The sequence below is a fragment of the Quercus suber genome, unplaced genomic scaffold (assembly GCF_002906115.3).
Source record: "Quercus suber isolate HL8 unplaced genomic scaffold, Cork oak 2.0 scaffold_658, whole genome shotgun sequence".
Classification (NCBI taxonomy): Eukaryota; Viridiplantae; Streptophyta; class Magnoliopsida; order Fagales; family Fagaceae; genus Quercus; species Quercus suber.
This window is the reverse complement of record NW_027070099.1, coordinates 64855-136943: the sequence shown is the minus strand read 5'-3', so window position 1 is coordinate 136943 and position 72089 is coordinate 64855. Positions and strand designations below refer to the sequence as shown.

General features: G+C 34.0%; 2 protein-coding genes across 8 annotated transcripts; both read right to left on the bottom strand.

Moving 5' to 3' along the window:
- Window positions 1-625: 625 nt before the first annotated feature.
- LOC111992387 (plasma membrane ATPase 1) lies at window positions 626-10753 on the bottom strand. The gene is made up of 21 exons (XM_024024256.2): window positions 10351-10753; window positions 9993-10112; window positions 9602-9700; window positions 9256-9393; window positions 8975-9109; window positions 8715-8894; window positions 7981-8187; window positions 7765-7884; window positions 7559-7678; window positions 7254-7376; window positions 7063-7167; window positions 6805-6949; window positions 5923-6087; window positions 5369-5607; window positions 4586-4618; window positions 4377-4458; window positions 3970-4130; window positions 2637-2816; window positions 2366-2548; window positions 2103-2281; window positions 626-946 (listed from the first exon to the last, which is right to left on the bottom strand). Exons 1-21 carry the CDS (start codon window positions 10402-10404, stop codon window positions 850-852), a joined length of 2865 nt encoding a protein of 954 aa, XP_023880024.2. The 5' UTR covers window positions 10405-10753; the 3' UTR covers window positions 626-849.
- Window positions 10754-23241: 12488 nt separating this feature from the next.
- LOC111992363 (inositol hexakisphosphate and diphosphoinositol-pentakisphosphate kinase VIP1) lies at window positions 23242-57637 on the bottom strand. 7 transcript variants are annotated; one of them, XM_065765842.1, is made up of 32 exons: window positions 57440-57637; window positions 57119-57338; window positions 56901-56960; window positions 56702-56748; window positions 56003-56086; window positions 55816-55879; window positions 53389-53542; window positions 52519-52589; window positions 50506-50610; window positions 49628-49720; window positions 46047-46121; window positions 44828-44913; window positions 42685-42891; window positions 42503-42602; window positions 42353-42423; window positions 40608-40689; window positions 40044-40202; window positions 39820-39862; window positions 39181-39263; window positions 38847-38909; window positions 38694-38768; window positions 37465-37590; window positions 34766-35001; window positions 33487-33531; window positions 30849-30915; window positions 29014-29085; window positions 27190-27440; window positions 27054-27111; window positions 26041-26208; window positions 25565-25639; window positions 24829-25038; window positions 23242-23586 (listed from the first exon to the last, which is right to left on the bottom strand). In XM_065765842.1, exons 2-32 carry the CDS (start codon window positions 57200-57202, stop codon window positions 23461-23463), a joined length of 3240 nt encoding a protein of 1079 aa, XP_065621914.1. In that variant the 5' UTR covers window positions 57203-57338; window positions 57440-57637; the 3' UTR covers window positions 23242-23460. The 7 variants fall into 7 exon arrangements, with proteins under 7 accessions (XP_065621914.1, XP_065621913.1, XP_065621916.1 ...); XM_065765841.1 differs by having other exon boundaries at window positions 57491-57637; XM_065765844.1 differs by having other exon boundaries at window positions 57137-57338; window positions 57491-57637.
- Between the last annotated feature and the right edge of the window lie 14452 nt (window positions 57638-72089).

Sequence of the window (72089 nt, the reverse complement as noted above, 5' to 3'; positions counted from 1 at the left end):
ATTTTTTTTAGCACATTAATTTCTTAATATGTGTTCTTTGTTTTAAAAAACAGCTACAAGCGATTCAATTGGCTAACCAAAAAAACAAAAGTTCTTCACCACATCAATCTGACTGGACTGCTTCAAAATCCTTTATTCCTTCGAAAAGATGAAGAAAAGCTCATTCATCGATGCTTTAGGGCTGGAAACAAATAAGCACTATTTTGGGTCGGAGCTTACAAATATTTTGTGCAAGGTAAAACTAAAGTAGGAAAAGAAATCCTTCTTCAAGCCAACAAAGAAGGGGACAAAAATGCAAAATATGGACTCGCAATTGCACTCTTATGTGAATCAAATGAGGAAGGAATATAGCCACTATTATCAATTCTAAACCAACAAGAGGGGAAACAATTGCTACAAAACTATCGACAAATCCTTCAACATACAACTTTTGGAACTAACACATTTTGCATCCCAAAAAACCAAGCATGTAAGAAAAATGAAGTGGGTCATTGGGATCGTGATTGCCCTTACCCTTATGGAAACGAAGAATTACATGTAACATATGCAAAATGTGCTCAATTGACTTGGAAATGTACAAATTAGCAAACCGAGTATGGTAGAAATTATGTTCCAAAAAAATTAATTCAACAATAAAAATTCATCTTTCTATTTCAAATACTAATCTCTAATAATACAAAATAAATTCCATGACCAAAACATCCAATTACCATAAAATAAATTATCACGCGCAGCGCGCGGGTCCGCATCTAGTGATATATAAATGTAGGTGGATATGATTTATACATGACAAACTATGGCTCTTTTGCTTCCATCATTACACCATGAGGAATGGAAGTGTACGATCTATCAGACAGTGTATGATTGCTGAATTGTATCTATATCAAGCCCCTTCATTCTCACCACTGATTCAACATGTCCTTTCAATGTATTCATTTCTCTTAGTCTGCAAAAAACAAGAAAATTGCAAGATTTAACAGGACCAAAGTGCCACAGTAAGGCAAATAACGTACAGTACATCTATGTCTTTCTTCTTCTTTTTTTTGAATACCATACCCATATAATAAACTAGTATACATGATCTGAGTGTTCTAGTGATCTACATGTTAACCAACTTTACCATGCATTGTATATATGACAGCCTGCAATTTCTTATAAGAGCTCTTTTCACAATCTCACTGTCTCAGAACATTGTTTCAAATGGTAATTTAAACCAATTAGTTAGTCTAGTTGTAAATGCCACCAAAAACAGCCCAAAATTGTAACCTTAGGCTTAGGGCTGTAAAATGAATAAGAGATATAAGCTTCAATGTCTGCCTACACCAAAAACTAATTGGTGGCTTAGCTTGATAATAAAGAGCAATCATCATGGAGCTAACGCCACAGGTTTGAAATATTATTGTATCTATCAAAGAGTGCTGTTATACAAGCCAAACTAATTATAAATCCTCAAATTAGACTTGTTAAGATGCTCATTGAGGCTCATTCATTAACTAAATGAACAATCTTGAAGTTAAGTTGAAGCTTGATTTATTAATGAACCAGGCTTGAACAAAGTGAAGCTTGGCTCAGTATGTTCCTAAACACCAAAGATAATACTCTATATGGCTAATATGTCTAACTTCAAAGAAAAAAATTTCAAAAAATGTATTTATATCATGTTTTGAAAATTATTATTGTTGTGGATAAATTAATCAGTAAATTTTTTTATTGAGTTTGGTGGATTTTACACTAGCAAAGGTAAAAACATAGGTTTCTTAAATAAATATCATATTAAGTTAACTTATATAACAATTTAACAAAGATTGTGGACAAGATCAAGCTTGTTCAAGAAATTAACGAACTAAGCTTGAATAGGAAAATTGAGCTCGTTTGAACTTGAGCTCAATAACAAAATAACCAAGCCCTGTGAACACCTTATTGTTCAGTTCATCTCATTTACAGCCCCAGTAAAGCCCATAAACATTAAACATAGGTATCTTCCACATAATCACATCATTTCATCTTAGTCTAAAATCTAAATTAATATTTTCAAAGAGAGAGAAAAGGACAGTATCATATAAGAGAGGGGGACAAAATTAGCTAATTGTTAATATGCATACCTAGCAATCTCAGCTCGTCTTTTTGCCTCTTCAGCCATTTGATTAAGTTCTGAGTAACTTGCGCGCTCAGTGAACATCTTGGACTCGGGTGGGTGAAGCCCATGGAGTGTCCTCTGTGCATGTGCCCATTTAAGCTCCCGTTCTTCCTTCCCGAAATCCTTTTTCCTTGTGAAGGCAATCTACAAAACATAAAATTTGACCACAACAAGTCAAGGACAAGCTCTTCTCAACATTTTACTCTATTAAACCAGTATCATACATACCCTTTGCTCAATAACAAGATCCCAAGCCCTCCCACTTAAGGCATATCGGGTAAAGAACTTGATAAAATCAAGTGGGATATAAAAGATGAGGTTATAGAGCCAGATAACACCAGCCCAGCCCCATCCAATCCCTTGAACTGCAGCAAATTTCCAGTTTGCGTAAACAGCAATCAGTGTGGCGAACTGCACACAGCAAGAAAATTAATAGATTGATATTTTCCATATATCAGTAAAGCAAAATCACAAAATGCAAGTGCAAAAATAGACGCACCAGCTGAGCAACAATAAAAGCTGCTACAAGTAACAAGCCAGGACGCTCAACAAAAGACCAAGACCGGGATCTTGTCACAAATATGAGGGCCTGACTTATAATACTCACTTGCAGATATACTGCTGAGGCAAGCCTTCTAAAATCATCCTCTTGCTTAAGGCTTGGAACCCCAAATGTACGCTGTATATTACATAACAAGGGTCAGCGTACAAATAAATCTTGCTCAGGAAAAGACAAGCAGTCAAGGTAAAAGGAAGATTCATACATATGGATAGAGGTGGAAACACAAAATTTGATCATATACTAATTAATTTTATAATATCAGATAGTTTAAAATGCAAGATATGTCAAGTACATAAGACATTATTTCTAAGAAGAAATCATTAAAAACAGGATGAGACAAACATTGCCACAATTTTATGCAGATTTACCATATTACAGAACATGATCAGTTTACATTGATGAAAAGAGGAAGGATGAATTGTGTGCTTTTGACTTGTGCAATAAGAGGCATTAATGAAAAACATAATTGGCATAGTATGCCTTAAACTCCAAACATTTCAATTTATGCAAACATTTCACATGGAGCTATTTTAGTAAGAACAAAGGTGACATGGAAGAAAAACCAACATCTTTAGGACTATATCCATATTGGAGGCAATAATGCCTCAATTATAAAAGCAATTTGATGCATGAGATTCAAGAAGACTCATACTAATCAAATATTAAAATTATAATATACCATAAAAAATGGCTATGAGATTGGACATATGTTATCTAACAAGATGTTGAACAAAGACCATAGATCTATTTTAATGGTGCCAATATGCAGACTGAAGTTTGATTAGTGTTGTGACTATGATCAGCAAAAATTTTAAGGTAGCTTACAGGAAAAAATTAAAGTAGCCTCAATGAGGATTAGATAAGACCAAGCCAACTGTGATGATTTACACTTTACACCTAAGTAGACCACTCACAAGGACTCTCTCTCTAATAAGGACTGCAAGCTTTAGCAAATTAAGGAATTATTGAGATGGTCAGTGGTATAAGAATTGAAAAAATAAATGTACTTTTACAAGTTGATAGGATATAATGTTTATCACAGACTGAAGGCAAAAAACAAGATTTATGCAAATAAGCCTTAAATTGCACATAGCACTCGGGATGATGATGATTATGGTGTCCTGGATATAACATGTGGGCTTGATTAGAATATTAGACAGCCTCCAAATAACAGAAACTATAAACATATCTAAATGATCAGTTAGTCTCTACCATGACCTGCATAAATTTATGGATCATTTTAATTTATAAAAAGGATGACAAGTCTTACAGGAAAGAAGTCTGTCTTGTATGCTGCCCAGAAGAAAATGACTGTCATCATAGCCAAATAACCACCAAGAATTATTCCGGTTGTAAATATCTCAGCTAGCTTCCAGCTATCTGGAAGAGGAGATGGCTTCACCCTATCCTTCGATATTGTCATAATGGTACCTGGCAAGCCATAGATCTTGTAAGGAGAAAATAGAGAACTTATCACCATATAAAGAAGAACTTGGAGTGATTATTCTATTTTGTTCTCTTTGCAAGAAGAATAGTAAGAAGTGATTTAGAAAGAGAATAGAAAACATCTTGCTTATCTGAATACTTGATCAGTTATTCAGGAAAAACTACGGATAGTCATATGCTTATCAGATAAAGAAGGAAATCACATGCATTGAGGTAAAGATGAAAACAAACCATCGTTAAGGATAGCAATAATCAGCACCATGAAGGGTGGGAAGTCAAACTGCCATATGAGAGCAAGTAACATAAAACCAAGCTGTTGCAATCAAGTGAAAACAAAGTTAGACAGCTAAAAAGGATAAGATGTGATAAACATTATTCAGGAAAATGCAATCAAACCTTCTCTAAATATAAAATCTTGAAACCAACACGATATAACTTACCACAATACGTATTGTAATGGAAACTGCGTATATCTGCAACAAGAAGGAAGTCAATTAATTTGATGAATAATATTAATTAAACTTTGAGTACCACCATAATTCTTATTGTGATTAATATCTGTAGCATAATTGTTGTCTATTTCAGGAGGGCATGACGCCATTTGGTGGCAAAGAATGCAGCAGGGTTTCCAAAAAAAGAGTAAAAAGATTCTCCTCTCCTAACGAGCCACATAATAACATAAGGTGAATCCTTTTAGTATAAACTGCTTTGTTCCCCCAACAGGCACTGCTAAGAACCAAACCAGCGTCTAATCTGAAGAGGCTTAAAACCCTCATCCTGTGTTAAAGATATCAAAGCCCAATTCCTAGTCAAGCCCAAGTTCAATCCTAATTGGTGTCCAAGCAAAGAAATCCTAATCCTACTTGTATATCCTCCTATAAATACCCTATTACGGTTCATTGTAACACACAAAGCTTATAGTAAAATGTAGCCATCAAGGGCTTTCCTTCATGGACATAGGCCACCAGGCCGAACCACATACATTCCTCTCTTTCTCTTGCTTCCATGTTGTGTCCCTAGACTATTTTATTTTCTCCTTTCTATTTTCACATGGTATCATGGCTGTGTTCTATCTTTTCTAACATCCTGGATCCCCATAAGAAGGGATTGAACTCTTCTTGAGGTGACTTGAATATAGTAAGCATGTCACAAGAAAACTACCCATTATTTGATAGATTATGAACATTTGATAAAAGCTTTCAGCAATCAAAACAGATGCTCACTGTGTAATTTTTCATCCTCTGGAATATTGCCCGACTAGTCAGTACAGCACTAATGATAACACTAAGACCAGGTTCTGTCAGAACAATGTCAGAAGCACTACGAGCCGCATCAGTTGCATCAGCAACAGCTATGCCGATGTCAGCCTTTTTAAGAGCCGGAGCATCATTAACTCCATCACCAGTCATTCCACATATATGCTTCCTAGCTTGCAGACGTTTTACTATCTCATATTTGTGCTCTGTACCAACCAATGCATTGAGGGCAGTCAGATAAACATGAAGAAAAAAAAAAAAAAAAAAAAAAAAAAAAAAAAAAAAAAAAAAAAAGTGGTCTTCCCTAACAATAGAGAGTCTTTTTTATCATATATCAATAAAACATAAGAAAAGTTATCAACATGCCTAGTTGAATCTAGCTGTCTCCCTAGCAGTGTTTAGGGGAACAGCTTCCTGCCACTAGCAGCTAAAGTGGGTGAATTTGAATTTGGACTAGGCTTAGTGATAGGTTATCTAGTGTGATTTAGAAAAATTTGAAGAACAAAACTAAAACAAAATACCAGGGAAAACTCCAGCAAATCCATCAGCTTTTTCAATCAGATCATCAACAGGCAAAGCAGCTATTGACTCGTCTTTGTTCTGTCCTAACAAAGCAGATGAAGGGTACATGTTGGTTCCCATTCCCAGACGGCGTCCTGTTTCCTTTGCTATTGCCAGTTGATCACCTAATAGAGATTGAAAGGGGTCAACCAGATAGAATATCACCGAAATAGTGAACCAAAGATGATTTCCTTTCTTAAGCATTATGGAATGGATTGACCAAGTTAAATTCAGGAGAACCTCACTTCAAACAACATATAATTGGATGTAAAAGCAAGGAAACGGCAACGGCAGTGTCAGAACCTTTATTAATATTCCAACCTAAACTACATGCTGCTATTTCAAAGAGGAGCCACATAATTGATAGATAATGGGTGATAATTACTATCAGTAGAATCTTTGACTAACTAACAATCTTAAGTGCAAAGGAATATCCTGGATGCTATGTGCATACAAAAGCCATAAGTAATATATATAAAACTGCAGATCAGGTCTTCACCAAAGTGACACAAAGTCTGTGACTTATCTTTTTGGCTTAAATCACTAGTCTGCAAGTTCATCATATAATTATTACAAAGCGAAAGACAGTTGAGACCCAGAAGTTCAAGATGGAATAGATAACATAAAGTTATCATTCATACAATTTTATAGTTTAAATATAACTTCAACGGTTTTAAACAAAATGTACAGTATGCCATCTGTAACACTCTAAAACCTCCAATATATCCACTGTGAAATCATTATAGCTATGATATGACCAGGCACAAAAGATGCCAAAGCATTGACAACGTATACATATACAAACAGCTGTAATATCCTATTGTTATACAATGGCTACATACCTGTGATCATCTTAACATTCACCCCAAGATTCAATGCTCTTCGTATTGTCTCTGCACTATCATGTCTAGGCGGGTCAAATAAGGGCATGAGACCAATAAACTGCCATGGCCCTCCTTGGCTCTCCTTCCTCCCATCAGGAACTTCCTGCACATTAAATAATGAAAATTTCCAATAATAGCATGAATTATAATATGGAAAACATATGTTAGAAATGAATTCACAACATAAACCAGACATAAGATCATGTATGAGCATACCTGGTATGCTACTGCAAGAGAACGTAATCCTCGCTCTGCAAACTTATCAATCACAGCATGGACTCTACCTTCTATCTCTGATTTATTGTGTGCAAGATTCAAAATCTAGTAATAGAAACACAGGCATGAATTAGTCCATTTAGCATTCCAGAAGCATCAAGTTAAATTATATTAGTTGTTGATTATCTAACCTGCTCTGGTGCACCTTTGCTGACCCGATGCATTTTACCCTCACTGTCTATATATGTTAAAGCTGTTCGCTTATCAGTTGGGTTGAATGGAAGGAAGTGAACCTCTTGAATACCAACTCGAGCCTTTTTGGTAGTCAAGAGCAGAAGCAAATAAACATCATTAACACAAAAGCCAATGCTTAAGCAAAGTCCACTAACTAATAATCTTAAGTGCATTATCACATGTAATATAGGCTGGCATAAAAGATTCAACTCAGCTACTTTAGCGAATGTACAAGATAAATCCTATTGGTAATGATATTTACCTCCTTTGGATCACTCAACATTCCCACTATAGCAGTGTCTATTGCATCTTGATTTTCCACTCGGGATGCTCGAGCTGCCATCAGAACAACAGTATCTGCGTCCACTCCCCTTGCAAAGATCTACTCAAATAAAATGTTGAAACAGGAATTATATTTAAGGAAGTCAGAAATGCATCCGTGAACGGCACAAACTTTTTTGTAACCACCTCTATGAGATTCTTGTCAACTGTAAGCTTGTTCAGTGTCAGAGTCCCAGTTTTGTCACTGCAAAGCACATCCATCCCTGCCATTTCTTCAATTGCTGTCATTCTTTTAGTGATAGCTCCCTGCATATTCATTAAATAATAGCCCATATATCCCATTAAGCATTGAACCATTAGAAAAGTTAATGCAATAAAACTGCAACACCCAGTATAACCAACCTGCTGAGATAAGCGATGGGACCCAATTGCCATTGTCACAGATAAAACTGTGGGCATGGCAATGGGAATTCCTCCAATAAGAAGCACCAGCAGATTGTCAATTCCTGGGCGGTACTTCCGGTGTTGAATTGGGTACATAACAATGATCTCTACAATCATCCCCACGGCAATTGAACATATACAGAAATTCCCAATTGCAGTCAAGACCTATTAAGCAAGTGCAAAGAGAATTTTCTCAATACAGATACAAATAGGAAAAACTAATCTGATTGCGGCAGGTAAAAAATAAGTACTGCAGGTTAAAAAAAAAACATGTTTATTTAATTGCAGGTAACAAACATAGTTATCTGTCATATTGTGTGTGGCAAAAGCAAATATTTATTCGTATAAGATTATAGTCACAAGAGTTGAAAACAAACCAGGAATTAAAATCAATTTTTTGAGGCAATTACTAGTATGATTCAGGAAGAACTTAATAATGATACCCAAGAAACAATTAAAAGGCATTAGAGAATAAATTAAAATATATATGTTATTCCCATATGTGATCATGTGCATCACTTTCTATGTAAGATATTACTCTATGGTAATCTCCACCAATCCCCTCCAATTTATTCAACTTGATCCCGCTTCCTTCATTAGCTTGCTATTTCTTTTGCCTATCAAATTTTTATTATCCTATTGGTAGCTGTTGTTTAGAGTAAAGGAATTCACTTGCATTTGCATCTATTTACCTTTTGAAAGTGTCCCACTTGATTTGTGGAATCCACAAGGTGAGCAGCCTTGCCAAAGAAGGTATGAACACCAGTAGCAATGACCACTGCCTCAATCTCACCTTGTTTGCACGTGGAACCTGAATAAACACTATCACCAGGGCCTTTCGTCACAGGAAGGGACTCCCCTGTAAGTGCAGACTGAAAAGTCAAATATTAAACATAAGTCAGACAGCTCCACTTAGCCAATCTGCACAAAACATCGAAGGTTGAAAAATTACCTGATCAATTTTCAAGGGATCACCATCAAGAAGGCGAGAATCTGCAGGAATGATGTCCCCAAGCTTAACACTAATTATATCACCGGGAACAAGAATAGCTGCATCCTCTTCAACCCACCTCCCTTCTCTAAGGACCTTAAAAAAGAGACCAGAAGTGCATCAATTACCCAGATCATCAAACTCATAGCTCAAATTTACATCACAACAAATGGCAACAAGTATCAAGAAGAAAGCCTAAAATCATATAGTTAAGGAAAGGCAAAGACTTTTCCAACAAATACCTTAGCTTTGGGTGCAAGTCGGGCCATTAGAGCAGCAGCAGCATTTCCGGCATTGTTCTCCTCTATAAAACTTATAGTTGAATTGATAAGTAGCAGAACAATAATCCCAACAAAATCTTGCCAATCAGGTGGTTTTCCCTGCAAAATATGCAGTCAGTACAAAGTTCCCCATAGTCAAAATCTCTTGAAATACAAATAATCAGAAAGGGAAATTAAGTGCTTCTTAATTTCCCTATAAAAGCATGGAAAGTTTATTTCTTCTTTCCTTTCCTTGACTCTCTAAGCAACCAAAAAAAAAAAAAAGCACCACACAATAAAGAGGTTTGAAAAGAGAGAAAGCACTCACTCCTCCATTGGCAAGCGCAATGGCCATAATAGCTGCAGCTTCCATAACCCATGAGAGAGGGTTCCACATAAATCCTAAGAACTTCAAAAACTTACTTTCCTGTAAAAAGCAAAAAATTGTCAAATATAACCAAAAGGCCAAAGTAAGTAAAAGAAGAAGAAGAAGAAGAAGAAGAAGAAGAAATCTGAATATTTGTTCACTGGCTCTGCTTGTTGCATAGGTAAATAATTCCAAAAAAAAAAAACTTTTAGGCTTCATTAATCTTGGAAATTTTAATTCATTGTAAAGCCAAGAAAGAGTTCATCACTTATATCAGAAAAAAAAAATTGCTGGGAAAATTTTACTTATAAACAAACAGATAAAAGAAAAATATATATACAAAAAAGAGAACCTTTTTCTCTTCAAGCTTGTTGTAGCCAAAAATGGCCAACCTTTCCTGAGCAGCCACTGTTGTGAGACCATCTTTGTTGCATCTCAAGGTCAGAAAAACCTCTTCAATTGGTACGTTCTCCTGCAATAAAAGTTCAATCCATAAATAAAAAAACCATATTTAAAGTACAATTCATCCCAAACCCAACAACAAAAAATACCAAACAAAGTGAAAATTCCACACAAACCCACCAGAAATCCCAACCCCAGAAAGCAATTGCACCAAAAAGCAAAACTCAATACAGATAAAATAGTCCTCAGACAAAGTTTCAAAAAAAAAAAAAAAAAAAGCAGAGAGGTGGGTTGCTCTGTTTTGGTACCAAGTCCACAGCTTCTTTTACCACAGCCTCCAAAACTTCAGTCTTGTCATCCATCTCAAAGCCTCTTGATTTTCAGGAGCACTACCAAAAGGGAATAAATATTAAGCGAAAAATGTCAAAACCATCCAAGGAAATCAATGGAAAAACAGTGCACTCTGTCTCATTTCCCTATGTTATACTCTGTTTTGCACCCTGTCTCTCTGCTTTCTCTGACACACACTCTCTCTCTTAAATCTTCAAGTGGCAGCCTTTTTCGGCCACGATTTTTGTCCTTTGGGGCGGATAAACAGCTCAAAGTAGATCATGTACTTGGCGGGTACACACATTCTATTAACTTCATTTTTATACTCTAGTTGATGCAATTTCCTTCTCTTTAAGATAGCAAATATACTACAGTACTTGAAACTACAACTACCTGGGACAGGTGTTTCCTTGTCTTACAAATAAAATGGGGCACTTCTTGTTCCGACGATTTTGTCCCTAGACAACAATGCTCCTCAACAGTGACAAGTATCTTTATCAGTTTTTTTTTTTTTTTCTTCATAAATTTAATAAATATGTAACTTATGAAACACTTCCTCTTTTTTTTTAAAAAATTAATATTTGAGAAACAACAAATTTTTTTTTTTAATTTTCAACTTTTTATCATGACTAGAGTAATATCACTTTTATTAAATACTAATTACAACAGATCATGTTAATTATTATAAAAAAAAATATATATATATATATATATATCTCTAAATTTATTGTTTTCTTTTTCTTAATCTTAAAATAAAAATAAATGAAGGTTTCAATCTATGAGCCTCTCCCCATGAGAAGAATCCCACAGTGTCATTGAACAATAAGTATGTGTTTGGTTAACTTATGTTTTAGTAATTTATTTAATGAAATCATGAAATGTGAGATAGAAAAAGAAAATTACTTTAAGCATTTTATAATTGGCTTATTTTTCTAAAGCCATTTTAACTTCTCTCTCTCTCTCTCTCAAATAAGCTCTCCAAAACATAAGCCTAAAAACCAACACTAGTTTACATTTTTTTTTTTTTTTTACTTATTTTTTTAGTTTAGTAGATGTGATTGGCCTAATCAACTTGTACCTCTTTTGCTAAAAAAAATGAAGTATGCATAAGCTTATAAAACATGATTTTGGAACTGTTTTTTTAGTGCTGCAAAGTTGGCCACTCGAAGTAGGTTGTGCATGCAATTGGTGATGCGGTAGATGTGTTATAAAGTTGTTTCATTGATTATTCTAAACAGGAAATTTCATGGCTTTGAGTGTGCAAATGATGGAGAGGTTTTTGTTTTGACATGGATCAGGACTCAATCTGAGGTGTCATTGTTATCATTGAGTTTTGAACAACATAATTGTTCATTAAGTTTTATCAGCATATTTGATCTGTTTCTTTGAATTTCTCCATGTTTTTGTCAAAATTGTTTTGGTAGAGTAGATACATGACGTAAAGCCACCAAATGTCCTTAACCTTCTACCAACTGTTTAAAACCTTGTATTTTCCTACAAGTTTGGTAACGGTTAAAGTGACATGTTTTTATTAGTATACTGTATACAATAAATATAATGTCAATAATAAGATCATATTTAAATGATGGTATACTAATCGTAACATATCATTTAATAAATTGTGATTTTTTTTTTTTTTTTGGGTATCACTAGCGTTTCTCAATTCTCATTTTCCAATCTTTGTTGGAAACTTGATGAGCATGGTCAAATTTTCTACAAAGATAATTTGAAGAAAATTGTCCAAATCTAATCGCATGCTACTGTTAGGGACAAGGAAAAAAAGAAGCAACTATTCATTAGGTTCAAATGTCAAAAAGGATGCTTAGAACTCCAGAAAACTCTAGACCTAGAACTTACCTTTCTTAGTTTACAATATAGATCTCTTCCTTGTTCCTAATTGTAGTTTGTTCATATTTTTACAAACTACAATTAGGAATTCTCACTCAAGGGTATAAATGGCCTTTATTATTATTATTATTATTATGTTTGGAATGAGCCAAAGGCCATTATTGGCATAGGCATCTCAATTCTTGCGGTAGGTTATAACTTTATACTCTCGGAGTTCTCTTTTGTTTTTGGTGAAAACTCATTCTGAGAGTTCTCTGGCGTATTTGCTTAACCCAAAAGATAGAAAAGGACACAGGAGTACGGATACAAGTATATTGAAAATTTCTTGGTATATGGATTGGAATAAAGAAAGAAGGTCCAAGATAAGTAATTTCCATCTAAAAATATACATAAAACTCAAATAGTGGAATTGGATAATTGCACCGTTTGCGTGCTAGTGACGAAAACCATAATAGATCTAATGAAAAAAAAAAAAAAAATTTAAAATTTGAAATTTGGAACGTACGTTTTATGATTGCAACCTTCTATTATTATCATTATTTATATTTATTTGATAGAGCAACCTTCAATTATTATAATACATGGTAAGGAACTAAGGATACACTCGATGATAATACAAGGAAAAAAAATTCCATCGACTACGAAAATCATTATATATTTATATTACATTATTGCTTACTGGTACGGATGTCAACTTAGTTATGAGCATCCTCTTACTTATACGACTAAGAATTTTCTCATGCATTAGTGCATTACATTGTAATTTTACTTTATGGATTTTTGTCTATGTTACACTATTTAATAGTAACTTTTTATTTGATGTATTTCTGAACAAATGAACATCATTAGATTAGGTTGTATCATTGAACTTTTTAAGTACTTGAAAATTTCCTTCTCAAAAAAAAAAAAAAGTACTTGAAAATTTTAAAATTATTACACTAAAAAAATTATCTCATCCATAAAAAGCTTTTGTTTCTTGAATTTTTTTTTAAATTGAAAATAAAACATGAATTAAAAAAAAATTCAATTGATATGAAATTTAACGTAATGAAATATGTAATTTAATGAGATTTTCAAACTTAATTTAAAAATAGGAAAGACTTGCTGACTATGTAATAGCTTATACCTATTCAAGAAATTTAAAATATATGTATCAAACTTCGATACATGTATATATTCATATTTTTCAAACTTGCTTTAGCTTCGCAATAGCCAATAGGGTAGTTGGTTAAGTCTAGACCATGCTGGAGTCATAGAGAGGATAGTAGAATATTGTGATCACCTAACTTACAAGGATTGTGGAATTTCTTATCGGAGACGGAACCATGTTAGGACAAGGGGACCATGGTCCCCTGCCCTAAAGCTAAATGATTTTTTTTTTTTTTTTATAAATAATATATGGCCTATAACATTCTCAAACTGAAATTCTTTATTACATATATATATATATAAATACTTATAATTGGTCCCAAAAATATACTTAACCCCCTCAACCTATAGCTTCTCCTAAGGGTAAAAAAAAAAAAAAAGTTAATCTTTTCTTCAAATTCTTAGGTAATAAAGATAAGGATTAAGGAGTACCAAAATCAACGGCTTACCAACTTCTTATAGAATAGTTGTCGTTCTGGTTTACTTTTTTCAATTTTCAACCACAATTATGGAATGCGTATTGTCAACCATATATATGAATATTAACAAAATTATACTTAGCAAGAAAAGAGAAGATAATTTTCTAAAGGAAACTTTGATTTATTATTTTGAAAAGAAATTGTTTGGAAATTTAGATTGAATAATTATATATAATTTTTGGGATTCGAAAAAAAAAAAAAAAAGCGACAATAACACAACTTTGTACTCCATTTTGATAGATGATTGATTATAAATGCATTGAGATACAATTCATTTGTGTCCTTTCATTTGTTTATATTTTGTTAACATAATTTAATTTTCATCTATTATTTTAGTTTTAAATCTTAATATATTTTTTATTTTTAAATTCTAGGATTTTTTGGAGACATATTTTAGAACAAAGTTTCTCTCCAAACTAGTTTGGAGAGAAACTCTACAAACTTTTCATATATCTCTATATTGAGTGTGAATTTTAAAAATCTAACTATTAAATTGCATGTTCTTATTATATTCTTCATGCATGTAAAATTTCAGAAATATTAAAGATTAATTGCTATCTCAATAAACAAATATTAAAATTTCAAATTTTTATGATCTAAAATTGTGTGTAAAAAATAAGTTTATTATTCAAATAATAAATAATATCCAATTTAAATAAAATTTGATATGCATGTTAAAAACATAAGGAACATGAAATTCAATGGTTAGATTTTCAAAATTCACATTAAAATATATATATATATATATATGAAAAGTTTCTCTCCAAACTCATTTGGAGAGAAACTTTGTTCCATATTTTGGCCCTCCAACGCTAAATTAGCTATTTTAACTATTTTCTCTTGGATTGGTTTTTCATTTGAAGATGGCGGTCCTTAACAAATTTATGTGCATTTTACTAATTTCCTGTACTAATCTGATTGGAGTAAATAACAACTCGGTCACTTAGTTAGTTGCTTAGTTTTTTGGGTTCTAATTAAATCAAAACTTTCACTTTAAACCATTCACTTAATTAACCATTATTTAATGATTAAGATTTTAAGAACTACATAATGATAGAGTCCTACAAGCACTAGAAGACCCTAATCCACGTTCTTTAATCTTCCACCCATTAATACAGGTTAGGTCCAAAACAGTATCAACCACTATATCTGTATGTGACAATCTTATCTAACCATCCCTCGTGCTTGGTCTAAACCTTGCGTACGTAATAGTTTTCTGTCCATTACAAAGATCATCATGTCTGACTATTAAGTAGGATCAAAGATAAATACGTATATTTTAAAGTCTTAAAAGACACCAAAAAAGAAGGGTCCTGTCTTCAAAGAAGAAGTGTCCCCCCCTTGAATGTTCAAACTCTGATACAAGAAAAGTCATGAGAGTCAGTGAGGTGAGGCAAGATTGTCATTTCCTTTTCTTTTCTTTGCTTACTCTTTCTCTCTTTTTCAACTCCTCCTTATCTTACTTCTTCTTCTTAAATACTTGGTTTGATTTCTTTATGTGGTTAGGTAACCCTTTTTTAACACCCACTTGAAATTTGTAAAGCCTTGGCTTTGCAAAAACAGTGTGTACGTTTTTTCCTTCTATAAATATTGCCTAGGGCTATTTGTTACCGGTGTTTAAACAATAATAACATTTTTTATATGTATTTCTATAATACTTAAATACATATTTTCATAATACCGAAAACTGAACAAACGATATTAGAAATTTTCAACCAAATGGGACCTCCCAACTCCTTTTCTTCTTATTTTAAAGACACGTATAAAGTAACATTTCTCATTCATAACTACTGTCTATTAGTGACTAACGGCTGATTGAAAATCTCTTTCCATCTTTTTCATGTGGAATATAGACTCCCATATATTGTTTTCCACAAAGGTTAGGCGGGTGTTCTTAGAAAATGGCAATGGAATTAAGATCGGGTATGCCCCTTTTCTTTCTTTTTATAATTTTTGTACTTTTTTTTTTCAACTTAATTGAGCATAAGGGTTGCCAATTTTTGCACGCATACAGATACATAAAAATGATGGTTTTTTTTTTTTTTTTTTTTGAGCAAGCATTGGCGATGTTTGTGCATGCAATAAGCACTAATTAAATAGTTTCTGTAAGGGCTTAAAACTCTTTAATCAAACGACTAGATAACGTCTTTTGATTAGGGTATACAAACTATTCAATCACCATGCAAATACAGTTTTTTATTTTTATGGGATGCAAATAAAGTATTTAAAATTATGAAAAAAGAAGAAGAAGAAGAAGTAATCTTGAGGAAATAATACTTTTAGTAAAATCAATATACTCCCTTTTTCTGCCGAATAATTTTATTTATTTATTTATTTATAAAAGGTTAGAAAAATCCACCGAATACCTTCTTTTTTCTTTTTTTCTTTTGTGGATAGAATGCACCGAATACCTTTGTACCTTATTATACTTGTACTTTCATAAAATCAATATAAAGGGTTAGTGTTAGGGGCTTAATTAGGGTGCAACTTTTTGTGCATGCAAATCTTTCATGTTTTTCTTTTTAGGCGAATTACACTTTTACATACTAATTAAACTATCATCCTAATTACACGTAGCCCCCTGAATCATCAAAACGCATGATCGACCCCAATTTAAATATATATTACACTTAATTCTCTGCCATTTGTTTAGGTGTTGAGTTGGACGGAATTCATTAAAAAGACTAATTTACCCTATTGTCATATATGTTTTAAAGAGAATGATCAATTGGTTTCTCAATACTAAATTTCATCATACTTAACATTAAAAGAGATGGCAATGAGACATTGAAACAAATTTATAATTAAAAAATTTTACAAGAATTTAACTTTTTTTTAATTACAATATTTTCTTGATTCCTTGCCATATGCCAATTGCTTGCTGTTTTTGTAATAGTTTTACCAAGATTGAGGATCACACATCACGATATTAATAAATTAAATCAAAAACGCTTTCTACACGCAGACACAGGTGACCAAACTAATACCAATATATATAGTTTATCTGAATCCTTAATGAGTTCTGTTGTATGTCTTTTCATTAGATCCAAAAACTTACTCACAGTAAAGATAATAATTAAAATTGGGAGCACATCAACGTAAAACATACAAAGAATCAAAGACATGGTGTTACTTTTAGATAAAGTTAAGTTTTTACATCAACAAAGACTGGACAAATCTTTAAAGGTGATGTCTAAATAATAATAAAAAAATATTTTTATTGGTTGCAAGCTGGTATATATTTAATACAATTTAATTTAATTGGGTGCTGATTTGCAGAATAAAAATACAGTAATAAGCCTAACACTTGCAATAGTTATGAATTTTTTTTTTTTTTAATTGAGNGGTTTAAAACTCTTTAATCAAACGACTAGATAACGTCTTTTGATTAGGGTATACAAACTATTCAATCACCATGCAAATACAGTTTTTTATTTTTATGGGATGCAAATAAAGTATTTAAAATTATGAAAAAAGAAGAAGAAGAAGAAGTAATCTTGAGGAAATAATACTTTTAGTAAAATCAATATACTCCCTTTTTCTGCCGAATAATTTTATTTATTTATTTATTTATAAAAGGTTAGAAAAATCCACCGAATACCTTCTTTTTTCTTTTTTTCTTTTGTGGATAGAATGCACCGAATACCTTTGTACCTTATTATACTTGTACTTTCATAAAATCAATATAAAGGGTTAGTGTTAGGGGCTTAATTAGGGTGCAACTTTTTGTGCATGCAAATCTTTCATGTTTTTCTTTTTAGGCGAATTACACTTTTACATACTAATTAAACTATCATCCTAATTACACGTAGCCCCCTGAATCATCAAAACGCATGATCGACCCCAATTTAAATATATATTACACTTAATTCTCTGCCATTTGTTTAGGTGTTGAGTTGGACGGAATTCATTAAAAAGACTAATTTACCCTATTGTCATATATGTTTTAAAGAGAATGATCAATTGGTTTCTCAATACTAAATTTCATCATACTTAACATTAAAAGAGATGGCAATGAGACATTGAAACAAATTTATAATTAAAAAATTTTACAAGAATTTAACTTTTTTTTAATTACAATATTTTCTTGATTCCTTGCCATATGCCAATTGCTTGCTGTTTTTGTAATAGTTTTACCAAGATTGAGGATCACACATCACGATATTAATAAATTAAATCAAAAACGCTTTCTACACGCAGACACAGGTGACCAAACTAATACCAATATATATAGTTTATCTGAATCCTTAATGAGTTCTGTTGTATGTCTTTTCATTAGATCCAAAAACTTACTCACAGTAAAGATAATAATTAAAATTGGGAGCACATCAACGTAAAACATACAAAGAATCAAAGACATGGTGTTACTTTTAGATAAAGTTAAGTTTTTACATCAACAAAGACTGGACAAATCTTTAAAGGTGATGTCTAAATAATAATAAAAAAATATTTTTATTGGTTGCAAGCTGGTATATATTTAATACAATTTAATTTAATTGGGTGCTGATTTGCAGAATAAAAATACAGTAATAAGCCTAACACTTGCAATAGTTTTGAATTTTTTTTTTTTTAATTGAGAGGTAGAGAAGAAAAAGAACAAATAAATTTTGATTCTCCAAAAAGTTTATACTGTTTTTTCTTTTAAATGAAAAACTTGTAACTTTATTAAGAAGAAAATAGATTTATTACATCACGTGTAATAACTGACTTAATCAACAATGAATTTTTCTCTATCCAAATTACATAATTACCAGAACTATCTATTTCGACATGCTTTACCAAAAAATGTACAGGTTTGTTTATATTGTTTTGTTAAGAAATGATGAATTCAATTGTTTAATTATAATATAATAATTATAGATTTATATTTTTAAAAATTATATATATAGTAATAATAAAAATAAACAGGCTTATAAACTATATATAAATTAAATTTTCTATGTTTATTTTATGGGTACTGAAAGTGAAACATAAATTCACTAAAAACAAAGTAATAAGTATGCACGGTGAAGCAGTATCAGAAACCTCATTTTGTAATAAAACCCCACCAGAAAAGGCTGAAATCACTAAATGCCATTTGTGCTAATACTCCTATCCTAAGTTAATAGCCATCGGTCCCCCACTAAATTGTGGACTAATATACGTGGCTTGCACTAAATCATACATATTTGTTTTACATCACGGGGAAGGAAGCAATAAAAGACAAGGCAACATATAATTGAGGAGGCAAAAAAAAAAAAAAAAAAAGGTCGGTTGATGGGCGAGTAGCCAAGTAGTACTAAGAATCTACAAAATAATTAAAAAATATATGGAAAAAACTATTTACAGACATTTATTTGAAAGTGCATCCATTAAGTATTTTTCAGATTTACTCAGAAAAAAAAAAAAAAAAAAAAAAGGCCCCGCACTTGTCCAAATCCACCCAAATCATGTCTATAAAGTATAAACTACTAAATACCCTCATTATTAATTTTATTTACACAAAAAAATAGGGTTTTTATAACAAAATTAATTTGTTTCTCTATTTTTTTTTTTTTTTTTATTTACAAACAAGCTGAATATCCAAACATTTTCAAGTATTTAACTATAAATTTAGTATAAAAGTGCTTACTGATAGTTAAATTTAGATAAATACCATTTTAGATGTTCAATTTTATGTTAACGCAACTTGATCCGAACTGATTTATAGTTAGATAAACAATAAGTTTAGAAGGGTTTGTGTTTTTCAAATATAAATGAGATGAATTTAGGATGAAATTTCTAATATTTAACAGGCTTGGTATGTAAAATATTTAGAAGGGTTGAGTCTTTTTTTTTTTAAAGCCAATTCATTGCCATACCAAGAATTAATTAATTGGGTAAATTTCATAAACCTACGAGGTTTGTGGTAATACTAACTAAGTTTCAAAACATTTTAAAATCCTCCGATTTTGTTCTGACAACTTTATCCCTAACAGCCAAGCACCGTTACTTTCATTTTCTCTTCTTCCTCTCTCTTTTCTGTCTTGTACCTTTTCCCTTATTCTCCCTCTGTTCTGTGAGTTCTCTTTCTCAAAAATTAATTTTATTTGAGTGGTTATAATCCCTAACAGCCAAACATCGTTACTCTCATAATACCCTTTACAAATAATCCCAAAGTACCAGAAAAATCAACACAATAACAATACCAAAATCTCTGAATCCATAAAAAACAATATCAAAATCTCTAAAAAAAATTTAAAAATAAAAAAACTCTACAAAAAAAATATATATATCTTTCAAAACCAATAGAAACCCAAAAAAACTAGCAAAAATCCAAGCCAAACAACACACAAATACCTTTGTAAATTCCTAATGAAATCTCCTAAAAATCCCAACAAAAATCCTAGCCAAACAACACATAAAACCAACACAATCCTAACTATCTTCATAAGAGAAACCAGAAAAGACACATCATATCACAAGATCGGCCATGCCGCGATCCACAACGCCGCCGCGAGAGTCTGTTGAAGGCGAGATCTAGATCGAAGCACCACCACCTCCATTGCGTAGGTTTCGATCTGAGAGAGAGAGAGAGAGAGAGAGAGGGACGAGAGTCCGTTGACAGCATTGATTGCGGTGGGAATCAGGAAGATCCTTGCATGGTAGTGTTGCCGACCAAGCCATGAGTTTCACCGGGGCTAAGGTTCAGTTAGAGAGAGTTTTGAGAAAGAGAACAGAGAACTCAGACAACAGAGAGAGAATAAGGGTAAAGGAACTAGACAAAAAAGAGAGAGGAAAATGAGAAAATGAAATTAACGGCGATTGGCTATCAGGGACAAAGTTGTCTTTTTAGTACCAAATTGGTAGATTTTAGAATATTTTGGACTTAGGCATTGTCACAAACCTCAGGTAGATTTGTGAAATTTACCCTAATTAATTATAGACATACTTTTGCTTCTACATTAGTATTCTAGAAATACCATATACGGTAGAAATTGATAAATTTCCCTAATACATAGGAATTGATATCGCTTTAATACCGACTAGTGAGTCTAATGACTATTTTGCGGTGATTCTTGACAAGTATTAAAAAAAATGCTATGTATACTGCACACTTTTTGTGGGATTTGAAAGATGTAATTGGTAAGCAACTTTATATCTAATTTTGAATAATAACAAATTTTTATAATATGGACAACTACACCCATTTTAAAATAATTACGTAAAAAAAAAAAAAAACAATAAAAATATTAGATCTTGGTGCAATTGCTAGTGTCCTTAGCCTAAGGGAATATTGTGGATTTGAATTTGAGAATTAGCTTCTTCCGAAAATTGGGAATAAGAATAACTGCCAACCATCTTTTCAAATTCTATAGTAATGGAATTTTGTGCACTTATAATCTTATCATACTACTTTGGATCCTCATATGATTGGATGGTCTCTCATTATACTCAAAAAATTAATTCTTCGACCTTTCTTCACAAGTAAAAAAAAAATGACCGTGTTCACTCATTTAAATAATTCATCAAAATTGTTAATAGCATTAACATTGAGTTTTCATTATTTAATAAATCATAGATAAAAATAAAATAAAAAAACACCTGATTTGCAAAAAATTTAACAATATCTAAAATTATTTGTTCGAGGAAAAGGTAAAGCAAATAATTTTGTCTCACTTCTATAACTAGTACCCACTATAAAAAATTTAACCTTTCTCCTAGCCACTAATATGTAAACTACTCCAACAGATATTTTTTTTTCTCATCTTAGTATAGGCTTACTATCATTTTGCCATAGAATTCCACTAGTACCAACACATATGCCGACACCAATGACCAAACATTGTATATAAGGTTCTAAAACCAAAATTATTTAATTTTGGGTGCGCATAATTGTTAACTCAAGCTTACCTCTATGTGGGTGACAAGTGCCAAGACAAGGTCTAGGGAATGGCCAACAAAGCCAGATTAACTGATTCCAAAAAGAACAAAAAGGTTAAAAGAAGATGGATATAAAGAAAGAAAAGGCTCTAATAGTGAGATCCTAGAAATAACAAATCAACCTTCCCCACCCACCTTCATTTGTCAGGAGTAAAGCATTCTCACTACATTAAGGTGACCAACATCTCTCTTTTTCATGGAAATTCTGGAACGATATAAAAATAAAAGGTGGAGATACAATAGATAGTGACTTGCGTCCTTAATCCTTAAAGAATTGAGTTAAAGAAATTGAAGCAAGACAGCAACAGCAATGCAAATTTGAAAATTATGGCATATTTGAAAATTAGGCCACTGATATTTCACACTTAAAAAGTGGTTTTTAGGTAAGTTTCAAGTGTCCTTGTGGTGCACCTGAACTAGCCATTGCAACCTACGATCGAATGTTGAAAGAAAACTCGCCTTCAATATTGTGCTGGAGAGTTTGATGGGCAAGAAACATGAACATGAAGATGAGTTTTGGATAGGGAACATTTAAACAGAGTTGCCGCCTTTTGTTACATTGTTTAATAAGAAATGAACTACATAACTTATCATGTTACAGCTTTTAATATGCATCTTTGACAAATCAAGACAGAATTTAATTTCTTGAGTTTGATTCCCCTCTTTCGATTCTCCAGATCCTCCATGTTTGACGATAGAGATGTGGCAACACACATTAAAATTAAAAAGGAACAAAAAATAGTAATTTAATTGATATGACCCACAGCTTTAATTTTTAATATAAATTATAAAGTACCACAAATTTTGAGAATCAAAGAATTAAATTTCGATATGGAATGACTTAGTTTTTCTTCATTCATTCCAAAAAAAAAAAGAATTATTTTGTTGATTGGTTAAAGAGACACTAGGGTACCTAAAAGAAACAACTGAACATAAAGAAATAATAAAGAATGAACAAAGTTCAAAATTGAGCAAGGATAAATAACTTGTGCTTTCCCTAAAGATTTTGGTAAACTTCCACTCACTATTTAACAAGAATAAAACCTATACAAAATTCTGAAATAATGTTGTTGGCAGTTCAATTTGGTGGGGTTTTTTTTTTTTTGGAAAGATTAATAAGGGATTTAAACATTAGATGTCTTTCTTGAAAAGACCAAGAGATGCCAACTAATTGAGCTACAAACTTATAACGCTTTTGGCTTTATTTTGATTATTTTGACTATTTGTTTACCTCGTAAAGTTTTCAAATATTATTTTAAATACATATACAATCAAATAAAGCCTACCATCCCATGTCTCAAACCCCACTTGCTTTGAAATTGAAAGAATTCATTTCATGAAAAAGATATAGTTCTTCGCACATCTAAAGATTTACACCTGTACCATATCAATTAAAATCTCATCTAACCATATAAGATATAATAATCAATATTAAATAGTTTGATAACATAGTCATTGTTCATCCACGAAATATTTAAAATATTCGCTATAAAATGGACCGTCTCCAATTCAGAACCAAATAAATAGGATATTTAATGATAAGTCCCTTTTTATGTCAAGTATGAGGCTGAAAAATCAATTAAGGCGAAATCGACCTTTGCACCAATCAAAACAATTTGATAAATCTACAACAGCCTGGAAGATGACTTTCTCCTGGAATCTAAACAGATATTAATTTGAAGCCTAGGTATTGCAGCCCTCACCTGTAAATTAGAACATGATTCTATCTTCCAATAACATAGATGATAGCCCGTGGTATATTGGCCGATTGACCCAAATGGCTAGGATTGAGTCCCCGGGCCCAACTGATAAGTTGGTTTGGGGATAAGAATTGAGCTGTGAAGAAAAGAAGATAAAATATATAAAAAAAAAAATGCATAGATGATGACAATGACATGACCCATTGATAAATAGATAACGAGGAGGAGGAAAGGTATAGGAATGATGGGGATGTTTATGAAGAATTGGGCCAAAACCAGGCTTTGCATCTAATTAGGAAAAAAAAAAAAAAAAAAAGTCTCTAGGAGTAAATTCTATCTTTTTTCTCTATTAATTGAACGAGAGTAGGCTACACAAAGGAGGGTAGCCTTCCCCCTTTCCCAAAACCTTTGAGCTCACATTGAAGAGCTACCACTTGCCTACATAGACAAGTAATAACGCATACCTAAATCAGAAACTAGGAAACATGACGAAGAAGTTCCGTGTATGATATGCAAGATTCTTGAGCCTCGCTGTTGAACTATTCATATCTGAGACAAAGCTTGGCTTCTGAACAATGCCATTTCATCACCAGGGGTGATGCATGCAAGCGAACACTTCAGCTGGCAACTTGTGTTTATGCGCTTATTTTCATTTCTTTAATCCCTCTTTTTCGCAGTTTACTTCCTTTGGAATTGACTCAGCCTTCTCAAAGCAGATATAGAAAAGTTTCCAAGGCATCACTATACAAGGCCACATAATGTTTAAAATGGAGATGCCACATACATCATCATGCGAGTAAGTAGAAGACGTAAGTAGAAGACTTGCGCTTATCAAAAATAAAGTCGGATTAACCCAAATTAAAAATGAAAATGAAAATAAAAATAAGGAGGGAAAATTGTGTTAGGAGAAGTGACTTAACTATTCAATAGGTCAGTTTTTTCTTTTAGTTATTATCAAGTGCATTGATTGAGTCTTTAATTTCAAGGAGCACTGGAAATCTCATTAACCAACCCAAACAAACAATCTAAGACTTAGTTGAGCAAGGCATTCATTAATGAAAACTGTTATTCACAATAATGGAAAAAAGGGGAAAAATACAATGAAAGATGTAGGAAAAGTCCGTCAGTTTCAGCCAAATGGTTTCTTCCAACAACATTCTTTTGTTGTTGAAAATTGTAAGCCTCCCAAAAATTTCTCTGAAGGAGCTCAAAACTCACTCTAGCCGATCAACCAACCAAAGTTCCGCAGATATCAAAGATGCATGATATGAAACAATCAAAGAATGTGTAGAAAGGGGGGTAAGCAGGAAAATAAAAGTAGGAATTCTCGTTACTTTCCACCAGAATTTGCATGCTTATGGAAAGGCCAAAGATTTACCAGGCGCTCAAGCACACTCTTTGTGAAATAGCCAGAGAATCCTGCAGGGGTTGATGGCGGAGGGAAATCTTCTGCTGGCATGGCAAAAGGATGAATCATTTCTTCCATTTTGTCTAATGTGAGGTATGATCCTACTTCTTGCAGCCTTTCTGGACCCATAATTGGTAGTGTGTGCTCCTGGTGCAACGAAGCAGCCTCGCTGTCATTTTTCTGCCAATCAAAAGAGAAACAGCTCCGCTTGTTAAACATGCAAAGATCACATATAACTAATTACTGGCCTTGATGTCTTAATAAAACCCATCTTGAGGATTTTTGATATCCCTGGTATCAAACAATATTTTGAAATGAGGCCAATCAGGTATATAAAAAAAATTCCATTAATACAGGAAGAAGAAACTCAAACCATCAGTTGAGTGGATGTGTCAGGGAGGTTGGTATATTAATCCAACCTTAAACAAGCTTTTTGCTGATAAAACACTAATATGATTGTCTGGATAGCATATTCAAAGAAAAACCACTTTAATTCTTCTAAGAGAATATTTCCCAGAGTTCAAACCCCCTCTCTCTCTCTCTCTCTCTCTCTCTCTCTCTCTCTCTCTCCACAGGAAGAAAGGAACACAATCAATAGAGGACAACATTTTCAACCCTGCTCGGGATGGACATGTCCACTATTAAGTATTAACTATTTTTAGATATTCCTTTCATAACAACTTTACCATAATTGAACATGCATTACCTCCAAAGGGGATAGATCTGCACCACGGCTAAAGGTCATCTCTATGCGGAACCTTTTTGGGTCCTCTAACTTAACCTGCAATTGCAATTTCAAGAAACATTTCTCAGTCATACACCATCAATAATCTAAGAATTCTTGACAAGGAGAAATAAAACATAACAATCTAATAATTATAAATTGCACATCTTGTCATTCTAAAGTATTTCATTTGCAGTTTATATTGCCCTTTAGGTTTAGTATAGTCTTAAGTTGGGTCATCACTTGCTCTTATAACATGACCACTTTCATGAACCGATGGACAAGAAGGATTGCCTGACTAGTCCAGATCAAAACGTGGAACACCAGTTTATCAGTCAAACATCTAGTCCATGCAGGATCTATTTACACAGGCTCTAAGTAAATGACTTTTTAGCAAAGAAAGGGTTATATTAACCAAATAGAAATGACCATTCTAGCAAACACACTAAATTACCTACCGCTGTGTTCTCAAACATCCTCAGCACAATATAACTCATGTAGTCAAGCTCCTTTGTTTTATGTAGACGCTCCAAACCATTATGGCAAACGAGGCTATCCTCCCCTAGAAGAGATTCATCCAGGTTACAGTAACGGAGAACATTCATGACGGAATGAATATGAGATTCCTGTCATCAAAAAGAGTAAACGGCAAACACTTGATATCAGCTGATGAGAAAGTTAAACTGCACATCAGCACACGCCTGCACAACACACTTATACAATCCGATTTGGGGAATGACACATTCAGCTTATTATTAATAAATTTGCCAGTTACTCCACATGAAAGAAAGGACATTAAGCTTACAATAAAACCATAAAAGGAAAGAACCTGAAGAAAAATATTTTAGGGAATCCACTAAAGGAAAGTCATTCTAAGCTAAATACTTTAAGTTCCATGTTTTTATTGATAATTAAAAGGGTCATATTTTAAAAGAAAGAAAAGTCCTTGAAGAAAAATAACTATTCATGTCAATGTACTGATGCAAGTCAAATGAATGAAGGCCACGACCAAAGATATTAGAACAGTCAAATAATGAAATTTCATATAACTATAAAAATTTTATTTCAAATTTAGCAGCAAATTTTAGCTACAACTCTCCCCCAAAAGTAAATGGGTTGTGGGCCCATAACCCACAGGTTCCACAATTGGACGCATGGTAGGCCCATAAACCATAGGTCCCAGGATTAGAACACCTAGCTTTGATGCCATGATAAATTACCTATTGTCCTAAAAGCTTAACCTAGTGAATTTAATCATTTAATTAAGATTCTAATAACAAATAAAATCTTATTCGAAATCTCTTCAATCCTTACCTAAATCAAAGTATTCAGTCCAAAAATAGATATAAAGAATTTAAACAGTAGTTGTTTGAATCATAATTTGTAAAAATTATGGGGAGAGAGAGAGAGAGAGAGAGAGAGAGAGAGCTTCTTTAGTGCAAGTTATTGTAATAGAGAGAAATGTACTCACTGATGTGAAGTAAAGGCGTGTCCGCACATGGCGTTCAGGTGACTTGACATTGGCATACCTGAGAAAATAAGGAAATAACTTGACATAATTAGTTAGAGCTTAGAGAACATGTGACAAAAAACAGTAATAAATTTACTTTGGATCCAAACGATATTTGGTCTCCTTATCATCATCATCATCTTGATCCATTGATATATCGCTTGTGCTAGTTCTTCTCATGTCATCATTCTTAATGTAGAGCTTTGATTGATATTCAGTATCTTCCTTTTCAACTTTTTTGGATGTAGAATCTTGGTCTCGATTACTCTTTAATTCAGCAACACTGATGGCTTCTTCACGAGTATTCCTCAGATCAATCAAAATTTTACCCAACAAACGGCGAGCAATCTGAATTGCCAAAATGTAAAGTTAAGCTGCAGCCAGTGGGGGTACAGAAAATGTAATATATGGGATACAGATATAACTGTACAACAAGCAATATTGATTTCACATGGAGAACCCAAGACGCATGCAAAGGAAAAGGACCATAAGTTAATGTGGAGGTCCAAACTTCGTATAATATTAGTGCCTATGCCTCTTTTATTTTTTGTTGATAATATTAGATGGTCCATTGAAGCATAAACGTGACAATCAGATGCTGTTCACAAAGACTTCGAAGAGTGAGAGGTCAAAACTATAAATTTTCAAGTAATAATGGCAAAGATCTTGAGCTAGCTATTATAGAAGTACTTTAGAGTGTCCTAACAAATGTTTTCTTGTGTAAGAGAAAATCTATGAATGATATTGTGATGCCCCAGATCTGATTTGGATATTGTTTAAGAGTGTAAATTGTGTGGGTGTGTGATGAGTCCAACATTGGGCATATATTAGGTAGATCTGAGCTTTATTAACAACTACAAGAAGCTTCAATTGTAACTAGTTTTTTTGAGGTGTAACACAAATGTGACTAGCATTTTCCCTTGGATCATTACAGATATGTTATTGGGTCAATAAAGCCCAAAAAATATCGGGGATTCAAGTTCCACCTTTAACCCCATTACATTTGTTGGCTGTTTCCTGTTATATTAGAACAACAAATTGTTCAAAGGTGTAAACATGAACCCATCTGCTGCACAAAAAAAAAATAATAATAAAAAGAAAATCTTTTTATTGGTACAAAAATTTAGACTACTTCCTTCTTTTAATCCTTCTTTCATATTTGTTTCCTCTAAAATCTCATCTCAAGTCAGACAATGTATGCAGCAAAGGACAGCATATCTGAACTTTTTGCTGCATTCAGAGCAGTTGCTGAGACTAGGCCTATATGTGAGATCTGACATATTGGATACACAAAAACACCCTGATATAGCATTGTAAATTGTCAAGCATATACATTTTTCATTTAAAAATTTTCAAGTACCGATATATACAGTATCCTAGGCAAGGGTTGTGTTTCATAAACCGGACTGGGCCCACAGGTTCAACAGAGAGCCAGGACCTATAAGGCTATACAAGTCCAGTCCTAGCTTTATTATAAAAATAAAAATAAAATTTTAAAAAAAAGTCCAGCCCTAGCTTAAAACTGAAAATTCATGAAAATATATTAAAACCAGAAAAACTGGCAGATCAACCATTATAACTGGGAACTGGAACGAGTTTTGACCAGTGAAAATAAATAACAAAGAAAAAAGAATTACACCAAAGGGGTTGGGAGGATGAAATGCACCAAGCAACAAGCCCAACATTGAACAAAATATACTAAGGCTCACACAAGTGTTAGCACACACATTCAATGCTACTTGTTTAAGCATGGTATTTATAGAGGAAAAAATATAACATCCTTCTTTATTTTTCCAATGTGGTACTCCCAACAACTGTATTTACAAAGCATGAAGAACAGCACTATATTTTTCAACGTGGGACTTCCAAAAGGTCCTTCTCACAACCAAACTAATCCCGCATCGAACAAAAATGATGTTACCTTTGAGCCAATCTTCAGCTTCTGCTCTGGATTAATTCCATACTCATTTGGGATCACACCATCTGCAAGGAGCTGCAATGAAAATATACAGAGCACTTTCAGTTGATCTTAACCAATATTCGATACACATAAGAGAAAAAGTTGATAGATGGACTTATAAAAATAAAATAAAACAAATGGATAGATGCAAGTTCATGAATTCTCTCTGCCATCTATTCTTTCAACTACTGAAGTTCAAAATTTATACTTTGGGACTGCTAGTTTTTTGTTGGAAATAAGGGAGCAATTTCTTTTGAAGGCCGTAATGCAGAGTCCTAAGAAGCAGAAATTCTAGGATTGAAAAGAAAAGGCTGTATGACTTAATTAACTCAAAATAATGAATTTGAGTGGGGCATTTATAAATTTTTTCCAATATATTATTGAACTTAGTATATTTTTTAAGATATTAACTTGCAAGATTTTTTTTTTTTTTTTTTTTTTTATGGGGCCGATTCCTTTTTTTTTTCTTTTTTAGAGGGGGCCAAACTGTTTGTGGTTGGGAGGATAAAAAAGATTTGTGTTTGGTATGGAGGATGGAAAAGTAGAAAGATGCAAAATAAACATAAATTTTCTTTGCTTGATTGAGAAGAAAAATGAGAGGATGGAACAAGTTGTTTGTCTAAATTTACTATTATAGCCCCATAAGATAAGAAGTAAATTTTCTATTATAAATATAGAATTTTTTTTTTTTTTTTTTTTAAGTTTCACTTTTAAAAAAGAAAACATTTGGGCCTTTATTCAGTTCAACTTACCCATTCTTGACTTTTCATTCTTTCCCCTTTCTCTCTCATGAAATTCTGTTTCACAAATTCTAATCTCTTCTTCTCTTCTTTTATTTCTTCCCTCCCTCCCCTTTTCTCTCTTCACAGCTCACTTTCACACCCATGGAACAAACTAATTGATTGCATGTCAACTAAAAGCTCAGCCTTCTAATGTCAGATGCTCATGGAAACCTCCATTATTTTAGTTGTCAACACCTGCTTATGTTTAAACTCTCAGCCAAGACTATCACCAAGCAAATTATGTGATTTTTTTTATTTACTCTCTCTCTTCATAATTTAGAATGTATTTTATTTATTTATTTTTCATCAATTTAAGCACTTTGCATTTAATTTTGGTGTTATTTGATGCTGCTTTGAAGAAGGATTGATGGCTTTTGGTACTGTTATGTGTTCCAAAAACTAGCCCGTTTGGTAAAAGAGTTTGAGCAATATTGTTTGTAATTTTTTGAAATATGTGTGGGTGAAAAAGTGTATGGAAATGTGTGTAATGTTATTTAAAAACTGAAAATGAGTTGCTTTCTCTACAATGTCACAAATGGAAGAAGCAATCAGTCTCTGATTCAGCAGTTAATTGATATTGACTTGGACTGGTACAGAGTCAATACAGAGTAAAATTTGTAATTTTATCTATAGGCCTAATTTGGCTTCATTTTCCTCCCAATTTGGAGGAAATGAGATTTGTGAGCCCAGGTGGAAAATCAACCACCCCATTTTCCTCCCCCTCCAACTGTTCATCCGGATATAAGACTGACTAAAGAATTCTGCTACATGAGAAGAAATTAAATTTCTAAATCATAATAAAGTAAATTTTAGAACACAAAGACGGACATCTTGCTGGACACACTGAATCACATATCAATAAAGTATACAGTTCTTATGTGGTGACTTTAGTCATATCAAAATAACATACAAACTGCAGTGATGTTATGAACATTTGCTATTATATCAATATTAAAATGAAAATCATTTCCCTTCTAAAGATGTATGCATGTAAAAATTGAATTTGTCAAGTACCTGAGCTACTTTGAAGAGTTCATCCAACCCTTCTAGATTAAGATGTGCATTGTGCAAGAGATCATACCTGTCAGGCAGCAAGTCAAACATAACATATATTATCATAGCTAGAACACAAGTATACAACTGACATAAGAACATAAACTTCTCTGTTAGTGAAATGCCAAACTGTGAATTAAGATTAAATGATCAACTTGAATTTCAATTACATTTATTAAAGATTGTGATGCAATATAACATAGATGAACTTAATGGGAACAGAAGACCTTTGTTGAGAATGAAAAAAATCACAGAAAACTCTCTCCAGATTCTACCAATTAACATTTGGCCCTTGCATGCTCACTGAAAATTATAAGTTCTTTGTACTCTGTACATATGGTATGGATGCAGGTAAGTGTGTAACATGCATATATCTCTCATCATGTCATGATGTGTCCCCAAACACTTGACCAACCCAGACCAGTGTCACCTATATATATATATATATATAGTTGAGTGCAAGTTACACCGAGTGTAACTTTAAGCAATGTTACATCATTCAATATTTTTTAATTAGATGCAAATTTTGACAAATTTACTATTGGATTACATTATCTTCGTATATTCTCTATGCTTGCAAAATTTCAAGATAATCAGAAATCAATAACCATATCATCAATTAATTGTTTAAATTCAAGTTTTTGTAATTTAAAATAATGCAAAAAATATGAGATTATGGATCAAATGGTAAATAATATCTGATTGTCATAAAAATTGGCATGCATGTTAAGAATATATAAACCATGTAATCCAACGGTGAGATTTTCAAAATATGAATTCAATAGCAAGTTCTTAGGTGGTATAATATTGTTTATCGCATCAGGTGCAACTTAAACCCAACCCTATATATATATATATATATATATATATATATGTATATATAGGTGATTAAAGAATGTTACTGAAAATAAAAAAGATCAATCTTACATGGAGTGACCACTCAAAGCAGCCATCCAATCATACATGGTGCATACTACAAACAGTTTTAACTCCAAAGGCAAACGTTCAATCCCTTCAAATAGTCCACGTGATGCATAATGAAATCTCACCCCCCAACCCCCAAAGCTAGCATTACAATGTCTGCCAAAACCTCCCTTTCCAACAAGCCAGCATATTCAACACCCTCTTAGGCATAACGCAATAGAGTCTGAACAAGCAAAACACGAACAACCAAAGATTGTGTGCAAAATCTGTAGACTCCTTACCGTCACTCATATGTCATTCCCCTAATCTAAAATTTTAATTCACTGTTAAATCATACAATTATAGTGCTCTTTCCTTGTAGAAACATGCAAAACAAGATTCCTTGAAACAATATTTTAGAATAAGTAGCTCATGTATCTTAACCTTAGGTAAGTAGTCTTTTTTATTTTTGATAAGTAACTAAACTTTATTAATTAAAATGTTCTGATGACTAGCTCGTGTATCTAAACCTAGAGGTAAGTAATCTTTTTTTATTTTTGATAAGTAACTAAACTTTATTAATTAAAATGTTTTGATGACAACCAAAGTCACCAAACCAACCTTGCCATGAAGCTAACATATCCAGAACTCCATGCAGCATAACCCATTGAGCTCCAAACAGACCAAATACTATAGTCCATATCTCTATCACTCAACACTCTAACATTCCATGAACTGATTTTAAGATTTATTAATGCAAAATCATTGACCTCACCCTACTAGCACTTCTTGGCTTAGCTGAGCTAAATTCATAATTCAGAGAACTAAACAAAAAAATTCAGCTCCCTGCTACCCTTCATCTCAATCATAGACAGTTTTTTTCAGCACCATCACTGATCACCCTCTGCCTCCTCTTTACATTTGTAGCCTTGGTTTTATAACTCTGCTGCAAAGGCCTCCAGGTGCCCAAAAATTTCCGAAAACCTTTAGTTTCCTTGTTACCTAGTCCAATGCATGAGTGGTCTCCCCTGTATCACATCCCTTGGCTTCCCCCACTAAGCTCATCTTCCTCCACAGGAATGGACAGAGCCAGAGGTTCCACCAACAACCTCACCATCCTGCCAACAAAGCAACTCCACATCACATCACATTAAATCCCCCTCTGACCACGATTCTATTTCTGAGTCACCCAAACCATCATCCCCTTCCCACTCATCCAACCCACTACATAGAGCTGAAATATCCCCTACCATTAATTCTTTACCTTTTGATGCCACTTTCTCTGTAATCTCCTCACTGAACGTACGTAATCTTTTACATTCCATGTTTTATACAACCCTTCACCCATTTATACAAGTACTTCTAGTAACTGAAAATTTTCCCTTGGAAAAACCCAAGATAAGGAGTGAACTCATCAAACCACCAATTACCAGTAAGTCATCACTGGAAGGTCAAGAAACAAGATGCTAAACCAAGAAACAAATATATCATATAGAAAATAACATTTCAACTGAATACATTCTCCCTTCATCCATAATGATAGTCATCTTTAATAAAAATAGTGAGAAGCATTTAATGCCTTGACAAATCCAGTTTGTGTCTTTCCAAAAATCACTCTTGAACTATTGGTGCCATGCACTTTTCATTTGGACACATTCAAAGGGAGGCATAATGAGGGAAAGCAAATATGACTTACTTGCATGAGTCATAAACATCAGGAATTTGTGTTATATCATACCGCCTGCAAGGGAATCCACAATATCAGTCCATCATAATGAACAATTAGAACACTGATCTCAGCAATCATTTCTCTTTCAACCAAATATAAAATAGTCCAACATATCTCATTAAAGTGTTAGAGCATTCAAATCAGCTTGTGTAGAAATTTCTATCTATTTTAGCATAAGAACCTACTTTTTCTATTTTACACAACCACTTTTCAAAAACACCCACATCAGATTATCTATTATACGTTGTATTTTATTTAAATATTCATTTTTCAATCTTTTTTAATTATTAATTTCATCCCTTTTCCCGTTATTTCTCTCTTTCCTAGTTTCTTTCTCTCAAACCTCTCTGTCTCCTCTCAGCTCTCTCTCATCCCAAACCCCATCACTCAAAGCAAACCACTCCACATCTCTCACTCTTTCCCTCTCACAAATTCCCTCCACTGCTGCAACCACCAGCAAGAGCAGCAAAGACCAGAAGAAATCTCTCTCTCTCTCTCTCTGTGTGTTGGAGCTCATCAACGGCACCGAGTTCAGACATTCTGCCACTGTTGGGCTGCCATGATGCCAACCAGGTTTGGGTTTGGGTTACGGGTTTTCTGTTGATGGTTTTATTTTGGGTTTTCCAATTCATTGGATTTAGGTTAATTTTGGTTTTGATATTTCTGGTAATGATTTCCGAGTTTGGGTTTGGGTTGATTTTGGTTTGGGTTTGATTTTGCTGGTAATGATTTTGGGCTTGATTTCCAATTTCCGAGTTGGTATTTTTTGGCTGGGTCAGGTGTTGGCTGAGGCCAGGTCAGGTGGTGGTTTTGCGGTTGGGTAGGGGTGGCTGTCTGCTACAAAGGGGGAAGACGAAGGAGAAGCAGGTCTGGTACGAAGAGAGAGAAGAAAAGAATAAAAAATATAAATTTGCATGTAAACAATGACCATGGATATTCCATGGTTATTGTAGTAAAAATGAGAATTTACACAATTTTCGCTTAACTAATGAGGGTTTGTTTTGGGGGTTGGATGTGCAAAATTGACCCCTTTCAATTTTACATTGACCAATGCAAATGCTCTTAGTCATATTTTTTAGATTTTGAATTGTCAAAAATTTAAACGCAGCTCTTCCAAGAAATTAAAAAATTTAAAATATTCACAGAATTCATACCACATAGCAAAAAGAAAATAGTGCAAGCAATCACTTGTAGAATTTAAACTCCAAATACAATTACAATAAGTCAGTAATGTCAGATTACTTACTCTTTACGTTCATTGTACAAGTCTGTTTCAAGCTTTCTCCAACGGGCGTGCATCAAGAGGAATCCCTCGCTACCACAGGGTAACCCAGCAGCAATGCGATCAACATCAATGTTGGTTTTACCAAGTGCCCTTGCTTGGTCATAAGGTGAAGGTGGAATCACTTCATTTTCCTCTGTACGTTTTTCATCACTGGCAAGTAGTCTTACTTGTTCAGTGACCTTCTTAGTCAATTGCACCTATTTGCAAGATATATAATCAAAATATAAGTACATAATGAATAAAGGCTGTAAAATCATTTTCCTTGCAAATGCAAAATTATCACTTGTTGCAAGTTGACAAGAGTTAATAAACTGCACCATAAGCATAAGGGGAAATTGATGCAGCCACCCTCTATCCTTAGGCCAGCCAACCAACCTCCCCTCTACCATTAGGACTGACAACCAGCCACCCTCTACAAGCCAAACAGCCAGCCACCCTTTCTGACCTCTTAGGGCAGCCAGCAGGCCGCTTATTTTGACTTCTCATATCTGCCATGTATCCTCTTTAATTACAGCTTTGACCTATGTAACTATTAGCTACTTTATTTCCTAATAGTTAAAGATTACAAACAGGCTTGCTATGTAAGAGTACAATAAGTTTTTGATGTGAAATTTAGTTTCAGACCTGGACTGAAACTTGTTTCTCCAGTTTCTCTGTAATTCCAGCTTTAATTCTTAATTTTAATGCAATTCTAGTTCAAGTTCTCAATCAATTGATCTTGATTCTCATTAGAAAAAGATAAGATTAGTACATTTTGCATAATGTAACTGCATGACTTCTAAAATACAAGCAGAAGACACATTGTTTCTCAAATAGGAATCAACCCGTAAATCTTCCAGCATCCTAGAAAAAGTATTCCATCCTAAGTCACCAATTCCATTTTGTTCTGGCTAGAATGGTCAAACAATTCTGTTCTGATTAATTAACCGGTAGGTACAAATCACCTGTACACCACCTTGGCCTAAATTCTGGTCCATTGCACCAATATCAGTCCATTTTGCTAATTTCGGCTGCTATGGTGATTCCAGCCGATATGTGAACAAAATGTTCTTTTATATATATATATACACACACACACACACAACAAAACCTTCTTAGAATATGAAAATTGAATTTGAATATTTAATTTGAAATTTGAATTTTGGTCCAATTATGCTAAGTTATTGATTCATCCTAAATTAATGGGCTCCTTGTTATGTAATGACCTCCTTGTATTTAATGGTGATGTTAAGAATCTGTATTATGTTGTTTTGAATTGATACTTTGATATGATCTAACTACATAAGATGAAGAATTAGGTGTATTTATTTACCAGCACTGATAATATATAAAAACCTCTAATAGAAATATTATAACATATAATGCTAAAAAATAAAAATTCAAAATAGTTATACATTTTACACTTTGTATGAAATTTGTAAGCTCAAATTTTAAGTTATTTCTATTTCATAAGGTTTTTATTAAGTGGATTTAAAAACAGTTAATGAAGAACAAGATAATAATCTAGTCATAGAATGTTTAAACATAACATTTTAAACTCTCATACTTTATAAAAATACATCACTTTGATAGTTATGATCAAATAAAGTATATGGTTCAATCAACATATATCTAAAACCTTAAGAATAATGTTTTTATGATAATTCTCTCAATAAAATTTTCATTACTTATCAAAAAAAAAGCTTGTATGATAAATCAATAGTCCAAATCATTTTATTCAAGATTAAGCAATTAATTTTAACAATTCATATATTTGTTAGCCCCAAAAAATAAAAAACAAACAAACAAATGTGCCTAGGCATGCTTTGTGCTTCTTCAAAAAGTGCCAAAAAGCATGCCAAAGTGCTTAAACCTTAGGGCTTTGAGCTTTGATCTATAAGTGTGCTTTAACAACATTGATATATATATATATATATATAATTAGCAACAACTACGAAATAATATGCCAAAATACACCGGTACCGAAATAAATAGTTAAAATAGACAAATCCAAATGGTTGCTAGAATGGAATTGACAACTTTGATTTCGTTATTACAAGGTGGATATAGATATTTCATCATTTCTAGCAATGCAATATCAAATGAAACATGGATTAAAAATACGCAACAAACAAGCAAACTGATGGTGCAACTTGAAATAATGCAATAATGGAAAAACAAGCTTAATTAAACAAAATAAATAATGAACATAAAAGAAAGGTAAAAGCAAAAAAAATTAAATTAAAAATAAAAATAAAATTCACCATTAGAGCCTTATTGTCAGTGGAGATTATTCCACATACACTCATCCCTGACATAAGTGGGCCCCACATGTGGAGTCCATAGAGGACCCATTAATCATGTTAGAGTGTGAACTGTTATGGTCCGTTTGGATTGAGGGGAGGGAGGGAGAGTAGAGTAGATTTGGCTCAAAATTAGCCTATTTTTAGCTAACTCTACTCTACTCCCCTCCACTCCCCCTCCTTCTCCCCTCAATTCAAACAGGCCCTTACAAAGTACTAAATAATTTCAACTCGGTCAGATAAAGGTGCTTGCAATGAAATCTTTTTATTTCATTCATCTTGGAAAATACTTATAGCCTGAAAAAAAAAAAAAAAAAAAAAAAAAAAAAAAAAAAAAAGGGGGACTTCAGCATTAATTCACTTAGACCGTGTGATTACCAATTTTGGAAGAAGTTCAGATGCATTAGAAGGAAGTCCGGCTCCATCAACCATCCAGGGAAGTTCGGATGATCCATTGTTTTGGACTGTCTTTGCAACAGAAGTTATTATATCATGCAACATACCCTGAAAAGAATTAAATGTGAAAAATGGGGGAAGAAATCACTTATAGGTTCAGAACATAGTATAACAATGGTTAAAGCTTTGAAGATGCCAAAATCCAGAAGCATGGCTTTGCAAAACCAAGTTTGTTCAGCCTGACCCCAACAATAGAAAATAATCACTGTTAGGATCAGTGGCTTAATGAAGTGAGCTTGAGGCTACCTTCTTTCATTAGGGAACCAAAGAAGGTAGCCTTAAGCTCATTAATGGAATTCTCTAACCCTTCAAAATGGAGTAAAATAAGTGTTTATATAAATAGTAACCACTGAACCAATGCTGCTTCTCAAATGCATGGCAAATTTCATAATCTACAACTTGTGGTAAATAGATTTTTTTTTGGATAGGTAATGAGAGTAGTTTTATTGACAAAAATAATACTCCCTCTGTCCCAAATTGTTTGGCCTGTATTCCATTTTGGGATGTCCCAAAATTATGTCCTGTTTGAAAAGTCAAACACCATTAATTTATTAACATTCCCTTTATGCCCTTAATTTATTTGTAGGAGCATTTTTTTAATTAAAAAAAAATTAAAAACCTAAATTTTGAAATCCACTATTCATGCCATCTTTATTCAAATTAAATAATTTTTTGATAAATTTATTTAAGGGTAATTTAGGAAATTTCTAACTTTTTTTTAAGAGATAAGGTAGTTAATGATGTCTCCCTAAATAATTGGGATTTTCTAAGTAGGCCAAACAATTTGAGACGGAGGGAGTATTAAAAAAAACGAGTTCACAATGATGAACACAAAGGAACAAAAAAGGGCAAAAGGCAAAGAGATCAAGAGGCTATTCTAAGAGAAACAAGGAACTCTATGCTGGAAGAACAGTCTGAGGAAAGAGATGTGTATGATCATAACAAGCCTATTTAACCTTGTAGAGACCAGCTATCCAGGTAATAAAGATTATAGAAGCCCATTTAAAGCTCTCTTATTAATCTAATTATCTTTAAATACTAAATGAAACCAGTAGATGCAGAAGAGACCATCCTTTCCCACAGAAATAATGATGACAATAATATGATATGCAAAAAGTCATGTGTAACTTAGGTATAGAAGCAAAACAAACCTTCGCTTCTTCCATCTCAATACTGGCATTATCTAGTCCATCCAACATAGAGGAGTCCTTGCTGACAAGTGAAACCTGAATAGGTGACAAAGTCAGTCATTAAACCTAAACCTCCACAAGCAGTCAAACTCTCTCTAGGAAAAGGCTACAGACCAGGATTGGTGTCAACTCCCCTTCTAGGTCAAGAAGGCCTTTGGCAAATGCAGCTGCAGACATCTGCCAATGAATTCCAACTTCCAAGTAAATAATGTAAATTATAAATGATGCCAAAGTCAAAAGTAGTGATCATAAACACTGGAAAATTAGGCCGAGAATCATGGGAGGACAGGAAAACACTAAAGTAAGAAGACAATAATACAAGCATAGATTTACTATTGATAAATTACCAATTCTTCCAAAAGTTTAAACTGTTAAGAAATGGTGAATTTAATCATTTAATCATAGTTCTAACAATTATATAGCCATATGAGCAACAAAATGACTATACCTGCACACGACCCTCATCAGAGCTGTAAATTTTAAGATCATGACGATATGTACTATGGAGGCGAAGTAGGCCAGTCCCTTCACCTGCACTAGTATAAAACTTCATCAAGATACGCTCACAAGGACAATAGTACAAAGTTTCTCAACTAAACAAAGACGTGTATTCATTGAGACAGAATAATACCCAAAGTTTATGAAAGTGGCACTAGAAAATATGTAGTGACAGGATTGATTGGAGTGGATCATGTCATGGTCACCAACCATGGACAACAAATCAAAGATGATACACACCCATGAGAAGTTACAATGAGCTACATCATCATAATTAAGTCATACTCATTGGGAACTAACATGACTGGCTGCAGGGATGAATAGCAAACTCAAACAATTGGAGGAGATCTCATGAATCCAAATCATCTAAAAGTTCTCCAAAATCCATGGTCTAGTTTTAACTTATAGGTTATAAGGGCTCCTGCACCACCCTTGAAGGAACAGAATTGGTATGCGAAAAGGTATTAAAAAAACAGTTGAAATGAATCAACTGCCTCTTCATACATCAATGCAGTTTGAATTAGCTAACGCAAAGTTGAGAAGAATAAGAACAGTTTAAATTAAAATGAGAAAGATCCATGACTATAACCTGGATACATATTATTTCGGAAATATCTACCCAGTTCTTCAGCCTGCAAAGAAGTGAGACGCAAAATTAAATCTAAGAGATTGAACAAATTGTTTATACATGTGTAACAGGAAAAATTTTATGTAAGTGTACATCTTAGCAACAATATCACTGGAGTATTCCTTATATCTGCTAAGACTAATCAAAATACAGAAACATATGCATGATGTATTGATTATAATCACCTGCTTTCTGCCAGCATGCGTAAGAACACCCCCATATTTGAGTACCATCAGAGCTTCAACAGGTCGTTCTTCCTCCCCTTCATCATTACTTGTTGTGACTTTAACCCACTTTAGTGGCTTTAGTTGAACCTTCCTATAAATACCGCTAAAATGTCCTTTCTGGTCACACAAAAAAAAATTACAATACTGAAAGCAGAATATAAGGATGATATGAATCTCGGACGGAAGATGATCCAAATATTTAGGCATGTAGTGACTATCCAGTCATTATATCATGTGCAGTGTTGTCACCTCAGCTCAAGTTGAGGAATTATAATCCAACTTCAATTATATAACTAGTTAATCTCTAAAATCAAAATGATTTTTTTACTTTGAGAAAAATGTTGAAAGTTAACTTGAAGTCAAACTGCTGCTATTTTGGTGAAAATTTAAATAAATAAAAAGGTTTTTTTTCCTAACTTTTAGTTAGTGCATGACAACTAAATCCACTGTAGATGCAATGCACTTATGACTAACATAAGAAAAATGACTATATGTGAATAACTTGAAGTGAAAGAAGATAACCTCCTCAAGCACGGCTTTGACTTGAAGAAGCTTTTCAGCATGAGCAAAGTCTTCGGCTTCACTATCACTTTCGCGACCTGGTCTAGATAGTGAAAATAGTCATCATTAATTCAGAACCATTGCTATTTTTTCAAAATAGGAATAAACTAGCAAATAGGATATTTCCTATCTCAAGAATTAAAAAAAAAACAAAAAAAACAAAAAAAAAACAAAACAAAACAAAACAAAACAAAAACAAAAACAAAAACCAAACAGCCATTTTGGTACTTTTGGGGAAGTTAACCCGGGAATGGAATCCTTTTCTAGTTTCTGCTCTTATCACTTCTCTAGTAATGCATATGTTTGACACACTTATGCCAAATATTTATCCAAAACTAGGATACACAATTCCTTTCACAAAAGGTTGAATTGATGCGACCCTTTTAAATTGGTGGAGAGTGGAATCTGTGGGATTCACAAAAGTCTTACTAATGCAGCAAGGATTTGACCACATTCTTATTAATGACACATCTTTACGCTTAAAAAGAGAAAAAAAAATGCTGCCACCTGCCAGGAGTGCTTGACCGCTAACCACTAGGCTGCATCCTTTGTTTGGTATACAGGGTAACAAAATAAAGCATCTACTTGCTGTTCCATTTTAAACAATATATAATATGGTTATTTAAATCATAAATATGATATAATTATTTAGGTAATCTCAAGACACTCTGGACCTCAATAATTTCTTCAAAAGGATTGGGGGAGAAACTATATGTTTTTGTGATTTGTGTGCTCACGGGTTAAAATCTCTAAGCTTTAACACCCACTGTTGATCCTGTTCCTATCTGTCACTGTGCTCTGGCATCTTAGTTCCAGAAAGGCAGCTTTCCTAACGAAAAAATACAATTAAATTGGGGCAGGGTATCAACCCCTCTTAAGATTATGTGTTGGTTCATTAATATAGAACCTTCACATCTCAGTATCTAATGAGGTGCAAAATTGGTTACAAGTTTTAAATAGAAATCACATTTACTTATTCTTAGCTACAAACTCAAGCCATATCTGAGGTTATGAATGACTTTCTCAATTTTACAAGAATTCACTGCATCAGTTGTAAGCTATTGGCTGACCAAAAAGTAAGACCCTTCATACTTCCAAGCCTCTGACAGTTCCAATAGGAACAGTTCCCTTTGAGGAATGGTATTTCATATCTTCATTTACACTCAATTTATGTCCTTTGTATGATGGAGAAAATCTCAAGGATCTCTCCCAACCTTATAAATGACAGGAGTAAAACACAAATATGTCTACTCTTATGTTTCCTGTAACCTATTTGAATATATAACAATATGAAGCATTGCATTTATTAAAAATTTGCCATGAGTGTTGCAGCTCAATTGGTTGGCACCTCTTGGTATGTCTATGACATCCAGGGTTCAAATCCCTCTCCCCTGTTGTAATTATTGAATTATCAAAAAAAAATTTCTTAAAAATTGCAAGCATAACAGTACAGTTTCCTATTGACTAGAGATTACTATGCTAATAATCACTTTAAAAAATACATACATAATAAAGAACTTTTGCCAAGAGCAGAACATATATTCTGAAGCTACTGAATCATTTCATTTTTTGAAGGCAACTACACCATACATTTTAAAAATTTGTATCAGTGAACATTTCTTTTGGCAGGAGCACAGGCACAGGTGAATTTCATCCATTAATTACAAAAAATTCAACTAGAGAAATTTCTAAATGCAGAATGATACCTATTGCGAGGTACCAGCATTCGTGTTTCATCCAACAAATCTTGCAACTGGACAGCACTTTTAAGTTTTGTCTGCAGAATAAGCAATCCATAAGTATTTAAGTTATCCAATATAAAGTAAAACAAAATAAGAGGATGTAAAAATAATTACCTCAGCCCTAGGCCGTCCCCCATTGTATTTCAGCATCAAGTTTAACAGATTTTCCTCAGTAACCTTCAACTTCACCTTCTGTTTGGGAGTTCTATCACCACTACAAAATTTAAATAGAGATCAGAAGGGAAAACAAAGAATCAACTAATCCAAGTAATGATACTGAGGGAAATGCAACATACTGACGAATAATGGCAATTACACAACGTAGCTCCTCAGATTGCCCAAATGTGCCAATAATCCCACTTCCCTGACGAGTTAATCCCTCAGAAGGCTGGACTTGTTCAGTGACTTTCCATGGTAAAGTTGGTGGAATCGTTGTAGAAAGATGAGGAGCTTTGGCATCTAAAAACATCTTCCTCAACACACAAGCAGTATCATCATAATACCTGCATGTGGAAGGTGAAACCAAGTGTACTTTTCACAACAAAGAAACGAAAGCAATTTCCACAGTTAAGAAGATAACTCAGTTAAAACAAAAATGACTTAGTTGAACTATTCAGCACGTGCTTGTGAATAATAGCAAATGCAGATGAATTCTTTCAAATTATTTCGAAAACATATCTTACAATGGGTGGGACAAGGGATGTTCTCCTATTGCATGTGGTGGGTTGGGGATTAGGAAAATCACTACCTTTAATAAAGCTCTACAAGGAAAGAGGTTGTGGCAGTATGGGGTTGAGGAGACACATTTGTGGACGTGTGTGATAGTGTTGAAATTTGGGAGGAATGGGGGGGCTGCAGGGGTTCATATGGTTGTGGTTAATGGCAGAGTATTCAGATGGGTGGGAGAGTTTTAGTAAGTTTATACATTTTGAGATTGGGTTGGGGAGTAGGGTCCAGTTTTGGCATGATAGCTAGTGTGGGGATCAGCTGCTGAAAGTAACTTTGCCGATTTTATTTAAGAATGCTACGAATAGGGAGGTGTTCATGGCAAATTTTTTGGGGAGTCAGATTGTGGAGGAAAGGTGGAGTTGGGATGTAAGGTTTTGACGTGATTTTAATGATTGGGAGATGGAGTTAGTGGGGGCCTTTCTTCACTTTTTGGAGTCACAAATTCCTCCAAATGAGGTTGGGGATAAGCTATGGTGGAGATTGAAGAAGAATGGAGATTTTGACATATGCTCTTTTTATGGTGTGCTGAAGGGATCTAGCTCTACTACTTTTCCATGGAAAAGCATTTGGGGTGTGAAGGCTCCACGTCAACTGTCTTTCTGTGCTTGGACAGCAACATGGGGAACAATTCTCACAGGTGATGATTTGAGGAGAATGGGCGTCATAATTGTGGATTGGTGCTGCTTATGCTGGTGTAGTGGGGAGAATGTTATCATCTCTTGCTTCATTATGGGGCGGTTTCCTAGTTATGGAGTTTTGCTCTTAGATCGTTTGGCATTGCTTGGGTTCTACCAAAGAGGGTTATTGATCTATTGGCAGGATGGAGGAACTGCTTAGGGAAGCACTGATCAAATATTTGGAATTTAGTACCACAATGTGTCGTGTGGATTATTTGGAGAGAGTGTAATGCTTGTAAATTCAAAGATATAGAGCACACTAGGGATCAGCTCATAGCTATATTTGCAGGGCTCTATTTGATTAGTCTTGTGTATGGGGATTCACTTCTAGGGATTCCATTCAGATGTTTATAGATTCTCTTTCTTCTTGTACACGATTTCTTTTTGCCTTTGTTGTTTGTACATACTTTTTTGGCAGCTACATCCTTTCAATGAAGTAGTCTTTTCTCAATAAAATGTTTTCTTACTTATCAGAAAAGCTACATCCTTTCAATGAACTATCCATTATGCTTGATGTGGTGTCTTTGGAGGGAGCAAAATAGGAGGACATTTGAGGACATGGATAGTTCGGATGACCAGCTATTGGCCTCCTTCAGTGGCACTTTGTTTGTCTGGTCTAGGGCGTGGGGACTCACCTCTAGTGATTCTCTCCCTATGTTCCTTAGCTCCCTCCTATGTACTTAGTATCTTTCATTTTCTTTATCTTTACACTCTTTCTTTTCCCTTTGTATTTTTCTCTCTGCCTTATGTTTTTTTGCATAAGGTAGTGTTTTTGAATATAATCTTTATTACCTATCAAAAAAAAAATAAATATATACATATATATATTACAATGGTATGCTACAAGTGAGATAGAAGTCAACTATACTTGATGTAAGAATTGTTATTAGATTAGGAGAATGTTTCATACAGATATTTACCATTAAAAAAATAAATAAATAATTCATGTTGGAATCATGCTGGCAATAAAGAACTGAGTGCCCCCTTAAATCATTATGATATTTGAGAGGGGGAGGAGGAAAAGAAGGATTACTTGTGAGAGTTTTTAACAAAGCTCCACCCATTCACATCACAAACATATGAACGTCCCTCGCAACGCAAGAGATCAAACCCACAAACCTGCAAGTAACAAGAACAACTTATAAATTCACCCAAGGTATAAATCATTTAACAAGAAAGTGATTTCTCAATGCAGTGTGTATGTGTGTTCGCATTTATGCATTTCATATTGAACCATGAAATTTTAAGGATTAATGATTCTTATACATGATTTGAACTGGATGTAAATTGGTTTTCTGTAAATTCATAGTACCATGGTACACTAGAATAACCATGTAAAGTTCAGTTATATTCATAGAACCCACTCACATACAGCCAGTTGAAACCAAAGACATCTTATCATCCCAACTTTTAGAACTCAAAAGAGCCCAACAAATCTAGAGAGTTCAAATGATAAGACTTTAAAATAGGATAGTGTTGTGAAATGGCACTCCCAAGATTCAAACCTATAACAGAAACAAAAACAGATTAACAAGCACGCTCGAAAAGAACATACTAAATTTACGTGGTTCAGAAAATTGTTTAATTCCACGGGCTGTGCCAAGAAGAATGTTTTCACTAAGAAAATAAGGAAATTACAAAGGTAGCACAAATGCTCTCTCAAGAAACCAAAACCCAAATACACCCAAACTATCTCTCACAAATACTAGAGAAATTATCTCTTTGTTTTTACAAAAATAACATGGCAGGATGCCCACACAAAACAATTAAGCAAGTGAAGTATATACATGGGTGAACAAAGAAAGTCAACTAGGGTTTAAAAGAGGTGCCACACATGAAAAAGGAGTCAAAAGCCAAACCAAGTTCAACAAATAAGCTTCAACTCCTATCAATGTTACATTCCAAAATCCAGATATGATAAATAGTTGGCAATTTAACATCCCAAATAAAAATTAATAAATCCAAGATCTGGCTAATAAATTGAGCCTGTCAATTTGGAAAAATTCATTAGCAAAGTTGAATGACTAATTATCCAAATAACAATTTAACAGCAACTACTATTTCTTGGGATCATCATGGCATGACCAGATAAATATATATACTGGCAATCACAAACAATTAAAAAGAAAAAAGAAAAAAGGAAACCAGCCTATAGTGAATGTCTCAGAAATAAAAATGATCATAAATAAAAAATAACAATAATGCCTTGGAACAAGGTACTAATTACTTGTTACCACATCCACACATCATACCGCTTGCCTAAATGCAATGCAAACATCTCTTGCCATTTGCTTCTCAGTAGGTGTCAATAACACGGGATACCTCACCTGTCAAACAAAATAATAAACATATGTTTCAAACATCACTCTTTTACGAGTATTAAAATAAACCACAAAAAAGTAGCAGGTTCTTAGTAGGTTTCAGTAACTGGGCATGCACTTCAGATATTTTGATTCTGAAATTTGGAATGCCAATCATTCACAACACAAATTTCTTTCAAGTTTGCATAATCCATTTGAAGAAATAATTCTAGATAGAGTTTGTGAACAGGATAAAATATAAAACTGAGACAAGGCTATATATTTATGATGACAGAAAGAACAGGTTCCCTTAAGAATAAGATGTGCACTAAAACAAAATAGCTAGTTTAAAATGATATGTAGGTGTCAATAGAGTACAAAGAAAGAGTCAACTTTGGAATCAGAAGCACTTAATCTAGTGACAACACCTAGAAAAAGTGAAAGATTTTCATGAGAACACAATGAGGATCATATGAAAGGCTGCTTGCCCCAGAATGCAGTATGATAAATCTAAATTTTTTTGTGGCTACAAAATATTGCATTCTTTTTTTTATTATTCGATAGTTGCAACTGAGAAGGAGGGATTTGAACCCTAGATGTCTCCATTGGAAACACCAGGAGGAGGCAACTAGTTGAGCTACAAAGGCTCTTAACCGCAATATATAATAAGGAAAAAAAGTGTACCTTTTGGATTGTACAACATGATATGAAGATTGTAAGGGTAACACTAAATTGCAGTTAGATTCGGCCAATCTATATATGTACATAGTACAGTGTTTTGTAATGGAGATTATACATTACGGTCAACAATTAAAGATTTAAATTCAATTGAACAACTAAGGTTAAATGAAACAGTAGATGTTTTCTAATTTAGGCAAACATTAATAGTGAATACATGTACATACTATGTTCATTATATGAATAACACCATGCAAACGCATAAAGGACACCAAAATCAATTAAGTGGGATGGCAAGAAATTTAAATTTAATATAATGGTCGGGACAAGGTTTATTCTCCTATAAAGGCTGTTGGTTTGGACGTAAGGAAGTTATGTCCAAACCTTATTAGGGAAATGGCTTTAAAGAGATGGGGTTGAACAAGATCAGTCATGGAGACAAGTAATCATGCTTATTAGAAAGGTAATAGATGCAGTTGGGATTTATCAAATTGTGCTCAAGTTCAATTTTGGGTTTACAATGTGAAGATTCTCCTTTGTGAAACCAATTTCCCAATTGTTTTTTCATAGCTGTAAAGCTTCTATTGCATCATATTTGCGTAAGCTGGAGGAGCAGGAAACACAGTATTGGAATCCCCAATCCCCCCACCCAACCCCCTCCAGCCTTTTTATTTTCACCTTTTCAAGCTTTCCAAGAAGGGGAGTTAGAATCTGTTTCAACATTTTTTTATCTTTTGAACAGCTTCCATCCAGGATCTAGTAAATTTGGTGTTTTTTCTTACTAGGAAGCATTAAAAGTAAAAGAGAATATTGGGTTCCCACAATAGAATGTTTGAAGGACAAAGATTCCACAAAAGGTTGCATTTTTTGTTGGACTAGGACAGTTGTATGGGATATTGAGTGGACGATCTTTAAAAAATGGGCATAACCACTGAGGATTTGTGGTACACATGTAAGGAAAGTGGATAAGCGGTAGATCAACTTTTACTTCATTGTTTAGTAGCAAGACAGATTTTGTCATTAGTCTTTTTCTCTTTTAGATGCTAAGGATGATTATTGATTTGTTTGCTTCTTGTTGGCACAAATATATGAGCACCATGAGAGTAGTAAAATCGACCTCACCCTCCACCTAGCACTTATCAAATAAGATTTCTATTCTTTATAGTTTTGTATGATTGGATGTTTGTGTCAGGAAGTATTCATTCCACTTTTGTTTTTCATATAATTTGTTCTTTTACAATTTGTTTTTTGTTTTTTGTATCTTTTGTTCTTTTTTACTTTATTAAATTATTTACTTATATTTTAGTATTTCCCCATGGTAACTATCAAATTATCAAAAGATGAAAATACCATTTGGTTGGATCACAATCAATTTGGTCCTTACATTCTGGCAATAGTTAACTTGGTCCCTATTATTTACAACTTATAGTCAATTTGGTTCCTACATTTTGGTAGCACTTAAATTGGTCCCTATTATTTACAACTTAAAAAGTCAATTTGGTCCCTACGTTTTGGTAGCACTTGAATTGGTCCCTATTATTTTCAACTTACAATTAATTTGATCTATGTTATTTCAATTTGCAATCATTCTGGGTCCAAATCCGGGTTCGTTTTAGTTGCTGAATTGATATGTGTGTCTACCGGACTAGGAGATTGGTAAATTTGATGCGTTTGGTTGCCAAAAAGTGCAAGAAAATGCAAGAAAAGTTATGATTTGATGATAGAAACCAAATTGACTACAAGTGGAAAATAACAAGGACCAAATTAACTACTACCAAAATAGTATTTTGTCAATATCAAAAAAACACAAGTTACCACTTTATCAAGTTGTTTTGTTGCTAGCATTTTTACTTATAAAAAAAAAAAAAAAATACTAAAAAACAAAAAAGGAAGGCAAGAACTTCACAAAATTATAAATGTTTTTCTCCTTAACTTTTTGATAATTTAATTGTTACAAGTGGAGGAGGATTCGAACCTTGATTCTCCTCATAAAGGAAACCAAGCAATACCACTGAGTTACAAGGCTCTTGACATTTTTTCAGCTTAACTTAATTAATTCTTAAACATCAAGTTTTGTCTTCTAGCGAGCCTTCCCCCCCACCCCCCCCCAAATATAGTCTTTCTTGTGACCTTAACTGGAACCATATCATTGCTCATTGGGAAAACCACTTGAATTAGTTGCAATTGGCCAAAACATTTCAAGCTCTTCTTTTATTTTTTTTATAGATAAGTTAAGTGCCCAACGGATCTTGAACCTAGACCTCACCCTCCACTGCCTAAATCATTTGACTTATGAAATCGAAAGTTTATTGATAATGTTAACCTAAATTTTTTTTTTTTTGATAAGTGATAATGTTAACCTAAATATGATTTCTCTAATATGAACAACCTCAACTGAACCATTCTTCTATTAAGGTGGGGCTGCCTGCAAAAATATTATCTGCTGGTCCGGTTCTAAGCTAAAAAACTACCAGCATTCACGTTTTTACAAATTCAACTGATATATTAAGTGGCACCAGACATGAATGCCTCCTAGATGCAAGAAATTTGACTGCAAATATTAAGGCGGGGCTGCCTGCAAAAATATTATCTGCTGGTCCGGTTTTAAGCTAAAAAATTACCAGCATTCATGTTTTTACAGATTTGACTGAAATATTAAGTGGCATCAGACATGAATGCCTCCTAGATGCAAGAAATTTGACTGTCGGAAGAATTAAAAAGATAGAAAGAACTTGATAGACAAAGATTAGGTTAACATGCAAATGACAGTAATAGTTGCAACAGAAAGCAAAGAAGGGTACAAATTACATGCAAGATGTACAGGTAATCAAAAATCTGTTATATGTACAACTTACTTCCTTCCCATCAGGATTTCTCATGACAACACCATCAACAACAGGAGACTTCCTTGCCTCTGCATGTGCATATTCAGTGCCAACAGTATACACCTACAATCACTGGCATTACTCGGGCAACCATTTGTAAAAAGAAAAATTAAAAAATAATAATAACACAACAATTAAATGGTAGAGAATAGACTCTAGCATTGGAAAAAATAAATGCCAGGATTAAACAGGACATAAGAGATTCATTTTGTGAAAAAAACAAATCATTTAAAACCAACTAATTGGATCTTTTTTCTTTTTTCTTTTTTTGGAGAAACATCGTACAAACAAACAAAAACAAAGATTCAAGCAATGGCAAATTGAGGCAAGTAAGGGTCAACAGAAAGCCATGTGGCAAGGGAAAAAAACCATTTCCTAATTTATTAATATTTGGAATCATATGCTGGATGCGGATAAATTCTAAGGCCTACTGGTTGTAACTGCCTACCTTTGCAACAAACTTATCAGAGCATCAAACTAGATGTAAAGAGAGTATATACAAGCATTCAAAGCGTGAAAGAGCACCTGGTAGGCTATTCCAATCTTCCTCCAGATAATTTGGACCACATGCATGTAAATGCATATATTTACATAGATAGTCACACACACACACATATGTATAAACATTTAAAAAAAGAAGCTACCATTAAGAGTAAAACTTTTTTTTTTTTTGGGGGGGGGGGGGGGGGGGGGGGAGGGGGGGGGGTGGGGGATAAATTACCATTAGGAGTAAAAAATTTTGCAAATGTGAAAGTTTTATTTAGTCATTATATTTGGGTTTTTTAGGTCTTCTCTTACATGTATTAAACAAGTTTCATGCTGCATTAGAATAGATTAAGATCCACAACCTTGACATCTGTTCCTCCAGTAGGCATAAATTCCTCATAAATATATGAGCCTTCACGCCTTACTCTTCTAAGGTCTGGATGGAACTCACTGGACCGATTACCAACCTAAAATCAAATAATGATCACATATGTGAGACTATATATGAATAATAAATATAGAAGCCAGAAAAAAATTATCTAGACACATTCATATGTGAGAACAACTGTTAGTATGCATGAGTACATAATATTATTCACAATTATGCAACAAATGATGATGGGAATATCTTATTGGACCTACCAAACTACTCACATGCCAAAAGAACTTGAGAAAACTAGATCCTACTGAACCCATTCTAGAGAAGATGGAACATCAGTTAGCTGGATAGAAAATGTTACACTTATCAAAAGGGGGGCGACTAACACCATTGAAGAGTACTTTGTCAAACTTACCCTCCAATCACCTTTGTTTATTCATTCCCATCTAGTGTGGCCAACAGGATTGAGAGGTTACAGAGTAATTTTCTATGGGGTGGCATGGGTGATGAGTTTAAACATCATTTGGTGGGATGAGATGCAGTCTATGCCCCTAATGCTAATGGGCTTTGGTGTTAGGAAGGTTGCCTTTTACAACCAAGCTCTTTTAGGAAAATGGTTATTGTGTTTTGGGCTGGGGGAGACACATTAATAAAGGAAGGTAATATGAAGCATGGTGAGGAATGGGATAGATGGAGTACAGAACAAGAATGCATGGTCGTGGTTTATCGAAGAGCAATAGAATGAGGTTGGATAGGTTCTTACAGTAAACTCGGTTTGATGTTGGTATTAATAGTCAGTTTCAATTCTGACATGACAGATGGTGTGGTGATCAACATTTGAAGGTGGCTTTTATATTTTTGCACTATTTCTCTGTAGCAAGAGAAGAGTGGGAAGAATCCATGTTGTTTAGACAAAATAAGGAGGAGACAAGGAGTTGACATGTGAGATTTCTTCTTGATTTTTATGACTGGGAGGTAGAATTGGTAGCCTCCTTAATCAATCTTCTTGACTCCAATCAACCAATCAAAGAAGGCTGTGACATATTGAGCTGGCGATTGAAAATAAATATTTCAATTTTCATTCATTTTGTAGTACCCTAAAGGACCGATATGACCCAGCCTTCACCTGGAGGAGTATCTATAGAGAGTTAAGGCCCCACAACAAATCTTTTTTTTTTCTTGGGTTGCAGTGGAAAGATCCTCACATATGACAATCTCTTTAATTGAGGTTAAATGATATTGGGGTGGTGTTATATGTGTCGGTGTAGTGGAAAGACGGTGTCACGGTGGGTCATCTATTACTACAGTACAATGTTACATTCGAGTTGTGGAGTTTTTCCTTTCAAATTTTTAGCCTTTTGGGATTTCGGTAGGTGTTATAAAGGAAAAGTAACTGACCTCTAGTTTGGTCAAAGGAATTGGGTTGATAAGCATTTTTCCAACATTTGGAATTAAGTGTTGTTATGTTTGATGTGGACAATCTGGAGAGAACATATCTAACGTACGTTTGAGGTTTTGGAAAGTACAGGGACTCAATTGTCAGTTATGTTTATAGGTACTTTACTTATTTGGCCTCATGTATAGGGGCTCACCAATACAACCTCCATTCCAAAGTTCTTAGAGTCTTGTCTTTTTGTACCTAATTATGTTCTTTGTAGTTCTTTAGACTTCTTTGGGTTCCTGGTACATGAAGTAGTCTCTCTGCAAAAAACTTATTTCTTTACCTATAAAAAAGAGACTAAATCGTAAATCCTACTGAGTACAAACTGGTTAGTTTTTGCTTAGGCAGCAGGAGCCAACCAACCTACATTCTACATAAACACAACTTGTTTATATTTACTTTTTGCAAATTTATCATCCGTTTGATAGAAGTATCATTTACACTTATGAACCATCTATATCATTATATATACAACACCAAAAATAATAATAATAATGACCTAGAATGTTTTGAATCCATATAAAGTAGAAAAAGTGCTGTCAAAAAATCGCTCACCTTCCTAAATAATTCCTTCATGCCTCCACCTGCGGAACTGGGGTAATATATCATAATCCTATGATCATCCCCTTCACAGAAACACAAAATTAGAGTCAGTACCATATATGCTCATTGAGAAAGAAAATATTTAAATTAATGCACATCTTAAAAGCAGTCAATATGAGAACTTGCATCTAAAGAGAACAAAATTATCCATAATAGCCCACTTGGTCCACAAGCCCATCAGACCACTTATCCCCACTACTTGAATTTATAAACCCTTATTTTGACAACATCATATTTTGGGCTTCATTGTTGTAATTTTCAAAAATTAAAAATAAAAATAAAAAACTAGGCAAAAATTACAATCTACAAACAATAGAGTCACTCTGCTGTTTGTCAAGAGCCCAACAACAAAAGTGCATTACATATTCCATTTTTGTTATTTTCAATTTATTGTTGCTATCATTGCTCCCTCAAAAGTTTTGTTCTTACTAATGTTTGCTTTTACAAATTATGGAAGGCATGGTATTAACATTTTATGATAGTAACCAATCTCCAAAAAATAATCTACTGAAAGAAAATGAACAAACAGATAAACAATAATTAAAACTTTTATGATGCAATTATGCTGCCAATAATTTTGGTTCAACAGTGCCACAGTATACTTTTAAATAATATATAACAAAGCCATCAGATCAAATGTAGTGTGCAAATAGCAATTTCAAGCCACAAATTAGTAGACGTTCTTTTCTAACAAGGTAAAAGTATCAAGCAACAAGAAGAAATAACCAAAAAGAATCATATCAGATTAAATGGTATAAATGTCAACAACAAGAAGCAGCATCAATAAAACAACTTCTTTAATAATATACGAATCAAACTCACCATCAACAGGCTTTTCCACAAATGGCTTCCAAAAACGATTACCATGAACCTCAACAAAATCTTCTTGCTCAACAAAATAGTCCAGCTCTTGATATGGTACTTCTCTATTTACAAGGGCATATCTTGGAACATGGACTCCATACCTTTGTAGTTGCTTGAATCCAGAAAAATAACATATTAATTTTATATCATTCAATATTGTTAACAATCAAAACATTTAAAAAAATAAAAATAAAATTAGTTGGCATGAGATAGGTCAGTTATAATCAAGTTCATGCATGAAGTACTTAATATACATACTCCAGGACTGGGTGATACTTAAATTCCCTTAGGAGGTGCTTGATTCGCTGTGATATGCATCACATTAAGGTCACATTACCATAATTTGAACATTATAGTGTTTGGTTCATTTTGTTGTGCATATGATTGCAGTAATCTAAGATTACAAAATATTTCACATTACCTTAATCTCATTACCTAATTAAACGGGGTAATCTTACATTACTTACTTATTGGAGTGTTATAATTTATCAAATTGACAAAATTACCCATACTAATAAATTTTAATTACAAAATTGTCCCTTACATATATTATTTTCACAAACTGAAAATTAAACATAGCCCTCTCTCTCTCTCTCTCTCTCTCTCTCTCTCTCTCTCTCTCAAATCAAACCCTAGCCTAGCTCAAATCTCAGAGCTACAATGGCGTCATCAAATCCTAGGGTTTTCTTCGGCGAACCTCAAAGCCATTGGTGGTGGTGGTTTTGGCGGCGTCATCTTCTGGTTCTTTAGCCACAAAGCCAATGGTACTAGTGGCAGAGAAGCTCGGCAAGGCTGGGCTTAAGCTTGGCCACAACATTGGAGGCAATGGAACTCGAGATTTCCATTCTGTTTTGTAGAGTTTGGAATTGATTTGGTTTGTGTAGAGTTTGGGGTGTGTATGGGTCTTTGGCTCACTTTTCTTTTCTTTTCTTATTTTTCCTTTTTTTTGATAGGTAAGAAAGGAAATACTATTGAAAAAAGAATAGAAGTAAAGATACACAGAGTTCACGATAGAGAATAAAAAGCAAACAAAAACAAATAGGAACAAACAGTCATTAAACCATTCTAAGAGACAAAAGAAAATCCAAAAGTGCAGAACAATCCAAGAGACCCCAACACTGAGACCAATCAAAGAGAGTCCATTGGCACAAATCTAACAACTAAGCTAGAGATTTCTTAGTATCCTCAAAAAAACGCTGATTACATTCAATTCAAATAGTCAACATCAAACAGCCTAGAACCAAATTCCAATTATCCGAATTATGTTTCCCAAGCCAATTATACCAACAAAATCATAAGTTTGCAACTGAACCTAGCATGACCCAATCAATCCCAAACAACTAAAGCATATACATCCACATAGAAGCTCCTTCTTATTTGAATATTTCAGTTCCCCAACTTTGTAGTTTTAGATTCAAGAGATACATGGTTGTATCTTTTGTGCGTTGCTTGTGATGTACAGAATTTGAAATCTGATTGTAAGAGACATTTGTGAAATTGGATAGGAAATTTTGTTGGATCTAAGTTGTTTGGTTGGTGAGAAAGTACAAGAAAGTGAAATATTGTTTAGTTATTTTGTGATTTTTTATTAAAAATATAATTTTACTTGGTAATTTCAAATGGAAATTTGTGGAAATTCATTCTAAAATTTTAATGATTGCAAGAAATTCATTTTTGGAATATCATGGGAATGTAACTAGTGAACCAAACAAGGTCACGTCATATTGCTATTATGTGATTACATAAAGCTAACATTACATTGTGATGTGACATTAAGTGAACCAAACGCCCTAGTAACTAATCCATGGTCAAGCACTTGCCTGTGATCCCATTGTGTCTCAATTAAAAATGAGTACTTTATAGGGGATGGCCTAACAGTACCATGGGCAGCCGTTACCAGAAGAAGTGAAGAACTCAAATAAGTACTTCATAAAGCAACTAAAACTTGAAATTATGGAAGTAAACAGTTAGTATGTTAGGCTGTTGATTAGTTACAGAATTTGTTGTGAAGGCTGTTAAGTAGTTGTAGAGGTCTGTTAGGAAGTCAAGGAGGTTTATAAGTTAGGAGCAGCTAGAGCTCAACTTCATCAGGTGCTCTATCTACCGCTATAAATGCTGATGCATTACATTTACACTTTCTTCTTCTTGATAAATCACGCTTCTCCGTTTTTCTGTTTGATACAAATTCTTCTTAATAATTCTTGTAAATCTTCTACAGGCTCTTGCCTTGTAAATAATTCATGCCTTAAACATGGAAAATAAGAATGGAAGTATTTAAGGAAAAAAAAATGATCATACTAACACAAATGATTTAAAGAAAAAATGAACCTCATGCAAAAACCTACCATGAAATGCTAAACCCCGACAAAAGATTTGAGAGCATACCTCATATACCTTCCTTCTGTCATGAAGAAGGTGCTGTGGCTCCAATTCATTTACTAGAAAAGGCCTGGATCACAAAGAGCATGTACGAAACTTATAGTTATTATAATAACTATTTTGGACTGTTAAAAGAGAACGCTGAGATTGATGACTGCAATATAGTCAATGCAAAAGAAGATGTAAAGCTTACTTCCTTAAAGCAGCATATGCCTTAGCCTTTTCAAGAGGATAGCCAGAAGAATGGAAGGCAATTAAACAATCACATATTGGCCAGCTGAAATAAGAATACTACAACAAATTAGTCATCATACATCAACAAGAAAAGAAAAGAAACAAAAAAACAAGAAACAAGGAAAAAAAAAATATTTTAATAATTTTGGATTGGATTTTTTTTTTTTTTTTTTTTTTTGGGATAAGAACTTTTCACTTTATATCAGGAAAAAAAAAAGTTTACTGGGTCAAACAATTTGTTTTAATCAAACTATAATTCGGAAAGGAAACAAATTATAACTCAAAGGAGGGTGTCCTTCATCCTCAAGCAGACCTGATTTGGCTTGATCCTCTATTTATAATAGCAACGAAATGTCAAAAAAAAGGAATCTCCACTTTTTAGAAATTCGAATTCTTCCTCTTTGAACAGTATTACTTTAAAAAAAAAAAAAACACCACCTAAGCACCTAAACTAATTGTTTTAAATTGGTATAATAATCTTTTTTGCTAGGGTTGTTTACTGATGTGATATGCATATGCTTTACAAAATATGCATATCAAGTTCGAAGCTTTTGGCCGTAACAAAATAGAATCAACAAATATAAAAACAATATCTTTAAGATATAATGCACCAAATCACACTAAAGTTTCATGTAATCACTTTTAAAAAAAATTATACCTCTCAATTGGATCATCAATAATGGTCTTGTCCATGAACTCTATGATCTACAACCACACAACGAAAGAAGCAAAACATAAACACTGAAAATTCTTTGCAGATAAAGCAATCATTAGCGTAAAACCTTTCAATCTGTATTCGTTTTCTTTAACAAAAAGAAATACAAGCCAAATCCACAACAGATACAAACAAGAAGTACCTCAAATTCACCAAATTTTTGTAACCTATCGAGAATCTGCCGCATCGGCCCAGAATTCGCCTAATGACAACATCAGATTTCAGATTAATCGCTCAAGATTGAAAAAACAGAGCCATATATAACCTACATTCTGAGATTCATTACAAACTCTGTTTCATATTTACTATGGAATAGGAAAAACAAAAAACAAAAACAATACTGAGCAAAAAGAAAGGAACCTCGGAGCCGCATTTCACCTTCTTTTGCATCACGCAGACTCCAATCTTTATCTTCGTTCCAAAATCACCTCCTTCGTCCTTCATCTCTCTTTGTCTCAAGAACTCTCTGGAACTTTCTACAACTCTCTCTCTCTCTCTCTCTCTCTCTCTCTCTCTCTACCTTTTTCAAGAACGCAGAATCCGAATCCGATTCCAACTCAAACTTCTTGTTCCAGCTTCACTGCTCAAATCCAACACAAACACAAAAAGATACAACAAGAATCACGCCATTAACAAAGAAGCTCAAAGAAAATCACTCGCTCACTCACATACATAGCATACCGGAAAAAGTGAAAAAAGGCAATGAGAATGAGGAAGAGAAACGGTACTAACGGAAGTGAGAAAAGTTGAGAGAGAAGCGCTTGCTTTTTCTTTTTTTTCTTTTTTTTTTTGGAGAGAAAGTGTGCAACTTGGGAAAAATAAGAGAGTGAGAAAGATATATCTGAATTATGAAATGGAAAAGGTGTTGTGTGTTTATTTATATATATATATATATATATACACGGGACAGGTGGGACGTGAGAGTGTTTGGATACGAAGCTCTTTTGGATTCTGGAATATGCAATAAAAAGGCAAGGCCGCGAGTCTACGCTTTTCTGTGATTCAGAATAAATATATCTAATCTAAAATAATAATAATAATAAAATATTATGGTTTTAAAAATCGGCCCGACATAATGTAACTGCCAATTTGGCTGATTTTACTTATTTTAATCATTTTTAGCTTTTTTTTTTTTAATGTCCATTCATTTATATTAAAAAAAATTAAATTTGTCTCGTCAAAAAACCCAACAAGTAACTAGCTGCACCTGCTAAAACCTTTGGTTGTTTCTCCAACAAAAAAAGAAAAAAATTATTTGGTTGATTTTTACTTATTTTAATCATTTTAGCAAATTTTTTAATGTTGATTGATTTATATTTAAAAAAATTAAATTTGTCTAGTAAAAAAAAAAAAAACAGGTGACTGACCACACCTGCTAAAACTGATTATAAGATAATATAATGATATATATTCTTGACGGTTCAAATGATTTAACTTATTTCAATTATTTTTAGCTTTTTTAATGTAAATTTGATTGGTTTATATTTTAAAAAATTAAGTTCGTTTAGTCGGAGAAACTTACAACTAACTGACCGGGGATTAAGTTTCTCTGCGATTGGAAAGTTGGTATCTCTCCCAACTCTTCCTAGGCAGTAGAATTTTAGTTCCTTCTTGTAAGGATCTTTCTTCCCCTCTGTAACAAAGTTACATGTAGGGCTAGTGGGTTTTTTCTTTGAGGGGTGGGGAAACACTCTTTTTTATTATATCTCATATTGTCCAAATCAGTTTCTCTTCCTTTTTTCTCTTTTCTTGTGTTTCTTTTTTAGCAATGGATGATCTTACAAAACAATGGAATTGCCTATCCCTTTCGGAAAGGGAAGGTGATGATCTCTGCATTAAGAAAGATCGTCAGTCCAAGGAATTTATCATTGCTGCACTTTTCCTAACGCGACGGGCTTTGAATATGGAAGCCGTTGCTAGGACTTTTAAGCCACTATGGAGGTCTGAAAACGGTTTTAAGATCCAGAGAGAAGGGGACCATAAGGTCCTTTTTGTGTTTGACAGCGAAGAGGATGTGAACAGAATACTATCAAATGATCCATGGAGTTTCGATAAGTCGCTAGTGGTAACACAGAGGTTTGACAGAAATTCCTCGATTGAGGAACTTAGTTTCGATAAGGTGTCTTTTTGGGTTCAAGTTCATAATATTCCTATTAGATACAGGAACAGATCAGTGGCCGAAGACATTTGCGAAGCCATTGGTCAGGTTCATCGTTCAAATGAAAACTATGAGGGTGGAGGTGGAAGTTTCATGAGAGTAAGGGTTACTTTGGATGTTTACCAACCTTTATGCAGAGGTAGAGTTATCAAACTTGAGGATGGCGAGAAGATTTGGGTTAGCTTTAAATATGAGCGCTTGCCAAACATCTGTTACTGGTGCGGTTGTCTTGATCATGGAGATAAGGATTGTGACATTTGGATCCAGAGCAAGGGTACTCTCCAGTTATCATCGCAGCAATATGGCTCATGGCTTCGTGCCCCACCAAATGTAGCCACCAATAACAGAGTGATAAGGGTTTCAGGTTACTATGAGGACCGAGAGGAAAATGTTTCTTCACGGCGGAGAAGGGCGGCACAACAGAGACCAGTAACAGTCACTACGCCGGTAAGGGAAACACAAATAGAAAAGGAAACTGAGGATATGGGGGCGGATTCTATGGAAGATATAATGTCAAATTTGGAAGGGTCCACGGAGCCAAATAAGGACACAGAGCAGAATTTAAGGGATCCTGAAACAGAGGAGAATATTTTTGAGCAAAAAATCCGGGAAATAGACAAAGATCTCGGATTCATTGAGAATTCCATTAATAGGGAGCCAGCTATTGATACACGTGAGGATATGACCATGCAAGCCATGCAAGCCGTGGGGAGGAAGTTTCAAATTGATAAACAAATGGGACCACATGATCAGAGTCAGGTTTATTCATCACCTTCCACAGTTGTTTCAAATGTTCCTAAGCCCTCGGTTACTGTAGGAAAGAACCCACAGCCAACATGGAAACGTTTGGCTCGGCCATCAGTCAGTTCCCAGGTTTCGGTAGAAGAATCCATTGGTGTCAAACGTCCAGTGGAGATGGTAGTTGATCATTATGAGTTACCATGCAAGAAGTTGGTGGTTTCATGTGATGATAAAGAAAATCCCTCTATTTTGGCGGAGACTGGTTCCCAGTCCCGCCAGTCCAAATGAGTTGCATAGTTTGGAACTGCCGGGGGCTTGGGAACCAACGTGCAGTTCAAGAGCTTGCGGATAGAGTGCAGGCAAAAGATCCTTCTCTCGTGTTCTTAGCCGAAACATGGGCAGACGAAGCAAGGCTAAATTACGTTCAGGATCGTATCCATTTTGATCAGAAATTTTTTGTTGAAAGAATTAACAGGGGTGGAGGTTTAGTGCTTTTTTGGAAAAATGGAATGGAAGTGGATGTGGTGTCTTCTTCACTAAACCACATTGATGCTACAATCAATAAAAATTCAGAGAAGCCATGGAGGTTTACAGGCTTCTATAGCGAACCCGAAACTCACAGAAGATTCGAGTCCTGGGATCTTCTACGTCAACTCCACCGACAAAGCTCTCTACCGTGGCTTTGTGCCGGTGATTTTAACGAGATAGTCAAGCAGTCTGAAAAGGCAGGTGGTAGACTTCGCCCTCACAACCAAATGCAACAGTTTAGAGAAGTCCTAGATGAGTGCGGATTTATGGACTTGGGCTTTAAAGGATTTCCTTTCACATGGAGTAGACACTGCCAGAATGGATCCTCTGTTTGGGAACGATTGGACAGAGTGGTTGCTTCACAAGCTTGGTTCTCTAACTTTGCCGGTACGGTAGTCCACCATGTGGATAGCACGACTTCAGACCATAAGATGCTATGGATTGTGCAAGCAGTTTTGGATTTTAAACAGAGGGAAAAACTCTTTAGATTCGAGGAGATGTGGTTGGCCGACAAGGAGTGTAGAGAAGTAGTGGAGGGAGTTTGGCAAGCAAGAGTGGAGGGTACGGAGGAAACAAAAGTGTTGAGGAAGATAGAAACGTGTGGGAAAGAATTGAAGAAATGGAGTCATGAACGTTTTGGTAATGTACGAAACCAGTTGGCAAAAAAAAGGAAAGAGTTGGCGCGGGTGGAGAAGCAAGCGCTAAAAGGAGGCTCTGCGATCCGGTTAATGGCCATCCAAAAAGAAATAAACTCATTGATGGACAAGGAGGAGCGAATGTGGAGGCAGAGATCAAGAACTTTGTATTTGAAAGAGGGAGATAGAAATACACGTTTTTTCCACTGCCGAGCCACTCTAAGGAAGCGCAGAAACACTATCTCAGGTATTCGGAATCAGGCAGAGGAGTGGTGTACACAGCCGGAACAAATTAAAGAGGTCTTCATTGAGTATTACAAAGAGTTATTTACGTCCACAAATCTCCAAAGCATGCCGACAGTATTGAACTCCATCCCACAGCTTGTGACCGAAGATATGAACTCCTCTCTTACAGAAAATTTTCAAGCATGGGAAGTGGAAGTTGCCCTTAAGCAAATGGCTCCCCTTAAAGCACCGGGCCCGGATGGTATGCCACCACTATTCTTTCAGAACTACTGGGACTTGGTTAAAGGTGATATCACAACAACAGTTTTGAATTATTTAAATTCTGGTTCATTGCCTGCAACTATTAACCATACTTTTGTTACCTTGATCCCTAAGGTAAAAAACCCAGAAAATGTCTCTCAGTTCCGACCCATAAGTCTATGCAATGTGCTTTATAAGATTTTTTCAAAAGTCCTTGCAAATAGATTGAAAAGAGTTTTACCTCATATTATCTCAGAAAATCAGAGTGCTTTCCTCAAGGGTAGATTGATTACAGACAATATTTTGGTTGCTTTTGAAACCTTACATTATATGAAAAATCATAATTCAGGGTCCACAGGTTATATGGCCCTCAAGCTTGACATGAGTAAAGCTTATGACCGGGTGGAATGGTCTTTCCTGAAGGATGTTATGAGGCAAATGGGTTTTAATGAGAAGTGGGTTGCTCTTGTCATGGCTTGTATTACCTCTGTTTCCTATTCCCTGCTAATAAATGGTGAACCGCAGGGACATATAGTACCTTCTAGGGGTATCCGTCAAGGAGATCCCCTTTCCCCATATCTCTTTTTATTGTGTTCAGAGGGCCTTCACCGGCTCATTCAGACTGCTGCAAATAATGGGGAAATTAGAGGGGTATCCATATGTAGGAATGGTCCAAAATTAACGCATTTATTTTTTGCAGATGATAGTCTCCTTTTCTGCAGAGCTACTAGAAGTGAATGCCAAAAGGTTCTTGAAATCCTATCTACCTATGAGAATCTCTCAGGCCAAAAGTTAAACAAGGAGAAGACAACACTCTTCTTTAGTAAGTCCACCCCGTTGGACTTGCAATCTGAGATAATGGCAGAAATGGGTGTAACCGAATTGAAACAATACGAAGCTTATTTGGGTTTACCGACTTTGGTTGGGAGAAAGAAGAGAGAAAGTTTTGACCAATTAAAACAAAAGGTGTGGAAGAGGTTACAAGGATGGGAAGGGAAGGTGCTGTAACAGGCAGGGAGGGAGGTCCTCATTAAATCTGTTATCCAAGCCATACCCACGTATGCCATGAGTTGTTTCAAAATACCGACTACTCTGTGCCATGAGATTGAAACCCTCGTTCGAAAATTTTGGTGGGGGCAAAGGGGTGAACGGAGGAAAGTTCATTGGGTGAAATGGGAGGATATGTGTAAGCACAAAGATCAAGGAGGAATGGGTTTCAAGGATCTTACCATGTTCAATGATGCAATGTTGGCTAAACTCTCTTGGAGATTGCTCCATGATGATAAGTCTCTTTTCTTTCGAGTGTTTAAGGCAAGATTCTTCCCCAATGGCACAATATTGGATGCGAAAGAGTCTACCTCAGCCTCATATGCTTGGAAGAGCATCTTAAAGGGAAGAGAACTAATTTTGAAAGGGGCTTTATGGAGAGTGGGTGATGGGAAGCATATAAAAATTTGGGGTGATAATTGGTTACCTATAAGAAATCAGCCAAAAGTCTCCTCCCCAATGATTTTTGGACAACAAAATTCTGCTGTGGAAGTCATGATCAATCAATCAACCCGTAGGTGGAGGGAAGAAGTTATTGATCACTGTTTTAATGAAGAAGAGGCAGAAGTCATAAAAAACATCCCGCTGAGCTCCTATGTCCAAAGTGATACTTTGGTTTGGCCCTTCACACCTAATGGTCAGTACACTGTGAACTCAGGGTACAGGTTCCTTGTTGAAGAGAATAGCACAAGCCAACCCACTCAGCAATTGTCATCACACTCCCTTGGTTGCTGGAAAAAACTATGGAAGATGGATATCCCCAATAAGATCAAGAATTTTGTTTGGCGCTCCTGTAGAGAAGCACTCCCAACAAAAGCAAATCTGCTTCGAAGAAGAATCACAACTAATGCAGTATGTGATCAGTGCAAAGTGCAAACGGAGGACTGTTCACATGCTATATTTTTTTGTTCTGATGTGCAGGGAGCTTGGGCAGCGGATCAACAGTGGCAGTGGCTGTCAACAATGCAAGGAAAGACAGCAGAGGAGATTTTCAGTCGAGCTTTGGAGGAAGACAAAGACCCCTCGCTGCTGGCATACACGGCGTGGACAATTTGGAATCGCAGAAATAAGGCTCGCGTAAATGAGCCTCAATGCCCACTGAACCAGGTTCTGCAACTCGCAAGGGAACGAAGGAAGGAATTCATTTCAGCTCAACCAGCTTTCCCGAAACAGCTACACCGGAAGCACACCAGATGGAAGCCACCTGATGTTGGGAAGTTCAAAGTCAATTATGATGGAGCACTTTTCAAAGAAGAAGGCAGGGCTGGAATAGGTGTGGTCATTCGCAACTCAGAAGGAGCAGTAATGGCCTCCCTTTCACAGCAAATACCCCTGCCATCCACAGTTGCACAGGTCGAAGCCTTGGCAGCAAGAAGAGCAGCAGAATTCGCCTATGAGATTGGCATTAGTCAAGTCATCCTTGAAGGAGACTCCGAAGTCATTCACAAGGACCTAACCAACTCAAGTCCTTCTCTTGCTCTACACGGACACCTGATTTCTGATGTTTTACGATTAGCAAGTGATTTCTCTTATTTTAGCTGTACTCATGTTTGTCGAACAGGAAATAAAGTAGCCCACAGTTTGGCTAGAATGGCTATTTTGACGCCCGATGTAAATGTCTGGATGGATGAAGTACCACCAGATATTCTCCAAGTTGTACAGGCTGATTCAACAGCCTTGGTTTAATTTAAAGTTGCAATCTTCTTCCTCAAAAAAAAAAAAAACTGACCGCACTTGTTAGAATCAATTGTAAAATAATATATAGATATTTATTCTTGATAAGTTAAACAATTTATGCTCATGATCAGGACCAATCAATTTATTTGACCTATTAATTCGATCCTACTTTTAAAACCATGACGTGGATCTGGATGAAAGATGGATACGTGTGTGTTAATGTAGCTGGGATTTGTTGCTAGTCTTTGTCATTATCGTAGATTTTGATGCTACGATATGGTTTTCTTTGTTTAAAGCATTAAAAGGGTGTGGCTAAGAATAGGTCATTGCACAAGTGCGGTTTGAATTTGTGATTGCTTTTTTAGGGAGGTAAATAGTTAAAAGTACTTAATTCATTTTGGTTGAGGAGGTCCCACGCTTTGAGATCCTTTGAGCAGAACCTAGTGGCTTCTAATGATTTCATACACTTAATTGTGTCATGGCTTTTTGAACCAAAACTCGGCCATCAATACTCACATAATCATTGACTCAAAGCTCCACTATATGTTCTTTGGTCACTTTATAGGATTAGTTTTTGTAGTCTATTGGTGTTTTTAACTTATATTGGGAAGCGAATGTCCCAAAATTTTTGGGATGTGTGTGAATCCTAATGATTCTTCTTTGGTTAATGACAATAGATGGAGTATATAATTAAATTTGTCTAGTAAAAAAAAAAAAACAGGTGACTGACCACACCTGCTAAAACTGATTATAAGATAATATAATGATATATATTCTTGACGGTTCAAATGATTTAACTTATTTCAATTATTTTTAGCTTTTTTAATGTAAATTTGATTGGTTTATATTTTAAAAAATTAAGTTCGTTTAGTCGGAGAAACTTACAACTAACTGACCGCACTTGTTAGAATCAATTGTAAAATAATATATAGATATTTATTCTTGATAAGTTAAACAATTTATGCTCATGATCAGGACCAATCAATTTATTTGACCTATTAATTCGATCCTACTTTTAAAACCATGACGTGGATCTGGATGAAAGATGGATACGTGTGTGTTAATGTAGCTGGGATTTGTTGCTAGTCTTTGTCATTATCGTAGATTTTGATGCTACGATATGGTTTTCTTTGTTTAAAGCATTAAAAGGGTGTGGCTAAGAATAGGTCATTGCACAAGTGGGGTTTGAATTTGTGATTGCTTTTTTAGGGAGGTAAATAGTTAAAAGTACTTAATTCATTTTGGTTGAGGAGGTCCCACGCTTTGAGATCCTTTGAGCAGAACCTAGTGGCTTCTAATGATTTCATACACTTAATTGTGTCATGGCTTTTTGAACCAAAACTCGGCCATCAATACTCACATAATCATTGACTCAAAGCTCCACTATATGTTCTTTGGTCACTTTATAGGATTAGTTTTTGTAGTCTATTGGTGTTTTTAACTTATATTGGGAAGCGAATGTCCCAAAATTTTTGGGATGTGTGTGAATCCTAATGATTCTTCTTTGGTTAATGACAATAGATGGAGTATATATTCCTCTTTGTTTGTTTAAAAATCAAAAATTACACCAAGCATTTTGTTGAGTCTGAAAAGTTTGGCTTATCTTCGGTACTTTTTTAACTGGATATATTATTTCGTTTTAAATATACAATGTCAAGTGGTAATAAATTTTAATCTCTACATTTTATTTAGTTAGTAGGTGACGTGACAGTCTCTCATTAAAACAAAAAAATATTCCAGTTAAAAAAATACTTAAGGTAAGCTAAACCCGACTCGAGATATTAGAATGAAAATAATTTACATGACTTTTAAAGCACACTAAGGGTCCGTTTGTGTAGCGGCTGTAGCTGCGTTTTTTGAGATTGCGCCTTTTTTGGGCTTGTCCATGGCACTGTTCATAGACTAGTCAAGTGATAAAAACGCATGAACAGTAATTTGCAACAATAAAAAATATTTTGCTACAATATTTTCAGTAACAAGTTTTTTGTTTTTAGTAAAATAAGCGGTATTCAAACACATACTAAATCTGCTTTTCAAATTGTAAACTGTTGACTTAGAAAACTTTGATTAATTTATTTTACCACTGAATTGGTGTTGGTTAGCGTCATGGACAAGTTCTATAATCTTTACTTTTCACTCCTGCAAATCAATGAGAAGTCCCTGAAATCAGAATTTCTTTTATATGATTGTGTTAGGGATGAATATTCATAGGCATCAAAATTTGCTTGAGTGGTTTGAGCATAATTCTTTAGAATCTCCATATGATACAATAACACAAATTGAGGCCCTTAATTCCCTCCTTTAGGGGCCACAGTTTCATAATTAAACAGAATCAAAGTCTTAAAAAACACACAGCTACCCAATCAAAGTGGTTAAAAGATTGATTGGCTGCTTACCTTGGATGGTTGGCTAGCTACCCAATCAAACACACAGCTAATAGTATTTCTGAACTCTGTTTTAACTTTTAACTATTACATTTTTTTTAACGAAAATTTTTAATTATTTAATTTTACTTGGACATATGGAAGACAGTGAAATATCAATCATTTTGTATGGAAAGTTGGTATAAGAGCACTCACATTAATATGTGTATAAATTCTTATCTATTTTAATATAAAAAACTATTTTTTATATTTTACCCACTTTCTAAAAACATCCCATCAGTTTTTCTACTTTACAAATTTATTTCAATATATATATATATATATATTTATTACTTCTTCAACAGTTCAACATTCTCTCTATCCCTCTCTCTCATAGTTACCATCACACCACCACCTATGTTCTCATGAGGTGCACGGCACCTGAAGTCCAACCCACATGGAATCCTATTTCATATAGAAATAAGTGTACCAATTGCTCAATAAGTCAAAGACTTCTATTCCTAATTGAATTAGGAGTGTTAGGCGGCAAAGCTTTTATATAAAGCTTGTGCGTGTGGGTTTCATGAATATAGTAAGAGAGATTTAGAGAGAGACTAAATAGTGAAATACAGTTTTGGAGCTGACTGAAGAAAAAAGATTAGTTTTTTGTGTGGCACTGAGAAAAAGGAAAATGTGATTTTTCTTTTGCTCAAGACACACAACGAAAATAAATTAGAGGTTTTCTCTAGGACAATTAGTTGGGTGCTACAACCGCAGAAAGTTGAAGTATTCAGAGTAAAAGATCTTGCTACTTGGTTTTTGTGGTGGGGTTGTATTTGTTCCTAGAGATATTATTGTAGTTTCCCAATTTATTGTGAACTCAGGTTTTTGGTATAATTTGAGTATTGTAATCTCTATTTTTATTATATTTGATTGATTGGATTTGTCCCGTGGTTTTTCCCTCTATAGCGGAAGGTTTTTCATGTAATTTCTTGATGTTCTTGTTGGTTATTTTTTTATCGCTTGCATTGATTTCTATTTTCTTTATTACTTAGGTTATATTTAATTTAATTCACACATAAACGAGGATTTATCCCAACATGTTCAGCCATAACCACCACCACCACGACTACAACCATCACAACAACCACCAAAATACATACAATATATCTGACCCATGTTGAAGCAAACCCCACACCTAAAATCTCAAACCAAGTCCACAGCAAACCCCACATAGCACAAACAACAAATCCAAGGAAATCTCAAACCATATCCACCATACCTGAAACCCCAACCAAATTTTTCTTGAGAACCCAAATACATTTGAAATCAAAACCCAATCCAAACCAAGCACATGCAAGCAACATTATATCTTTAAAAGCCAAGCCAAATCTAAATCCTCAAACCCACAAATCAAACAACGAAAAAATAGAAGGAAAACCTCCACTGAGGTGGCAATGGCAAGCGGCATAGGTTGCTTGGGTTCAAGTTTGGCTAAGGTAAGGGTGAGATCGAGGAGGGCTTTGCGAGGTGGAAGCAATGAGTGGCAAGTAGCAGTGAGTGGTAGTGAGATGTATGACCATGCAACTTTGAGAGAGAGAGAGAGAGAGAGAGAGGGTTTCGGTGAGAGATTTTGAAATGAAAAAAGAGAGAAAATGAAAGTGAGGGGGTACAACTAAGAGAGAGAAAAAATATTAAAATATTAAACTACAAAGTTATAGTAACCGTGTAAATTTACACGGTTACTATAGCAATAATGGATAGCTATAGTAATATAGAAGAGCTGATGTGGGTAAATTTTGAGCAAAATATGTAAAAATATGTAAATTATGCACTTTTTTTCTATTTTGCACCTACTGTTGCAAGTACTCTAAGAGATGCACACTTTGAATGTGACTCACAACTAGTTGCGGATGTGGTGCTAAGTGTAAGCAACCCTTAAGTGATTGCAGGAATTTGTCAAAAACTACAACTCTTCAAGACTATGCAACTTTCAAATGTTAAGTGAACAGGTAACTGGCCACCACACGTCTTAGCTTAGTATATTAAGGGTATTGATAATTTGATCGTTATGGAAAATTCAAATATTATTAAGTTTGTTTTAGTTTAAGATGTACTAAATTTATCTTCATCCTAATAAAGTTACAGTCTTTTCATAAAAAAAGAAAGAAAAAAAAAAATCAATCATTTTCACCGTTTTAAATGGTTGTAGTAATCCAATGACTAAACATTCATTACTCAAGTCTGATATGATATCCAACAAGTCTTGGTCCTAGAATATACAACTTTATGCCTTTCGAGATGGATCAAACATTGGGTATCATTATATTATCTGAAGAAAATACATTTTGGTCGTTTTCTATGTTCTTTCCTATTTTCCTTCATGAGTTTCATATGTTTTTGTTTTTTTTTTTTACAGTCCTCCTTATTAATTGGTTAGGATGGCCTGCATTTCACATCTTGGTGACAATTGAGAAACATCAATTTTTCTGTTAATTTCGCAGAAAGAAGATAGTCACACTAGTGCCTGTCAACTTTACACGTCAACGGCAGTACCGTGAGGCACAAGATTATGATGCAAGCCATTGCGTCGGACATAAATTATTAATTTTTTATGGGGTCTAACTTGTCTCCAAATCACATATATTGTCATTAAATATTAAATTATTTTTTCTCAAAGAAAATTTTAATTATTGGGGTTGTTTGTTAAGGTGTTTTGAGCAATAGTTTTCAGTATTTAAACAATATTACACGTATTTTCATACACTTTTTCACATACATATATTTTTAAAAAATATAAACAACGTTACTAGAACAACATTACCAAACAGCCCGTTTTCTTATAATTCAAGAAAATGGCCCGTTTGTTATCATTGTTTAAATAACAGTTTTCAGTGTTTAAATAATATTACACGTATTTTCACATACTTTTTCACTCACATATCTTTCTAAAAAATACAAACAACGTTATTAAAACAACATTACCAAACGGCCCTAAACCTCACCTACTGTTTTGGAAGGGAGAAGGAGAGAGTGACAATAAAAATATTCATGATAAGTAGCATACATATATATATGAGACAAGATCATTTTTTTTTTTTTTGACAAACTAAAGTATTGAGACTTCTTCGAGTTTCTGACAATTCCCTTAAGTATATGTAATCACTTGTCCCATACACACTAAGTTATTATAGGAAGGAATCTCTTAAGGGTGGCCCCAAAATGTTTGCAAGAGGTTTCGAACCGAGGATTTCATAGATATCAACTTATAATTGGTATAATTATTTTTCAATTATACTACACCAGTAAATAACTTCATATCTATAAATACAAGTGAGTTTTGGTTAGCTCAACTCGTAAAGTCTCTGATGGTTGAATAAGAAATCTAGAGCCCAATCTTCTCTTGAGTATATGCAATCCCTTGTCCCATTCACACTTAAGTTATTACAAGAAGGAATCCCTTAAGGGTGGCCCCAAAATGTTTGCAAGAGGTTTTGAACCAATGATTTCATGGATATCAACTTATAATTGGTATAATTATTTGTCAATTATACTACACTAGTAAATAACTTCATATCTATAAATATAAGTGGGTTTTGGTTAGCTCAATTCGTAAAGTTTCTGATAGTTGAATAAGAAATCTGGAGTTCAATATTCGTTTACATCAAAAACTGATTAGTGTTTTAATCTAATGATAAAAAGATATTATCAAGAGCGCACACTATAAGTTGAAACTCTCGAAAATAATAATAATAATAATAATAATAATAATAATAATAGAAGCTTTAAAATAAATTTGGCAAAACTCTTGTAGCATTGCGCATCTCATTGTCAATGGGGTTACAATTTACATCATGCATGAACGATGAGCTTTCAAAAAGTTTTCTTAATAAAATTTTGGGAAACACTATGTATTATTATTTAATAGGAGAAAACAACTGTAATTAATCATAAGTAAGACATTATTTATTTGCCTTTGCACCCTACTGATCACATGGTTCATTATTTTAAAAGGTATTTCTATCGTCTCTGCCAAAATTGTAAGGTTGTTTACAGGTGGTCTTAATGTTTAAAGTTTGAACTATATGGTTGCAACTTTTGGCTATTAGTTTATGCCTCTCGACTTATTTAAATGAGCATATAGTTTACTTTACAAACAAATATATACACAATATGTGTGTGTGTGTGTGAAGTGTGAACACGAGAAAATTTACATTATGCTTAGACGTGACAAAAACAAATAATTTCTTATTACGTGCTTCATTTAGCATTTAGCGGTTATTGGTAAAGTTTCTTACGTTTGTATTTGTCTGTGTATGCATGTCAAGTTAAGCGTAATCTAACAAAGCAGTAGTTGAATTTGTGAATAAAGAGAAGTTGCTTTTTGGTTTTGGTGAGTTTCTTAAAAGCTTTTAAATCTCTTTGCTAGATTTAAAATATTATTCGGTTAATTACAACTTATCCACTTATGATTTAGTCGAAATTTAAGTTGTCTATCCGTGGTTTAAAGTTTGACACTTTATGTACCTAAGGTTAGCTTAGTTAGGGTTTTGTAACTCATCTCTGTTAAAAAATAGGATTAAACATGTATTTTTGCTCTCTTTTATTTCTAAAAGATGAGTCAAAGGAAAACTATTTTCGGTCAACATAAAAAATATGGCTTATTTTTAAAGTTTGTTTTCTACTTTTTTTTTTTTTGAAAAATAACTCTATCTTACACAAGTTAAATAAAAGAAGTTAAGATATTGTTTTTCAACTCATTTAAAGTTGCTACTAAAAATTGAAAAATGAAATAGTTTTATAGAAAATGCTTATTGAAAAATGACCAATTTTCTAAAAAACATCATCGCTAAAACAAACAAAGCGATAAAATATAGGATCAAAAGTTGAGGGTTTTGCAATGGAAGCTTCTATGATTGTGGTAATGTTTGTTCTTAATTTTTACAAAACCTTCACTTTTTTATCTTATTTTCTCTTATTCTTTTGTGTTTGTATGTTTTGAGAAGAGAGAAACATAAAAGAGAGCAAAATACATATTTAGCTCCATTTTTAACCGAGGTTGGTTATGGAACCCTAACTGAACTAACCTCAAGTGATTAAAATGCCAAATTTCAAATAACAGATAACAACTTAAATTTCGACTAAATCATAAGTGGGAAAGTTATAATTAGCCCAATATTATTTTATTCTAGGTTTAGAAACTATAGTTTATGTTGGGGAAATAAACATCTTGGGGAGATTCATTGAGTAATTAATATAATAGAGTAAAATTTGCCAAAAATTAGCCTATTTTCAGTCAACTCTACTTTACTCTCTCTCTCTCTCCCCCTCCCCCCCCCCCTCTCAATCCAAACAAGTCCTTAATGTTTTGGGGAGAAAAAAGAGGGTGTGAATTCAAGCTACGGGGCATCAAGGACAACATATTTAGGATGTAAGTATTTCTAAATGTCTCAAAAGTTTATAAAGTATAACTACACATTATTATTAATCATCTATGAGCATATCTGTATATGGAGCTTTTTTTCCCCATCTTTCAATATGATGAAGCATTGTCAGCATGTACCACTAAGGTAAACACTCTCTGACAAGGAGAAATAAATATTAAAAGGCAAATGATTATGCTTAGGTTTAGGTTTAATGAAGTGTGGGATTTATTTGAATATCTTATTTTGACTAAAACAATGGGTGAAAACTCT

Bases quoted from the DNA above. Each gene is read 5' to 3' on its own strand.
- LOC111992387 (XM_024024256.2), bottom strand. From the start codon at position 10,404: ATGGATGACAAGACTGAAGTTTTGGAGGCTGTGGTAAAAGAAGCTGTG. The intron at 8,895-8,974 runs GTAATTTTTCAA...TTGACTTTTCAG, and splicing joins ATCCCTTGAAAATTGATCAG to TCTGCACTTACAGGGGAGTC. The intron at 8,188-8,714 runs GTAAATAGATGC...CTTGCTTAATAG, and splicing joins AAGTGGGACACTTTCAAAAG to GTCTTGACTGCAATTGGGAA.
- LOC111992363 (XM_065765842.1), bottom strand. From the start codon at position 57,202: ATGAAGGACGAAGGAGGTGATTTTGGAACGAAGATAAAGATTGGAGTC. The intron at 49,721-50,505 runs GTTGTGGATCTT...CAGTGATTGTAG, and splicing joins CTGGAGGAACAGATGTCAAG to GTGTATACTGTTGGCACTGA. The intron at 33,532-34,765 runs GTAAGTAATCTG...ATTCCCTTGCAG, and splicing joins TTGTACAATGAACGTAAAGA to GCGGTATGATATAACACAAA.